The sequence below is a fragment of the Neomonachus schauinslandi genome, chromosome 9 (genome assembly GCF_002201575.2).
Source record: "Neomonachus schauinslandi chromosome 9, ASM220157v2, whole genome shotgun sequence".
NCBI lineage: Eukaryota > Metazoa > Chordata > Mammalia > Carnivora > Phocidae > Neomonachus > Neomonachus schauinslandi.
This window is the reverse complement of record NC_058411.1, coordinates 73,217,926-73,286,934: the sequence shown is the minus strand read 5'-3', so window position 1 is coordinate 73,286,934 and position 69,009 is coordinate 73,217,926. Positions and strand designations below refer to the sequence as shown.

Genomic DNA, 69,009 nt, shown 5'->3' with positions numbered 1-69,009 from the left:
TATATCTTTCACCTTTCAAGGCAGAACTTCAATCACTTACCTAGCCAGCTAAGCCAAAGCAACTAGATGCTGGGGAGGAAAGAAAGAGACTCTCTAAGAGCATGGAAATCTGGAAACCTGCCAGAAGGACACTGCTCAGAGGAGTCCAGGACATTTCTTTTCCCCTGAGCTCATTTTCCAGGCTGTGGGCTAGAGCTTTGCTTTGGGATCCTTCCCTCCCTTCCTCTCTACCTCCCCAAACCGTACTATCTACTTGTTCTGCACTAGATTCTGCACCAAGGTCTGCCAACCCAAGTGAACTTGGTCTCTAATCTCAAGAAAGTACAGAAAAGGCAGAGTTTCTCTCTGGTGAGTGGTTTCTGTCCTTGGCATTGTAATCTGCCATTTAAGAACATCATGCCCATAGGACTGGCTTGTCTGCTGGTGACCTTACCAGGGTCTGTGGGCTTCACGTGGAAAAAGCCTCTGCTCCTTGAACCACCGATTGCCCCCCACCCGCCATCATCATGACCTGGCCAGGGCAACAGAGACAACTTCATGAAGAAAAAGCAAGCCCCTTTACTCTGAAATTTTAGCTTTGTCCTTTTCCCATGTTTTCTTTATGTAGGGAAAATATATCTGATTTGCAGATTGAGGGGCCCTTGTGTTTCCTTGCTTGATCTAGACTTTTTTTTTTTTTTTAATACTGTTGTTGGCTGTCCTTTCAAAATTGTTTTCCTACATGTAAGTTTATAAACATGGAGGTTGGGGGCTAATTTTAACATTTCAGTAATCTTAATGAAAACCACAAGTTTGGGGTGCCTGGGTGGTTCAGTTGTTAAGTGTCTGCCTTCGGCTCGGATCATGATCCCAGGGTCCTGGGATCAAGCCCCGCATCAGGCTCCCTGCTCCGCGGGAAGTCTGTTTCTCCCTCTCCCACTCCCCCTGCTTGTGTTCCCTCTCTAGCTCTGTCTCTCTGTCAAATAAATAAATAAAATCTTAAAAAAAGAAAAAGAAAAAGAAAACCACAAGTTTACTGTAAATAAGACTACAACATGATATGGGACGCCTGGGTGGCTCAGTCAGTTAAGTATCTGCCTTTGGCTCAGGTCATGATCCCAGGGTCCTGAGATCGAGCCCCTCCTCAGGGTCCCTGCTCTGCTGGGTCTGCTTCTCCCTCTCCTTCTGCCGCTCCCCCTGCTTGTGCTCTCTCTCTCAATCTCTGTCTGAAATAAATAAATAAAATTAAAAAAAAAAAGAAAGACTACAACATGAGAACTCATACTAAGTTTATTTGAATTGTATCAACCCATTGAGGCAACCCTGGTTATCTCCTTCTTATTAAAAACTCTTTGGTAGGTTTTTTTTTTTTTAATTAATACAATGGGAAAATTAAATTGTGGTGATTGGTAAGTATAATAGCAAAATCTCCTCAAAACTTAAAATTTTTGGTACCATCTGAGAGTTTAGGTTAGGTCAGATCAGCATTTGGTAAATAGTAACCACCATTAAAAAAAAAAAATAGTAACCACCATTTGTAAAATCAAACTCCTACTCTACCCAAATTCCTAATCTATCAATGGGGAGCACTAAGAACCCACAGACTCCAGCTTTGGGGACTAAAATTCAGGCTTAGGCAAGTATAATGATTTTAGCATCCTCACAACTAACGTTCAACCAATCAAACTGTATTCTGCCTCTTTCCTCTTACCTAAATTTGAGTTGTGTTATCATTCATTGTAGATAGTTTTGTGGGCTGCCTTTAATCCTTTCTTGGAACAGGTAAAGTATAAAAGGATACAAAGTAACAAGCATGCAAATATATTTTTTAATTTAAATTCAGTTAATTAACATATAATGTATTATTAGTTTCCGAGGTAGAGTTTAGTGAATCATCCGTCTTATATAACACCCAGTGCTCATTACATCACGTGCCCTCCTTAATGCCCAGTTACCCCATCCCCCCTCCCACCCCCCTCCCCCACAACCCTCAGTTTGTTCCTTGTAGTTAAGACTCTCATATGGTTTGCCTCCCTCTCTGATTTTGTCTTATTTTATTTTTCCCTCCCTTCCCCTATGATCCTCTGTTTTGTTTCTTAAATTCCACATGAGTGAAATCATATAATTGTCTTTCTCTGACTGATTTTGCTTAGCAAATACCCTCTAGTTCCATCCACGTCGTTGCAAGTGGTAAGATTTCTTTTTTCTTTTTTTGGATGCTTGAGTAATATTGCTTACAAATATACTTTAAGAAGGAGACAGGGGGTGCTTGGAGATCAGAAAGAGAAAGTCTAAATTTTGGGAATTGCTTCCTTATCAGCCACCACGACTCAGGGATAAGATGCCGGCTCGGTGCTTAATTCGGAATCAGAAATGTTTCCTCATCCTCATGCTGGCCTGACTGAACCTCAGAACTACTCACCACCCCTGCCTACCAAGCAAACATCTCTTTGAGGTTTGGTCTCTTATGTCCTTGGTGATTTATTGCCCACTGTATATATTTTTCAGTGCAACTCTTGTTTATAGTTTTATTTTGGGAGTGGTTCGTATGAGTCAACTCTGCGAGTCAGAAAAACAGCAGATGTACAGAAAAAGATCATGTGTGGACCAGTGAGTTGAGTATAGGACGCGAGCGGGCTCTGGGGTAATCCTTCCAACCCCGGAAGCCCTTCCTTGTGGCCATCAGGCCTTTCTGGTTGCCTTTGTTATCTCTTCTCTGTCTAAGCAAGAGAAATAAAGATAATAAATGTAGCTTATAGGGACTCAAGAGGGCTAGAATAATAAAAAGTGTCCCTGGGGATTAAAAGGTTAGAAGCTACCAGTTTAGCTGGTATGTCTTCTTTTGGTTTCAGGGACTTTTTGCCAATTGAGTTAAATGCGGCTCCGCTAAAACTTGTTTGACGACTACCTCAAGTTGAAATATCATATAATGACCATTGTTTGAAAGTTTGGTTCTTTCTTGGCAAAGTTCACTCTTTCAGTATTTTGTGGCCATTCTAAAAGAGGCCAAATACTGCCCCTGTCCTTTACTGGTCTTTTGCTCCTGGGTATTTTACTGAAGTTTCCTAGAGCCTTGTTTCCACATTTATAAAATGGAGATAGGGTATCAGTTACCTCACAGTGCTAGATGAGATCGTGTAAACAGAGCCGCTCAACACAATTCCCTGGCACTTAATGAGCACTTTATAAATGCTAGCTACTATTTCTTTTCACTCCCAGGGACAATGCATTTTGTTATAGGGAATCACACTAGGTTGATATTGACTACAAGCCCAATTAAATGTGTCAAGCTTTTGGGGGGTAATTTCATTAAAAAAAAAAAAAAGGCAGGGAAAGAAGATGAACGTTAAAGAAATGTATTTCACACAGTCGAATCTTCCATAGTATGACCCGCTAGTAGGAGAGAATTTTTGGGGGGTGTAATGGAAACAAACCTTAAGAGTCATGTGTCCTGAGGTGACTTTTATCTTGTGTTGACCCATAGCACTGGCCCCAGGTGCAGCCATGTTGCCCTGAAGATGATCTGAAGGAGAATTTGTAGTGAACGTAAGAGAAAAATGTCCATTTTTTGGTTCAGCTTCCTCTCTCCCAGGGCCAGGCTGACTACGTTGGATCCTGATTTCCTTCAGTGTCACAGTGAGGGCAAGGAATGACAAATAGAGGGCACAGTGCTTCCCACTTTCCTGGTGTCACTCCTCTGGTCTCCAGCACTGATTTCACCCACACACATACACCCCTCTCCTGCCCCCTCCTCAGCCCCGAGAGCATTCCATTCCCATTCTACTCTTGGCAGTGTCCGGCTGACAGGGCTCAGCCAAAGTCCAGTGTGTGGGGTGAGGTTTGCCAGCTTTCAGCACTGAAACAGTGCCACTTGAGCCCCTCCCTCCCTATACTCACTCTTTCCCGAAACCTCTGGTGTTTTGCAAATCTCCCGGAAGTGAACAGCCAGAAGAGGAAAGCAAAAGTGGGTCAGGGAATGGTTTGAACTACTGGACGCAAAAATCCAAAAACCAAACCGAAAAACTGCCCATCCTCACTCATCCCTCATTTCCATTTCTCACAGAACCCTTGGGCTTCCTTTTTGTAATTTTCTTCCCCTTCAAGGCGATTTTATATATTTATTTAAAAAAAAATTTTTTTTTTAAGATTTTATTTATTTGACAGAGAGAGACACAGCGAGAGAGGGAACACAAGCAGGGGGCGTGGGAGAGGGAGAAGCAGGCCTCCCGCGGAGCAGGGAGCCCGATGCGGGGCTCGATCCCAGGACCCTGGGATCATGACCAGAGCCGAAGGCAGTCGCTTAACCGACTGAGCCACCCAGATGCCCCTCAAGGCGATTTTTAAAAACTTTTTATTATGGAAAACTTCAAGTGTGCACCGAAGTGGAGAGAAGAGTATAAGTAACCCCCAAGTGCCCAGCACATGCAACTCAACGATAATCAACATTTTGCCCATCTTGTTTAATCTCTCCTCCCTATTTTATTATCTTTATTTATGTGTTCATTTATTCCTAGAGTATTTTTGAAGCTAATTTATTTTTAACGGATTCTCCCCCTCCCCCGAGTTGAAGCTGGGAGTTGAGCAGAGGAGACCAAGCCTGGTGAGCTCAACCCCTCACCCTGCCTCCCCAGCCCCCCATCACTGCCTTGAGGGTGGAATCAGGCACAAATGCAATTTCATAACCTGATTTTTATTCTTCCAGTAAGTAATGGTGCCCATCTTCTTTATGCCAGACACTGTGCTAGGCACTGAGGATAAGAGAGAGGATAAGAAACTCTCAGTTTGGTGAGAAAAAAAGTAAGGGGCAATACTGTTGGTTTGGCCTGATTATTTATACACTTGCAGCAAGAGTGTTCATTTGACCACATAGGCCTTCTTAAACTGCTTTGTAAATCTAGAGCCATATACTATTGACAAGGCCACAAAATTTACTTCTTTCCAGAAATTTCCTTCAGGAATCTCAGATTGGACTTTTAAAAGCCTCTATTATTCACTACGTTGGGTTTAGAAAAACCAAGCCCAAGAAACTCTTTCCTCTAGGTTTCTCCCATTGTACCTATAAATTTGGGTGAATTGCTTTCTTCTCAAGGTCCCCACAATTTCCTAAAGTTCCTGGCCTGCCAAGAAGTGAGCTTCCTCACCTACTGCAAAACTGGGACCCTGTAAACAGGTCCTGCGCAAGTTTTCCTGAGAGGACTTTGTAGATATTAGTTCATCATATTGGATTAAACAAGCATCATTCTCAAAAATGACTTCTGGGCAAGGCCTTGGTTGCATACCGATTTTTCCGTTATATCCTGGTAAAAAGGAGGACAAATTCTTATTGAACTTATGCAAATAACTACCATGAAAAGTAAGGAGACTTGGTAAGTTTCTGAATTCTTGGTGATGGTGTGTGAGACATCATTTAAGAATGTTTATTTCAGGGGCGCTTGGGTGGCTCAGTCGTTAAGCATCTGCCTTCGGCTCAGATCATGATCCCAGGGTCCTGGGATCAAGCCCTGCATTGGGCTCCCTGGTCAGTGGAGAGTCTGCTTCTCCCTCTCCCACTCCCCCTGCTTGTGTTCCCTCTCTTGCCGTCTCTCTCTCTCTGTCAAATAAATAAATAAAATCCTTTTAAAAAATGTTTATTTCAGTTTAAAAAAGCAGAATCTAGAGCGCCTGGGTGGCTCAGTTGGTTGAGCGACTGCCTTCGGCTCAGGTCATGATCCTGGAGTCCCAGTCCCAGGATCAAGTCCCACATGGACTTCCTGGTCAGCAGGGAGTCTGCTTCTCCCTCTGACCCTACCCCCTCTTGTGCTCTCTCTCAAATAAATAAATAAAATCTTAAAGAAAAAAAAAAGCAGAATCTAGTAATTTGTTATGGGTTACAGAGAGTTTAAGAAGAAAGAAAAAAGCCTTATTTGGGTATTCAGAATAGAACATTAAAACAACATTAGCATTGAAGTAGAGCATTAAAACAATATTCCAAACATATAACTGCAAATTTCCCTTATCTGTTCCTTTAGTCCCATACAACTAATTCTTGTTCTGAAGGATCTTGAGTAAGCAGTCCCATGAAGCTGTCTGCTTATTGACTAAGAAGAGTTCTGGAAATCTTGGCTCAGTCCACTGGTTTGGTATGGAAGTTGTCTAAGTGATGTTAACTCAAAAACCTGTCCTTAAGAATCTATGCTTTAAAGTGTCAATGGCTTGAAGTATCTGGTACAGTCCTTTTTCGAGGCTCTGACACCATCCTTTATTCAAGACACAAATTCTAGTCGGTAGTTTATAGTGGAGCCTTCAGGCCAGCAGTAAACAAAAACTACCCATAGGTGACGGAGCCTTACAGTGTCTGTGGTTAGTTTATATCTGATAATTTTCAGATGTGAAAAAGTATGAAGGTTTTTTTTTTTTTTTTAAAGATTTTATTTATTTATTTGACAGAGAGAGACACAGCGAGAGAGGGAACACAAGCAGGGGGAGTGGGAGAGGGAGAAGCAGGCTCCCGCTGAGCAGGGAGCCCGATGCGGGACTCGATCCCAGGACTGTGGGATCATGACCTGAGCTGAAGGCAGTCGCCCAACCAACTGAGCCACCCAGGCGCCCATGAAGGTTCTTAATGAAATGCAACTCACAAGGAAATTTGGTTGTTTCTTTGGTATGTAAACCAGTAATAAAGCCATTTCAAAAAAATTTTTACACAGTATGTCTTTAAAGATAATTAAGTCTAGGGGCACCTGGGTGGCTCAGTCGGTTAAGCGTCTGCATTTGTCTGCTTCTCCCTCTGCGCCTCCCCCTGCTCATGCTTGGTCTCTCTCTCTCTCTGAAATAAATGAATAAAATCTTTTTTTAAAAAAGGTAACTAAGTTTATTTCAAAGAAGTCAGTGCATGTTACTTGTGCTGATGGATAAAAATGGATGAACATAATTTTTATAGAAAATGCAACCCAGGGTACCTGGGTGGCTTAGTTGGTTGGGCGACTGCCTTCATCTCAGGTCATGCTCCCAGGGTCCTGGGATCAAGCTCCGCTTCGGGCTTCCCTTGCTCCGCGGGGAGCCTGCTTCTCCCTCTCCCTGCCGATCCTCCTGCTTGTGCTCTCTCTCTGTCAAATAAATAGAATCTTTAAAAAAAAAAAAAAAAAGAAAGAAAGAAAAAGAAAATGCAACCCAGAATGTTGGTGAGCTGGCATCTTTCCTAGCAGAGGAGTAGGATTTAGATGTGATTTGGGGGAGTTCATTCTGTAGACTCTGTTGGTTCTGGAAGTTCCTGTTGCACCAGAGTGGGGTGGTTGTGGTCTGTTTTATTGATCATATGTTAATTAGCAAAACTCCTCCAACATTACAGAAGGTGCCAAAATCACTCAATTAGAAAGAACAAGATGTAGTGCTGTAACTCCCCCAGAGGGTCCTCTACCAAATGGAACCAGGGCTAGACAGGGCCTACATAAGACAAGCCCAAACCAGGGGGACTGCCGCAATTAGAGGGTACAAAAAGAGTATAAGAATGAAGGATCTGGGGATGCCTGGGTGGCTCAGTAGGTTAAGCATCTGCCTTCGGCTTGGGTCATGATCCCGGGGTCCTGTGATCGAGTCCCACGTTGGGTTCTGTGCTCAGCAGGAAGTCTGCCTACTGGTCCCCCTGCTTGTGCTCACTCTCTCCCTCTCTCTCCTCTCTCTCTCTCTGACAAATAAAATCTAAAAAAAAAAAAAAAGATCTGGCAGAGGTTAGAAGGGTTGAGTTCTATGGGTTGTGATCAGGTTTATGCGAGTTCATTTTATAAATGTGAATTGTCGGAATTCTTAATAAGAACTGAAAATATCCATCTTATATGAGATAGGTTATTTGTAAGATTGTTTCTGGCATCAGTGGTAACCAGTTGTTCTCTAGATCCAAGAGAAAATGACCTCAACTGGAACAGACCATCGGGGCAAGACAGATGGGATAAAAGAAGGAATGATCAGTGGGCGCCCACAGATCAGCCTTCCGCTCCCATTCTGCTGCCTGAGGCAAGTCACTTAACATCTTAAGGCTTCAAGGTTACTGTAAAACAAGAGAACTAATTTTAGCTCCTTTTACTTGTTGGGGAAGTTGTAAGGGTCATATAAGGTCATTTAGGTGAAAGTGAACTAAAACGCAAAGCCATCTATTTAGGTCCCCAGAAAGCCTAAATACCACCATTGTATGAATTGGGAGGAAAGGCACCTCCTCTGGGTGAAGTCAGCTCTGTGCCAGTTTGCGTACTTGGTTGCGCAGACCACGGTTAGGTTTCAGTCTCTACGCACCCCCGTGGCTGGCCACCCTCGAGCAGAGCATAACTTCAGAACGGTTTCTGTACGGAAAGTGTCACTGCATGATATCACAAGGAAGCGTTCACTAGCAAGATGCTTGCGGCGTCTCCTCCACGGCGCGGTCCCTTTGCGTTTGGTGGGTCCGGCTAAACGGACGCTAGGTTCTGCACACCACTGAGCACTCTGCAGTCCTAACAGAGGTCAGCCTTTCCACATGGGGTCATCTCAAATAACATGTCCATCTCTGAAAAATGCCTCCCGACCCCACTGCCCCCACCCGGAACCTTGGTGCATCTGGTGGGCATATGCGCGATGAAAACCCTGGGGGCAAAAGCCAATGGCTTCTTTGGGATGCACAGCAGAGTTGAATTCCTTATTAGTGAAACGTTGTTCCCTTTCCCTTCTTCTGTTTTCATGTCTCTCATCCTAAGAAACTCCTCATAGCTTGGAGAGCACCCAGCCCGAGGCTGAGCTGGGTTTACACCCCTCCAGTCCTCTGTCACTGGGCAGGGGCGCCTGGGTGGCTCAGTCGTTAAGCGTCTGCCTTCGGCGCAGGTCATGATCTCCAGGTCCTGGGATCGAGCCCCACATCGGGCTTCCTGCTCAGCAGGGAGTCTGCTTCTCCCTCTCCCTCTGCCTCTCCCCACTGCTCCTACTCTCTCTCTCTCTCTCTCTGTATCTCTCTGTCTCAAATAAATAAATTAAAAAAAAAAATTCTCTGTCACTGGGCAGAAGCAGCTACCACCGCAGAGTGAGGGAAGGGCTCCCGCGTGCGCAGCGGACAAACACCACTGACCGTTACTAATTCTTGCAGAACCCGTGCTTCTCAAGCATGTCACCACATCCAGGATTTCATAGCAAATACCTGTATGTCCCTTTCACTACCCTGAAGTGTGATTCACAGATGCAATTACACGTGTTCACACCTACACCCAGGCAGTTCGTCCTCGGAGTCCGAGCACTCAACCATCGTTGCTCCAACAGTTCTCGCCTTTCACTCTTGCATTATTGGTTTTCTTCTCTGCTTCATCTTTATTATCAATAAACAAGCTGATGTTGTCTTTTCTTAAAAACAAACAAAACAAAGTAGAAAACCAATCTTCTCTATGCTCCTTCAGTCTCATACTTGAGATACCTGGTCATATACTGATGTTTCCCAAATTTGTATCACCAGCTCAGACTCGTCCGCTGTACAGGCTCCTATATTCACTATATTTAACTACCAGCTGACATCTCAACTTGTAATTTTAATAGACATGTTGAATTTAACATCCACACAGGGCTGAGTGGGGTGGCAGAAGACCGCAGGGTATATATCAAGTGTCAATCACCGTCTAGATGAGGGACTTGTGTGTGCACGCATGTGTTTCTCCATACTGTTAGGTAAGACGTCTGTAATGAGCCTTAACACTTAAAATAAGTTTTTATTTTGCAAAAATTGTTGGTTCATAGGAAGTTGCCGGAATAAAACACAGAGATCTAATGTACCCTTCACCTGTTTCCTCTAGCGTTTACATCTTATGCATTAGCATGATGTGTAAAATTGACATTAGCATAATGTATGTGTGTGTGTAGTTCTGTGTCTTTTTATTTTATGTGTGGATTCGTGCAATCTCCACTGCAATCAAGGTAGAGAACTATTTCATCACCACAAAGATTACCCTTGTGGGGACACCTGGCTGCCTCAGTCCGTAGAACATGCGACTCTTGATCTCAGGTCATGAGTTTGACCCCCCATGTTAGGCATGGAGATTACTTTAAAAAAACCTACAGGGCGCCTGGGTGGCTCAGATGGTTAAGCGTCTGCTTCGGCTCAGGTCATGATCCCAGGGTCCTGGGATCGAGTCCCGCATCGGGCTCCCGGCTCAGCGGGGAGCCTGCTTCTCCCTCTGACCCTCGCCCCTCTCATGCTGTTTCTCTCTCGCTCGCTCTCTAAAAAATAAATAAAATCTTTAAAAATAAAAAATAATAAATAAATAAATAAATAAATAAATAAATAAACAAACCTACAAAAGGATCTCTCTTGTGGTACCTCCTTAGAGTCACATCTGTGTCCTTATCCCCACCATTCAAACCTCTGACAAACACTATTCTCCGTATTGTATGGGTGTCATCTAAATGGAGTCATATGGTACATGACCATTTGATATTATTATTTCTTTCACTCAGCATAATGCCTTTGAGACCCATCCAGGTTGTTATGAGTAACAGTAGTCCATCCCTCTTTATTGTTGAGTAGGATTCCATGGTGTGCATGTACTGCAGTTCATTTAGCCCCTCAGCCAGTGGAGGATATTTGGGCTGTTTCTAGTTTGGGCTAATAATACTGCTGTTAACATTCGTGTACAAGTTTTTGTGTGGACATATGTTTTCATTTCTCTGGGATGAATACCCAGAAGTGTGATTGCTGAGTTGTATGATAAGCATGTAGTTAGTATTTAAAAAATCTGCCAAACTGTTTCCCAGGGTAATAGTACCATTTATATTCCCATCAGCAATGTATGAGAGATCCGGTTTTTCTGCATCCTTGCCAGTGTTTTGTATTATCACTATTTTTTTTTCATTATAGCTATTCTGATAGATGTGTAGCTGTGTCTTCCCACTGCAGGTCCGCGGACTTCTTTCTCTGCAGTCCTGTCCTCCCTGGTATTCTGCCCTATGAACTCTAGTTGCCTGGTCCTCCTTGGACTCTCAGTTCCATCTCCTCATCTCAGGGAGACTGAAAGACTCTGCCTGCATCCCTGTCTCTGTGCCACCTGGCCTAGAAACTGTCCCCAGGGAGTAAGCTGGGGGAGTAGGCTCATCCCACTTGTTTCCCCTCTCTCAGTGATCGCTGGACTTCATTGCCTTTGTCCAATGTGTTGAAAATCTATTGTTTCATATAATTTGTTCATTTTTCCAGGAGTTTTAGGCAAAATCCAATCACTGTTCCTCCATCCTGACTACAGGTGGAAGTCCATATTTTTTAAGTCCATATTTGATTTTATTTAGTTTTTATTTATTTGAGAGAGAGGGTGAGAGCGCACGCACCAGTGGGGGTGGGAGGGGCAGAGTGAGAGGGAGAAGCAGGGTCCCCGTGAGCAGGGACTCCAGGATCATGACCTGAGCTGAAGGCAGACACGCAACCATCTGAGCCACCCCATTTTTTATAAAGATTTTATTTATTTATTTGAGAGAGAGAGACAGAGAGACAGAGAGTGGGAGAGAGAGAGAGCATGAGGGGTAAGGGTGCTTAGCAGAGTAGTATTCTTTATGCCCTCTTCATGTTGCCAATAGACCTCACCAGAACGAATGGGCAGAATGGACACCAAAGAGGGATAGCACAGGCAGATAGACAGTGAAATGTAATAAATGCCTAGTGTAAAGTAAATGCTCAATATTGGTTAGTTGTTGTTATTATCATTGCTATAAATTGTCAACATCAGCGCTGCGAAAGGTCAGCCAGGTGGACCCTGCCAATCACAGAGGCAGCTCCCAGACCCCATTTGAAAACTCCTGCCTGAATGACAAAGCAAAACATCCTCCTGAAGAGCCTTGTTTATATCCAGAAAGGGTTTTTATAGTGCCTTAATAAACTCCAGAGTGCTTTAAAAAATCTCTCGTGCTGTCACTTTTAGCTAAGGAAGTGAATAGAATCAACATTGTTACCCTCCTGGATTTGCTCACCCAGACTACAGGGACCCATAGTGATGCTGCTGCTTTGGATATGGTCTTATCTAGGGCTAAATTATCAGGTTTGCAAAATCTGGATGTTCTGATGGGAATGTGGTTATTGGTTGGGTTGGAAAGAGGGAGAAGGGAGTGGAGGGCAGGGCTAGGCTTCATAGGTTAAGGTATGTGCAAATTTATGATTGCCTCAAATATTCCAATGTTCAAATTAAGTCATGATCCAAGTCTAAAATGTAAAAAGCAAAATAACCATGTTGGAATATGGTTATTAAATGGTTATAAAATAACCAAATAAAGGCCAAAGATCTTGATGTGCTAGAAACGACAGGGAAGGGTTAAAGGATGTACATGTGGAGAATATTAAACAATGACTCGATTTGAGCTTCCTGGCAAGATCAGGCTGCGATAAAGCTCAGGATAGTGGGTGTAACCCAGGAGTGAGACAACTGGCAAAACGAAACTGTCTGCAGTTTCCCAGGCTGGGGTCATTTCCTGCCTTGGATGTCTGGGTCTGTCTCAATGTCCAAATAGCCTTACTTCAAAGTGTGTGTGGGAGCAGAGAGAATTGAGTGAGCGTTTATTCAGTGCTGGTGGCAGGAATGGAGGGAGGGTGGGCTTAGGAATTAAGTCTGGATTTAAAAGCACATGGACCAGCAGGAGCTAGCCATTTTTCTACAGACCAGCAACCAGGGCACTTTCTAGAAAGAAGGAAACCCTGGGAGGGAAGAGCTTGGGGAACAAGAGAACACAAAAGTCTCTGAAGCTACTTAGGTGTGGAGGTAAGTCCCAGTAGTGTTGAGTGCCCCGGGGAACAATATGGGAAGTTCTTTCTCTCTCTTTTTTTAAAGATTTTATTTATTTATTTGAGAGAGAGAGCACGAGAGGGGGGAGGGTCAGAGGGAGAAGCAGACTCCCCGCCGAGCAGGGAGCCCGATGCGGGACTCGATCCCGGGACTCGATCCCGGGACTCCAGGATCATGACCTGAGCCGAAGGCAGTCGTTTAACCGACTGAGCCACCCAGGCGCCCCCTTTTTTTTTTTTTTAAAGATTTTATTTATTTGACAGAGAGACACAGCGAGAGAGGGAACACAAGCAGGGGGAGTGGGAGAGGGAGAAGCAGGCTTCCCGTGGAGCAGAGAGCCCAATGCGGGGCTCGACCCCAGGACCCTGGGATCATGACCTGAGCTGAAGGCAGACACTTAACGACTGAGCCACCCAGGCATCCCAATATTTTAAAGTTGAAATTGTAAGGTGATAATGAAGATTCTTAAAGGTGGGAATGTAGGGACAAAGGGCCGGTGAATCCATCCTTAAAGGGATGAGTTTGGGGGCACAAAGCTGAGAGGACGCGGAGTAAAGGTCACTTTACTCCTAGTAGTCTTTTTTTTTTTTTTTTAAGATTTTATTTATTTATTTGAGAGAGAGAGAGACAGAGAGCACGAGAGGGAAGAGGGCAGAGGGAGAAGCAGACCCCCTGCCGAGCAGGGAGCCCGATGCGGGACTCGATCCCGGGACTCCAGGATCATGACCTGAGCCGAAGGCAGTCGCTTAACCGACTGAGCCACCCAGGCGCCCGGGAAGTTCTTTCTCTTTAGAAAAATTTTTTAAATATTGAAATATTTTAAACTTTAAAGAAAAGTTACAATAATACAAAGAACTCCTGAATAACCCTCTATCCAGATACATAATTTAAAAAAATTTTCCCCCCACATTAAAAAAAAATCATTTTCTTTCTCTGTAAACACATGTATACACATACATATAATCTATATTTTGAACCATTTGGGGGTAGGTTGCCTACAGCATGCCCCTTTGTTGCTTAGTATTTCAGGGTTCATTTTTTTAAGAATGAAGATATTCTTTTATTATTTTTTTTAAAAGATTTTATTTATTTGACAGAGACATAGCAAGGGAGGGAACACAAGCAGGGGGAGAAGGAGAGAAGCAGGCTTCCCACCAAGCAGGGAGCCCGACACGGGGCGCGATCCCAGGACCCTGGGACTATGACCTGAGCTGAAGGCAGACGCTTAACGACTGAGCCACCCAGGTGCCCCTGAAGATATTCTTTTAAATAATCATAGTATAATTTTCAAATTCAGTATATCAAACATTGATATAATCCTCCTATCTACTCCACAGACTATCCTAATTTTACCAATTGTCTCAATGTTTTGTTTTGTTTTGTTTTAAGATTTTATTTATTTATTTGACAGAGAGACACAGCGAGAGAGGGAACACAAGCAGGGGGAGTGGGAGAGGGAGAAGCAGGCTTCCCCCCGAGCAGGGAGCCCGATGTGGGGCTCGATCCCAGGACCCTGGGATCATGACCTGAGCCAAAGGCAGACGCTTAGCACTGAGCCACCCAGTCATCCCTGTCTCAATGTTCTTTGCAGCAATTTTTTTTCTTTCTGATAGGGAAGTTCTCTTTGATAGGGGGATGAAACTGGCCTCACAGGACAAAGACACGTGTTCTTCCGCTCAGCACTGGTTGGGATCTTTATTAGCAGGGGAACCCCAGCAGGTCACTTTTGGGGGCTTTTTTGGGGGGGGGGTTCATTCTTATGCCATTTCTTCCCTGAGACTACAAGACTAATCAGCAGGAAATACCCAAGTGCTAAGAGATCTTTAGTAGTAGAAGGGTTCTGGCATGACATGATGTAGTTTTAACAGGGGCCTGAGATGTGAAATTGGGCATCGCCTCCCCCCCGCAAAGCGCCACCCGTCCCTACCGCGTAGCCTCAGCTTAGGAGTAAGAATGGAGCATAGTGCTTTTTCTATTCCTTTTTATCTTTTGAGGGGAAGGATGGGTAGCGAGGACAGTAATAGACACTTGAATGAGCAAAAATTAATTGGGATAAAAATAGAGAGACTGTGTCCTATGGCAATTCTAGTCCTTTACCGAGAATAAGGCTTTCTATAAGAATTTCTCTCAAGGACAGTATGCCACCGCACTTGATTGGCTTCTCAACCATTCTCTTGGGTTGTTTGGAACTAATTTCTGTGTAGGAGCCATTTGATGTCAACTTTCCCTACTGATTCCCCATATGCGAACCAATTTCAGAACTGCTTCTCTTGGTCATCTTCCTGTTCATCTTCCTGTTGTGCAAGATTCATACGTTATTATACAGCAACAGGAATGTTGTGGGGAGGGACCAGAGAAATGGGGAAAGAACAAGAAAGAATCTCTGCCTTGAGGGGAGGGGGTAATGCGGAGAAGGGAGAGGAGACCCCAAAGGCTATGGTGTCAGTATTTAGGGAGTCTAGGGTCCCTCCTGGAGCCAAGTTTCATCTCAAAGTCAGTCCTTCTGTTTCCCTTCGGCCCTCCAGGAAAAATGAAGCTGACTCTGGTTCAGATCTTCTTCATGATGTTGCTACTCCTACTAGGCCTGGGGCTGGGCCTGGGGCTGGGGCTTCAGATGGCTGCAGCAGTCCTAGAGGAGAGCGAGCAGTCCCTGAGTGAGCTGTGGTCCAGTGACTCAGAGGACAAGACCAAGGCCACGAAAGGAGAGGGCAGCCGAACTACAGAAACCTTGCTGCTTAGCAACAAAGGAGTGGTGCAACCGGGCTGGGCTGAAGACACCGTCATCGGGGAAGACGAAGTTCAGGGAAGCAAGATGCTCGGAGCTGAGCCTCTCCTTCAGAGCCAGAAAGACTACCTTAGGTCTGACCTGATGGCCAGGGAATGCAACAGCCTGATGGTACACAAGCTGAAGGAGCACAATCGCACGTGCATAAACCAGTACACATTCATCCATGAGGATCTGGATACGGTCAAAGCTGTCTGTAACAGTCCTGTGGTTGCCTGTGAGCTCAAGGGGGGCAAATGCCACAGAAGCTCCCGGCCTTTCGATTTGACACTCTGCAGGCTGTCCAAACCAGGCCAGGTCACTCCTCACTGCAATTACCTCACTTTCATTTTTGAAAAGTATATTATTATATCTTGTAATGACATGAAGGCCCAGATAATGTCTGGACAATGAAACGACTTTTCTTCTTCTTCCTCTTCGTCCTTCTCCTCTTTCCCTTCCTTCCTACTTCTTCTTTCTCATACTGTTTTCCTCGTCCTGGGTGTTCGGCGTAAAAAGGTTCTGGGAAGAGAGGCTGGCCTACTCTGCATCATTCTCCCCTGCGAACACAATTCTTCTTTGCCCTAGGTTTCATCCAACTTGCATTTTGTTCCTGGGGTTTGAGGTGGCAGAATAGGGTAATGATCTGTAGTGTCTCTAGGTCCTCCGTCTCTCCTGCCCTGGAGAGAGATAAGTGAAGAACTGCCCTAGTCTCTGTGGTGACTTTGGTCATCAGCCTGTTCCCTGGTCTCTTTGCCTTTGGGTATGGACTGTAAGAGGTTAATGCATCCTAGACCCATGTCCTTTGCTGCTGTTCATGAGCCTCTAGGGCCATCACAGGAGCCTCTGGGGCTTTCCACATGGCCCCTCTGTGCTGCAGAGGCAAATGAGTGACTCTAGCTCTAACTGCACCTGCTGAACCACGTGGATCAGGTTTCTTTCCTTGAGTCCCTCAAAAGAGTGGACTAGTCTGAGGGGTCTGCTGGGAAGGTGCTGTGGTGGTGCAGACTAAGCTAGAACATGTGATGCAGCAAGGACAGCACTCTTTTGTTTGACCCTTCTCAACCCTTTTCTCTCTCCTCCCAACTTTTGCTACCTGCCTCTTTGTTTTGCTTCTTTTTACATCTCTTTGTTTTTTTCTTTTGCATCCCCCCCCAGCTGACACCTCCCCCCCTTCTCTGTTTTCCTTTTCCTCTTCTTTTTGGGCTCTCCCTCTTCTTTCTCCGAATCCCTCTAGAAATTCATTCAGCCACTTAAGTGTCAGACTCTAGATTTCAGCTTGTGTTGTGATCTCAAGGTAGTAGGATCAAACACCGCCCCCAGCTCTGCCCTCAGGGGGAAGTATTTTCTCTCCCTCCGCCCCCACCCCTGCTTGCAAGCACACTCTCTCTCAAATAAATAAATAAATCTTTAAAAAAAAAAAGAAATTTATTCAGCCAACACTGATGATTTATACTATGCCAGGTAAGAAGACGTTGGTTCTATAGTCTAAAAAGGCTGGCAGAGGGAGTTGGAGGGAGGGCGGAGAAAGGGGGCCTTTTTTCCAAATTATGTCCAGAAAGCAGACTAGTGCTCACGTTAGGTGTTCAATGATGCAGAATGGATGGGATCAAGGGAGTCTTATTTTCAGTCATCACCTCTTCCCCTTTTTGCTCTGCAGAACAACGTTGGTGAAAGAATAATTTCATCAGAGAAGGGATTGGATCTATTTGTGGAGCAGGAATACTATGGGGTGGAATAAATAGAGGATGTAAGTGGCTGCCCTCAGCCTATCTCCTCTGAATTAATCTCTATCAAGAAAAAGTGTAGTTAGACATGCATGGGCGCAGAAGGGAATCTGAGAAAATTGCTGGGTGACTTAATTTTGAGGTTCCCTCACCCTAGGGGGCTCCTCTGCTTCATTCTACTAGACAGTAACACACTCCAGAGTCAGGGACATACATAAATGGGAGACTGGAGAGAAGAAGGGAAAAAAAAAAGATTTGGCTTACTCTGATCTGGCTTTAACCTTCCTTTTCTTTCTTCATTTATTCCCCAATTTCTTTTATCCTTCCTGTTCTCCCACGCAGGCAACCACTAAATGTGTTGTCTCTATTATCATCTCAGACTCCCCTGGTTCCACATTTCCTTTTCGACCTCTCACTCTCCTCTTCTGGCAATAATAACCTTTTAGGAGCAGCGTTGCTGGGCAGGAAGTGTATCTGCACCTGCAGGCTGCCCTGACCTTTAGAGGTGGGAGGCGGTGGGGAGAAGGTCAGGAAGTGTGGGCAAGGCCAAGGCCAAGGCAGGGCAGATTCCTACTCTTCCTGACGCAGAATCCCTTTCAGGGGAAACAGACAAAAGATGATCTCAGGCCAGGGAGAAAATGAGAAATGAGGTGGGAGGAGAGGAAAGAAGAGTGGATGTCAGAGAAAATCAGCCATGTTGGCAATCTGTCCAGAGGGTAAACCAAAGGCATTTAGGATTATGGATGGAATGTGGAAGGGTTGCAAGTCGGACTTCATCTTAACCAAAAGCCAAAGGATCCACATTGTCTGGCTTGAAATATTAAGAGATGGGATTAGCTAGGAATTAAAGCCTGTACTCTCTCATTTTCAGATGGCCCGCTTCTCCCCTTCAGCGTTCCCACACTGTCCTCCTCTCCTCCTCTAGTCTCCACTTGGGACACTCTAGGGGGTCAGGCTTTTTACTGTGGAGACCATCTTAGGAAAGCAGCTCACAAAATTCTCTTCGGGCTCCCAGTGGTTCAAGCAGGAAAGCGCAGCGTCTGTGACCCACAGAACAAGGTGACAAGACACACCCCACCCACCATGGACAGAAAATTAACTCATTAACTCAAATGCTGGCTCATTCACAAAATTGTCACCAACTCCTTCAGCTCCAATGTAGCTCCATCCTTACACTTTGAATCATATGCGTTGGCTCATGTAACAGGTCCTCGGTCCCTTACCTACTGTTCCTAAATCCCCAAAGCTCTGAAAACTGAAAGGGTTTCTTTAAAGTGGCTCCAAAACTCCTTTAGATGCAAAATCTGACTGAATTAATGACGCAAGCCTATTTATTATCTTTATGCTTCATTTCATTACACATTTCACTGAGGAAATATCAGTGTTTGTTTATGAACATTGCCTCAGAGAGACTCCTCTAGGGGTGTTTGAGTAATAGCACACACATATGTACACATACACTTACGCATTATTGCTTTTGAAAATCTGAAAAGTTCTAAGTTTCCAAACTGCATTGGCCCCAAGAGTTTTAGGTAAAGGATTGTGGACTTATATACACAATTTAATCAGCCCTTAATTTGAGTATACAATAATGGCCCAGTGAAGTCATAAGCATCTTTGTAGAAGCAAATACAAGTTTCTTGTATATTCTTCATTGGCACATTTATTTTTTTTAAAGATTTTATTTATTTATTTGTCAGAACGAGAAAGCGAGTGAGCACAAGCAGGGGGGAGTGGCAGGCAGAGGGAGAAGCAGCTTCCCGCTGAGCAAGGAGCCCGATGAGGGACTTGGTCCCAGGACCCTGGGATCATGACCTGAGCCAAAAGCAGATGCTCAACCGACTGAGCCACCCAGGCATCCCCACTGGCACATTTATTGATCAAAGTTTACCTGCTTGTTGATTATCTAGAACCTTCTCAGAAGTTATAAAAATTGTGTAAAACATAGAATTATTCAAGAGGAACAAGTTTTCTGACTCCTGCCAAATACTGTGCAGCCTGAGTCACATTTCAGAGGGCTCACGTGCTCTTCCGGAGAAGCAGGAGGGAAACCATCATTGTATGCAGGCGCTCTGCTAGATGCTGTCACATACTCGGTTTTGCATAATTCCTGTAAAGAGGTGACAGTAGAGTAGACTGGCTCCATTTTACAGAGGAGAAATAACAGGCTCGGAGACACCAAGTTTATCTTGACCAACATCACCCAATTTATAAACGGTTGATCTCTCATTCAAATGGAGTGTTCCTGCCCTTTCACCCATTTGCCGCTTCCTGATTTCTGGCACCATTCAGTTTGCTCTCCTGGACCCCAAAGGGTGACATTCGACTCTATCTATTTTGCTTTGGTGGTAAGCACATATGTACTAGTAATGAAGTTGTTGGAAGAAAGGCAGGCAGGGCCAAGGCTCCCTCCTCCGCCCCCCCCAAAGAGGAAACCACCCGTAAAAGGATTTGACACCGTCCTGGAAGTGTTGCAGGATTTTCTGCCTTTAGTGCCCACAGTTCTTGGTGACACCACTTCGAAGAATAAAGGGGCAGACCAGACAGAGTGGTGGGCAGCAAAGCAAAGTTTATTGAGCCATAGTACAAAGCTCCCAGAGAGGAAGGGGGACCCTAGAGGGTTGCACCCAGAGATTCTAAGTTTAGGGGTTTTTATGAGCTCTTTTGCGGAACTATCTTCAGCAATCAGAGCTTTGGGCACGTCTCTGCCTACCTACTAGGTTAATGTCCTCGTGCTGATGGTCCTTATTTGCTGTTCTGGGGGCTTAGGTCTTAATTGCCCCTTGCCTGTGATATTGATGATGGGGTTTTGGAATATAGGTGAGGTTCAGTGGGGTGGAGTCCAGATTCGACAACTAAGAAAGAATTCTTGAGACATCTTTGGTGCAAAATGGTGGTTTATGAAAGCACGGGAACAGGACCCGTGGGTAGAAAGAGCTATGGCCCCGGGGGTGTGAGGAATGGCTGATTATATACTTGGGAGTTGGGGAAGGTAAGGAAAAGGGAGGTTTCAAAAGGATTTTCACATGTTAAAGAAGACTCAGAGGATACTGGAGGCCTTGCCATTGTCATGTTAAGGTTGTTTACCCCTCTAGTAAGGCATTAACATTAAGATAGTTGGGAACTTCCTGGAGGAACATTACACTCCGCCCACTTCAAGTACCCTCGATGGGCTGCAGGTTGTAAAGACATTTAATTGTATTTACATTCCCTTCCGGAAGCTATTGCTAAGGCTTTTGTAAGTAAACTGAGGGAGACTTAGGTCTTGTAGGATTGTGGTCTCTACAAGTTAACCATTTGTTTTTCCTTTAGGGCAGCCAGGAGTGCCTGAGGAATGTCACATATATCCCATGGTGGGGGGCGGGTTGTGGAGTGTCAGCTTCTGCTTTGTCCTCAGCTTGCCTTCTGTTCCCTCATCATTGACAAATGCTTTTGTGGTTAATTGTCTTATTTTAGGACATTTTGCAGAATTCATTTCTGCAAAGGCTGCAAAGCAGAATGTCAGTGGGATCCTGTCTAGGCTGCACAACAGGATGTCAGTGCTGTTTTATTTTAGCCGTCCTGACTCCATGTTTTCTTGTTGGAGACCCTGGCCCTGACCACCTAACTGTCCAACTAACTCCTTACATCCCCCCCTCTGAAGCAGTGACCCAAACTACCCATTAGGGAAAGGGGGAGACGACCCATATAAGTGCTTCCTGCTGGTCAGGGTCTCTGTTGAAGAACGCAGTCAGGGTTTCATCCCCGGAAGTCTGTCTAAGGGTCCCCGGTAGAAGTCGGCAGGGGCTGTCTCCATCTGTGGCTGCACAGGCAGGACCATCTGTAGCCTGATGGACTCTTAAATGAGAAGAGACAAATCAGATAAGGGCATTTAGAATACAAGGTCTGAAAAGGAGTGGGAGGAAGATGACTAGTAGGGGGGCCATTAATGGGCATGGCCATTGTAACAGCTGTGCTCCAATGGGATGCCCACCAAGAGGAGAGCTCCTCTATTTGGGCCACCAGATTATCTGAGGAATACCTGAGAGATGAGAGGCCACCTGACCTGTGTTGTTGTTTTAGAAGCAGCATACTTCCCAGAAGAAGGTGCAGGATTTAAAGGGGAGCAAGTTTTTATTTGCATGACTGGACCCTCCAGCAATAAGTGCCTGGTACCGTAGGAGGTGGCTGTCTGTGAGCCAGTGACGGCCATCAGTTGATAGGAGGCCTTGAATACTATGGGGGTGTATACAGTAAGATCTTGTCCCGGAGTTAGTTCCATACACTTGGGATCAAGAGAACAGTGGCTGCCTCCGCCCTAAGTCATGCCGGCCAGCCATAGGCCACCAAGTCAAGTTTTTTGGCTTACATATCCCACTGGCTGTTAGGTTGGTCCTGGGGCCTGGGTTAGGATGTCCAAGGTCATTCCCTTTCTTTCTGTCACATACAAGTTGTAAGCCCTCCCGGTAAGAAGACTTAAAGCTGGGACACTGAGCAAGGCCCCGAGGTGTTTAAAAGCTTTTTCTGATTCTGAGTTCCACATTAATAGATGCGTACAGGCTGTCTGGATGCCCTTGATTAATTGATAAAGAGGACATGCTATTTCTCCATCCCCTGGTATCCACAAGCGATAGTACCCCGTTATGGCTCCAAACCCCTTAATTGTTTTAGGGTTTTAGGGAGAGGGTAGGAGGCAACAGGCTAAACCCTATCTTTTCCCAGTCTCTTTGTCACCTCTGAGAGGACCAAGCCCAGATACTTGACAGATGTCTCGCATAACTGTGCCTTGGGATGAGAAACTTTATATCCTCTTGTACCGAGGAAGTTGAGAAGTTTTTAGGTTCCGGTTTGAATGCTTTGCTCAGAGAGGGCACATAATAGGAGATCATCCACATATTGTAATAGGACACAGTTCCCCATGGAGAAGTCTGTGAGATCCGGAGATAGGGCTTGTCCAAATGACGACTATCTCGGAACCCCTGGGGCAAAACTGTCCATGTCAATTGAGCAGCTGGGTTAGTAGGGTCTTCAGACGCAAACAGGAACTGAGAGTCTGGGTGCAGTAGAATACAAAAGAAGGCATCCTTTAAGTCTAAGACCGTGAGCCAGCTGGCATCAGTGGGGATTTGAGCAAGGAGGGTGTAAGGGTTAGGAACCATGGGATGAAGCAGGACCACAGCCTCATTAGTAGTGGGGAGGTCCTGAACCAATCTTCATTCTCCATTAGTTTTTTGTACCCCCCCCAAACTGGGGTGTTACATGGGCTGTTGCATTCTTTTAAGAGCCCTTGCTGCTTTAGATTACTTATGATTTTTATTAGGCCCTTCCTTGCTTTTGGTTTTCCAGGGTACTCTTTCCAACAAGGGGAAGTTGTGGGGTCTTGAAGGCATATGTGGACAGACACTGCGGTTAAGGCCCAACCCACTTCTCCCTGCATTGTCCAGACTTGGGGATTAACATCAGCCCCTCTTAAGAGGAGGTAATTACTAGTCTGTCCCGGGGCTATCAATATGAGTTCCCAGACTGGGCACAATATCTCTACCTAAAGGAGGTGTGGAGCTGCCAGGCATTATTAAGAAGGAGTGAGGGGAGCCTGGGTGGCTCAGTCGTTAAGCGTCTGCCTTCGGCTCAGGTCATGATCCCGGGGTCCTGGGATCGAGCCCCGCTTCGGGCTCCCTGCTTGGCGGGGGGCCTGCTCCTTCCTCTCCCACTCCCCCTGCTTGTGTTCCCTCTTTCGCTGTGTCTCTCTCTGTCAAATAAAAAAAAAAAAAAATCTTAAAAAAAAAAAAGAAGGAGTGAGAGAAAATTAGATCTCTCCAAGTGCATCCCAGCGGATGAGAAAAATTTGGTTATCGTCCATTGACACCTTTGACAACAACACTGCGGTTGGACAGTTGGCCCAGGGTGGAGAGTAGAACAGAAAAGGTGGCTTCAGTATCAAGAAAGACATTGATTGGCTTTCCTTCTATCTCCAGAATTACCCGAGGCTCTGGGTTCCCACTGGCAAGCTGTTCTGGGGTAGTCACTGTGAAGAGCCCAGGGCCCCATCCGTCCCTGTCGGGGGGTGCTGGTCCCTGTGTGGTGGTGGCAGGGGGCTGATTGTCTGAGCCCTCGCAGGTTGAGGTCCCCGAGGGCGTTCAGTTTTCCAGCGCCTTCCTCCACATGTAGGACAGGGGTTGCGGAGCTTTGATTTTGTCCATTGAGGGCATTCTCGCTCCCGGTGCCCTGGGCAGCCACGGAAGTGGCATTTGGTGCCAGAGCCTTGGGGAGCCAAATTGGCAACGGCATGCAAGGCCGCCACCAAGGCCTCAGACTTCCTATTTAGCCTCTCTTTCCCTTTCCTACTCTCCTCTTGGTCCCAGTTGTAAAAGGCCCAGTTGGTGGCTTGTAAGAACACTTTTAGGGTCCCCTCAGGGCCAACATCCAACCTTTGCAGCTTTTTTTGAATATCTGGGGCCAACTGGGTCACAAGTGTGTCTTTGAGAATGATCTCGGCCTCGGGAGAACCAGGGGAGACAGCTATATATTTAATGAAAGACTATCTCAACCTCTCTAAGAAAACTGTTGGGTTTTCTTCCTGAGTTTGGGTGGCAGTTAATAACTTAGCATTATGTTTACCAACAGACCCAAATACCCTTAGTTTCTTTGTAATAAGAAGTCAAAAGCACAAACCTACGTCCAATAATCAGTGCTTTAGCTCCTTATCCTATTTGGAAAAGACCTAGATGTCCAATGAATTCAATCCCATTTATCATCCAAGCAAAACTTGGAAGTTTTAGGGTTACCAGAGACTTTGAAAACTATCTTAACAGTTACCCATGAACACTTTGAGACAGACAAGATCATCTTTTTGCTAACAAATTGCAACAGCGATAACGCGAGCTTATTTGACCTTCAGCAAACCTAGATAGAATACAAGTTTTATATTTAATGCTGATAACTTTAAAGACATACCAATCGAACTTAAATTAGTTTAAATACCAAATTATATTCCACCTGGATTCTCCTTTAGAAGTCAGTCAGTTTGTTCCCCATTGTCCCCATTTTTACCTGAGACACTGGGGGGGCGTATCTGGAGTGAGCAGTGTATGCAGGCCGCACCCAAGGTGGTGCAGAAGCAGGAGAAGGACGGGGAGACAGAAGAGGCAGAGTGTTGCCAGAAGGCAGAGAAAGAGGGTTTGATTTAACAGGAGCATTACATCCTTCCAGGTTAATTCAAACACGTAAATGAGATTTTGGAAGGCTTTTATACATTTATCTAGGTCATCAGAAAATTTTCCAAGGTCCCCCTTTATTTGTCTCGGGTCTTGCAATGAAAAGGGTACCGGAGCCATAGGGCCCCTCCCCTTGGCCCCCCTCCAGGGACTGCATGTTTTTGCAAGGGCTAGAGCCCCCCCCCAAGCACCAGTAGGGGGTTCAGGGTAGGGCAGACAGGTAGGGGGAACCAGTCTAAGACCTGGACAAGCAGGTTGAGGCCCCGGGGAAGGAGAAACTAGGGGTGAAGGATTCTCTGCGAACTCCATCTGCCTATCTACTTTGGGTGTGGGTGTGGGTGTGGTAGTCCTTTGTTCCTCTCCACGGCGGGCCGTGGGGCAGAGCAGCCCCGAGGCTGGGGTCAATCTCAGGCCCAGAAACATTGTGCATAAGGTACTTCTCCCTATTTTCCCTCACGTCTGCTAGACAAGTCTAATTGTAAAATAGTAGTATAATTGACAGTTCCCTCAGGTGGCCATGTCTCATCCTCCAACTTGTACTGTGGCCATGTCTCAGAGCAAAAGAAAATGAGCCACCTTTTTCCCAGTTAAAACCAGGAGGGCATATCTGGAGTCCGTTAACAGAGTACGGGTTTTGGTCAGGGAGTTGTGCATCTATAAGAAGAGAGGAAAAGGCGTCCCTTACCTCAATTTCTTATAGTTTGATCAGGAAGGCTTTTGGGAAGAGAGGAAAAGGCATCCCCCTCCTCGGTTCCTCTTTATCCTTTCCTGATGTGTAGCCCTAGCTACTCAGGCAACTGACGGCCAGAGCCCCTGTGGTCTCTGCAAGGTGCTGGGAGTAGTCGCGCTTACCAGGCTTGGCCCTACCTCCAGAGAGCGACCCTGGTTTCCCCGACGCTTTCCTTAAGACTCCCCTAGTGTTGGATGGATGTGCTAGACTTCTCGGAGTTTGTTGAAAGTTGGCATGACAGGCAGAGTAGAATTGTTCCATCTGGCATAACCACAATAAGAGGTTGGTAAAGGTCAGCTTTTGGTGGGAGGAGATGGGGTGCCTGGGGAGAGGGAAGCCACCTGAGTAGACATTTGTTCACTTGCCTTGTTCTGCCAATCCCACGTATAGATGTCGTAACCAATGGGGTGTCCATTTTTTTTTTTTTAAGATTTAAAAAAAATTTTTTTTTATTTGACAGAGAGAGAGAGACAGCGAGAGAGGGAACACAAGCAGGGGGAGTGGGAGAGGGAGAAGCAGGCCTCCCATGGAGCAGGGAGCCCGATGTGGGACTCGATCCCAGGACCCTGGGATCATGACCTGAGCCGAAGGCAGACGCCTAACGACTGAGCCACCCAGGCGCCCCTGGGGTGTCCATTTTAAAACGTACGCAGGGAAAGTGCAGTCTACTAGATGGAGTAGAATGGCTCCCGCCATGTATGGGAGCTCCCCTTCTTTTATGTCATAGAGGCATAAGCCTGAGGGGGGTAGGAACATATCCATCATTTACACAGAAATAGCACTGATGTTTGGCATCTGCATTTGCACAGAGAACGTAATGCTGGCATCTCCCGAGTAGGAGAATTCAAGGGGGGGCCCATCAAGCGCAGCATGAACCAGGTCTCTTAGGTCTCCTCGGAGGCCTCAATGGCCAGCCCTTTTGCTTAATATGAAGATTCCTTCCATCTGATTGGGTAACCGGGGTAAGGGAGTATGAGTCAAAGATGCCACCATGGGCAGGATGGCAGGGAGAGAAGGCTGTTCCTCATCGTGACAGGGAACTGTGAGGGAGATCTCTTGGAGGCCGCCCAAACCTTCTGTATGAGGATGTCCAGGGGGACCGTCCTGGGTTTTTCCCATTTGTTCTTCCTGGGGAAGAATCAGCCAAGAAAAGAGCAGTAGAGGGATTTCTCTCCAGATGCCCAGACGGGCCTGTAAGGAGCCAGATTCCTCCGAGAGCCTTTGGGTGTCCACCAAAGGGTAATCTTGGTCAGGACCCCTCAATTGCTGCTCAGTCTTCCCTAGGTCCCTCACATCTGGTGATCTGCCCCGAAAGGAATTCTGAGTCCTCACCAAACCGACATTCCCAACTTATGTTGGGCGATCAGTCTGAAAGGAGCCCAGAGAGCCTGTCACCCCAGACTTAAGAATGACAGCCACGCTAATCACTTTTACAAGCCTGACGGGTGCCCATTGTGTTGACAAACAAAATAGAGAGAGAGACTTGCTGCCCACTACTCACGGTTAGATGTCCTTGATGATGGTGGAGATCCGGATGAGCCCCCAGGCAAATGTTGCAGGATTTTCTGTCTTTAGTGCCCGAGGTTCTTGGTCACGCCTCTTTCAAAGAATGAGGAGGCAGACAAGACGAAGAGTGGTAGGCAGCAAAGCCAAGTTTATTGAGCAGGAGTATAAAGCTCCAGAGAGGGAGCGGGCCTGAGAGGTGTGCTCCCAGAGTTTCTAAGCTTGGGGGTTTTTATGAGTTCTTATGCGGAACTATCTTGAGCAATCAGGGTGATTTACAAGGAAAAAGCATTCTTATCAATAGCCTAACTCCCAGAGACCCATAGACTCAATTTCCTGGAGCCCTAACATCACCCTCCCTTCCTTGAGTGATGTGGGAAACTGAGGCAGAAGGGAAAGTAAACAAAATTAAATGTCTTCAGGCTGACCTGCAGCCCATCGACAAGAACCTGAGAAGGGCAGAGTATGACATTCCTCCAGGAAGCTCCCAACTGTCTTTTTTTTTTTTTTAAAGATTTTTTATTTTATTTTATTTTATTGAGAGAGAGAGAGAGAGAGGATGAGAGAGAGGAGGGTCAGAGAGAGAAGCAGACCCCTTGCTGAGCAGGGAGCCCGATGCGGGACTCAATCCTGGGACTCCAGGATCATGACCTGAGCCGAAGGCAGTTGCTTAACCAACTGAGCCACCCAGGCGCCCCGAGGAAGCTCCCAACTGTCTTAAGGTTGATGCCCTACTAGAAGGAAAAACAACCCTAGCTTGACAGTAGCCAGGCCTGTAGCATCCTGAGAGTCTTCTTTAGCAGATCAAAGTCCTTTTGGACACCTCCCTTTTTCCTTACCTCCCCCAACTGCCAAGTATATAATCAGCCACTCCTCACAACCCCGGGATAGTAGCTCTGTCTGCCCATGGATCCTGTGTCCGTGCTTTCATAAAATCACCTTTTTTGCACCAAAGCCGTCTCAAGAATTCTTTCTTGGCCGTCAGCTCCGGACCCCACCAACATGCCCAAAGGACATCAACGTGCTGCTGTAGGAGAAAAGAATCGGTTCTTGGGACTCATACAATCCTGGCATGAAATCGAAGCTCTGCCACGGAGAAGCAGTTGTGACCATGGATAATAGCTGTTGGTTCTCAGAACCTCAGTTCCTTATTTGTAAAATGAGATGATAGTACCTACTTTATAGGGCTGTTACGAGGATTAGATGAGACTAAATGGCCCATAGTAGAGTTCAACAAATGGCGGCTGCCCCCGGGGGTGGTGTTGCTCGGTTCGCTTCCCGTAGACAGCACCTAAGCATTTTGACAGGCTCCATCCGGAAGCGGTGCTGGAGTACAAAATGCAATATCAGCACAGCTTACAATTTGGGGCACATTGGCTAGTGTGTGCATATGTGGGGTCCTGTAAAACTGCTCAGATTTCATCCCTTGGATGGCCACAGAATTTATATACTTGGGGCTAGTGCAATCCTTAGAACTGAGCAAACAGGGCCCCTGCCCTGGGCCTAACCCCTCAGGGGTACCTTACACTTTGGAGTGCCTTTCACAGAGGAAGTCCTCCTCTTGCATCTGGTACTGACTGGGGCCAACAGTGCCATCCAGGCCAGGTTCCCGAGCTTGAACCGGACCTGTGTGGGCTTACGTCCCATTTCTCCCCTTCAGGGCATTGCTCCCCTACTCCATGTGTTGAGCCAACCAGCAGCCCCCAAAAAGTTCTGAGACTTGCACATACGCAGCCATCCTCAAGTCCTAAAGCCAAACCTTGGTTCCAGGACAGTGGCCTGGTAAGTGGGTCACTCTCTCTGGCGGGCATGGTATTTCTTTTGTGGGATCACATGAATGGGGGTCACTAGAACGGTGTTCACGTATGATTTTGGGTTGAAACACATCCTAGACACAGTATGAATTTAGGGCTCCGGGTCACCAGTGGTCACTACTGACTCTTGGAGTTGAGAGCATATGTGGGAGGCTTTCACCCATTCATGTTCTTACTGCTTGCTACTTCCGGCCTACAGCACTCGAGGGTGGCAAGCAACAGTAAGCAGGAGAGCGAGGTTCTGTCTTCTGGAGCCGAAGAATGAATCTCGCGGACAAAGGAGAGTGAGCAAAGGGATGGAGTTTTATTAAGCAAGGATGCAGAAAGAGCTCTCAGGAGTGAGCAACCCCGGACCGGGTTGCCAGTGAGGGCTTTTCATCTCTCATCTTTTATTAGGACTTTACTAGGAGACCAAAGGCGTCTCAAGAATTCTTTCTCGGCCGTTGGCTTTGAACCCTAACATCTTTCCTACATCGGTGGGGGGTTAGGTCATGGAGCTCTCATGAATGGAATTAGTGCTGTTATAAAAGAGATACCCCAGAGCTTCCTAGCCCCTTCTGCCATGTGAGTGAAACAGGAGGTTAAGGTTCTTGTCTCCTGGAGTTGAAAAATGAGTCTCGCAGACAAAGGAGAGTGAGCTAAGGGATGGAATTTTATTAAGCAAGGATGCAGAAAAAGTTCTCAGGAGTGAGAGGGGTCCTGACTGGGTTGCCAGTGAGGGCATTTCATCTCTGGTCTTTTTTTTTTTTTAACAATTTTTTTTTAACATTTTATTTATTTATTTGTCAGAAAGAGAGAGAGAGCACAAGCAGGGGGAGTGGCAGGCAGAGGGAGAAGCAGGGTCCCTGCTGAGCAGGGAGCCCGATGCAGGGCTCCATCCCAGGAGCCTGAGATCATGCCCTGAGCCGAAGGCAGACGCCCAGATGCTTAACTGACTGAGCCACCCAGGTGTCCCTGCTCTTTGTTGTTGTTGTTGTTGTTGTTGCTCTTAAGCATACTTTGAAACATGTATTATTATTATTTTTTTAAGATTTATTTATTTGACAGAGAGAGACACAGCGAGAGAGGGAACACAAGCAGGGGGAGTGGGAGAGGGAGAAGCAGACCTCCCGCGAAGCAGGGAGCCCGATGCGGGGCTCGATCCCAGGACTCTGAGATCATGACCTGAGCCAAAGGCAGATGCTTAACCGACTGAGCCACCCAGGTGTCTCCATCTCTGACCTTATATTAGGACTTTACCAGGAAACTTGCCGCTGGTTAGGTCAGTGGCCTAGAACTAGACATGACACTTGTACATTGTGTGAATTTTTGTTTCTGTGACATCCGTGATCTATAGGTATGTATTGCTAGGTCTGGTTAATCTTTATAGTGAACTTTTCTTTTGAGGCCTAATTAGTTTTTGTGGTTATTTTTATTTTCTGTGGTTACAGTGCTATTATTAGAAAAACATTTAGTAATTGGGATAGGGTGGTCTAAATTTTCCTGGTCTCTTTGTTCTGTCTCAGCATCCGCATACCTGAAATACCCTCAGAACCTAGTCAGGGGCCTCCTATTCTTTCCCTCCCTAAAGTCCCATCCTTTCCCTTTTCATGAGGATGCTGCGAGAAATCTGCAACCCAGAAGAAGGCCCTACCTGAGCATGCTGGCGCCCTGAGCTTGGACTTCTAGCCTCCAGACCTATGAGAAATACATTTCTGTTGCTTATACTAAATAAACAAGGCTAGGAAACTGCAGAGGCAGGGAGATCTATATTGTTTCAATTCAGACAGTTTTTTTTTAAGATTTTATTAATTTGACAGAGAGAGAAATAGCAAGAGCAAGAACACAAGCAGGGAGAGTGGGGGAGGGAGAAGCAGGTTTCCCACTGAGCAGGGAGCCTGACGCAGGGCTCGATCCCAGGACCCCGGGATCATGACCTGAGCCGAAGGCAGACGCCTAACACCTGAGCCACCCAGGCGCCCCTAAATTCAGACAGATTTTGAAGAGTTATGACATTGTACTTCCTTTTTCTTGTGGTGAGAGAGGTAAAGTTATCTAAGAATGGTACGTTTAGCAATAAAGAACACAAAGAAATGGTTCCTAGATCTAGCAAGACGAGATTGATGTGGGAAACAAAGGCAGAAGGAACTATAGGTAAAATTAGATGTCCTTATAACCTGCAGCCCACTGACAAATACTTGAGGCGGGCAGAGTATAATGTTCCTCCAGGAAGCTCCCAACTGTCTTAATGTTAATGCCTTGCTTGAGGGAAAAACAATCTTAGTTTGACAATAGCAAGGCCTCCAGGATCCTGTGCGTCTTCTTTAGCATATGAAGATCCTTTTGAAACCTCCTTTACCTTTACTTCCCCCGACCCCAAAGTATAGAATCAGCCACCCCTCACAACCTTGGAGCCGCAGCTCTTTCTGCCCACGGGTCCTGTCCCCGTGCTTTAATAAAACTACCATTTTGCACCAAAGACATCTCAAGAATTCTTTCTTGGCCGTCGGCTCTGGACCGCACCAACATCCCAAAAAACACATCAAGATGGTGTACAGATACCACAAAGAATCTGCCTGTGCACCGATTGTGATGTGGTTTGGGGATGTTGGTGAGGTCCAGAGCTGATGGCCAAGAAAGAATTGAGATTTCTTTGGTGTAAAAAAGGTGATTTTAAAAAAGATTTTATTTATTTATTTGAGAGACAGGGACAGAGCATGAGCAGGGGGAGGAGGCAGAGGGAGAGGGAGAAGCAGACTCCATGCTCAGTGGGAAGCCCCGCCCACCCAGGGCTGGATCCCAGGACCCTGAGATCATGACCTGAGCCGAAGGCAGACGCTGAACTCACTGAGCCACCCAGGCGCTCCTAAAAAAGGGATTTTATTAAAGCACAGAGGACAGGACCAGTGGGCAGAAAAGAGTTGCTGCCCCAGGGTTGTGAGGAGTGGCTGGTTCTATACATGGGAGTTGGGGGAGGTAAGGAAAAAGGGAGGTGTCCAAAAGGACTTTCATATGCTAAAGAAGATCCTCAGGATACTGGAAGCCTTGCTATTATCAAGCCAAGGTTGTTTTTCCCTTAGCAAAGCATTAATATTAAGATAGTTGGAAGTTTCCTGGAGGAATGTCACTCATATCCCATGGGACGTTGCAGGTTGTCAGCTCATGCTTTGTCCTCAGCTTGCCTTCTGCTCCCTCATCAATTGGATAATAAACAGATACATATCTTCACTCATAATTCTAAATCTTCAGCAATAAATCACTATACTTCAGTTGGGCCCATGAATTTTATGATATGTTTGAAAATAAAATTGCTTATCTACATAGGGTCTCCACTTCTCCCCACAGATTTTTTTTTTTTTTTTAAGATTTTATTTATTTGACAGAGAGAGACACAGCGAGAGAGGGAACACAAGCAGGGGGAGTGGGAGAGGGAGAAGCAGGCTTCCCGCCGAGCAGGGAGCCCGATGCGGGGCTCGATCCCAGGACCCTGGGATCATGACCTGAGCCGAAGGCAGACGCGTAACGACTGAGCCACCCAGGCGCCCCTCTCCCCACAGATTTTGACCAGGGCCGCACACACCCTAAGGGATTTGCTTGTAGCCCAATTCAGGGTAATGTCTTTTGTATCATGTCCTTGTTGGGCTTCCGACATGGACTCTCTTCCTCAGCTCCCTCAGGGGCTCACTCGTGCTAGGCAGAGTAGACTGGGCTGGCCCTCTTCGTCCCTTCTCCTTTCCAAGGTGGCAAAGTGACATCGTCTGACAGAGACTCATTCCTGGTGGGATGAAAAGGGAGTCCAAGGTGATGTAGTTTTGGAATATAGGTGAGGTTTGGTGAGGTGAGGTCTGGAGCCAATGACCAAGAAAGAATTCTTGAGACATCTTTGGTGCGAAATGGTGGTTTATGAAAGCATGGGGACAGGACCCGTGGGTAGAAAGAGCTACGGCCCCCGGGGTGTGAGGAATGGCTGATTATATACTTGGGAGTTGGGGAAGGTAAGGAAAAGGGAGGTTTCAAAAGGATTTTCACATGTTAAAGAAGACTCAGAGGATACTGGAGGCCTTGCCATTGTCAAGTTAAGGTTGTTTTTCCCTCTAGCAAGGCAGTAACATGAAGACAGTTAGGGGCTTCCTGGAGGAATGTCACACATATCCCACCCCGGAGGTGGGGGGGCGGGTTGCAGGGTGTCAGCTTGTGCTTTGTCCTCAGCTTGCCTTCTGCTCCCTCATCACAAGGGACAGAGTTGTTGCTATGGTCAGCAATCCTTTGCTTTAGCATGTTCTTTGTTGATATTCTTGCCTCTGTACCCTGTACCCCACCTAGGGGCCTGCCATTTCCTCTTCACATGTGCAGACTGAGCTTTAGTTAGTTGCCAGAAAGTGACTCAAATCACAGAGATGCCACTTCTGGGAGCAACTGGGCTGGCTCTTTATTAACAGGATTTTTGTCCCCTTAAGTGCCCACAGTTCTTGGTCATGCTGCTCTGAAGAATGAAGAGGCAGACCAGACAAAGAGTGGTGGGCAGCAAAGCAAAATTTATTGAGCAAGAGTATAAAGCTCCCAGAGAGGGAGGGGGGCCCTAGAGGGTTGCACCTGGAGTTTCTAAGTTTAGGGGATTTTATGAGCTCTTTTGCAGAACTTTCTTAAGCAATCAGGGTGTGCTGAGTGGCGCCAATCAGGGCTTTGGGCACGTATCTGTCTACCTATTAGGTTAATGTCCGTGTGCTAATGGTCCTTTTTTGCTGATCTGGGGGCTTATGTCTTAACTGCCCCTTGCCTGTGATATTGACAGATGCTTTTGTGATTAATTGTCTTATTTTAGGACATTCTGCAGAAGCCATTTCTGCAAAGGCTGCAAAGCAGAATGTCAGTGGGGTCCTGTCTAAGCTGCAAAACAGGATGTCAGTGCTGTTTTGTTTTAGCTGTCCTGAATCCGTATTTTCTTTTTGGGGACCCTGGCCCTGACCACCTAACTGTCCAACTAACTCCTAACAGAATTATGATTCAGAGACCAAGTAAACAATGGATTTAGGGGGAGAATAGGGAGAAGAGGAAAATGAGGTATTAAGGCTAAGCAGAAGGCATGATGAGGGAAACTCAAGTGCTTATCCTGGGGCAAAGTAGGACGTCAGGAGGCACTGGGATGCCCCACTGTCTGAAAAGTGTCAGCTCTCCATCATTGACATGAGACTAGTGTTTGGAATTATATCTTTATAAACTTATTGTGCATTCCTAAATGCAAGGATATAAAATTTTTAGCCTCAAAGAATCAGTGGGATTTTCAGTACCTTATAAGATGACAACAAGAAAAGCAAAAAGAAAACAGTATTTCTGTGAATGCTTTTGCAAGGGTTTGGCAGTGTGCTAGTTCCTGGGTATACATTCTTTTTTTAAAAAGCAAGAAGTTAACCGGTTATTGTATCTGCCATTTTAGCACACCCACAAACAAGACCCAGAGGGAATAATTGTGATAGGAAGAGGAAAGATGATGTGATTAGGTCCTGCACCTGGCACTGCTCTGGAAAGCTGGTCTGGCTGAGGACCAACATACAGCAAACAACTGCATTAGGAGACTGGGGTTAGAAGAGTGTATTTCCAGAGTGAACGAAAGGGTATCAAAGGGTCAACGGCAAAGCTAGATATCCTTTACCAGGCAGGTGCAGCCATCCCCCAGCTGCTGTGAGTGCTACCTACCAAGAATTCATACGTGCATGCTTCTCTGGAGTGTCACTTCCAGTGGGGGGCCCTGGGGGGGGGGCTTCCTCACTGGCGTTGCCTAAGAGGTTAGGTCCTGCCCCCAGGGTGGCCTACAGCCAGTGACTGATCGATCCAGATGAACAAGAACCTGGACCTCTTGCCTTAATTGTTTGTTTTCTTCTTGCCCTCATTTCATGTCAGTTATGTTCCAGAGCTCTCCATGGGTCAGGTTTGAGGCTGGACTTGGTAAAATCACATCCTTTTTTTTTTTTTTTTTTTAAGATTGTATTTATTTATTTGACAGAGAGAGGGAACACAGCAGGGGGAGTGGCAGGCAGAGGGAGAAGCTGGCAGAGGGAGAAGCAGACTCCCCGCAGAGCAGGGAGCCTGATGCGGGGCTCGATCCCAGGACTCCGGGATCATGACCTGAGCTGAAGGCAGACGCTTAACGACTGAGCCACCCAGGCACCCCCTAAAATCACATCCTTGTTTAGCTTTTTCTTCTGCCCTATGGTGCTTCTGTTATTTCCTTATAGGTATCCCCTGAGAGCACGCCCTCAATGAATTACTAACTCAGAAATCTCCATCTTAGGCTCTGCTTTTTGGCCCCCCAGCCTAACACCTTTGCAAAGGGCAAGCCCTGACAGAAGCTGGTTCTTTAGGACATACACATTCTAAGGAAGGAACAAATAACCCGTTTTGCTGGAGATCACGTCAGGCAGACAGGCAGGTGGAGTAGACTCTAGAATGTCAGGATGACATCAAGGTTAGCTGGGTACAGAGAATCTGGAATTTCACAGTCTATGTTCAAATCCTAGTTCTAACATTCACTAGCTGACCTTGGGCAAGCAACCTCTCTAGTTCTTGTTTATCAACAAGTGGGGAATGTCCTCCGCAGAACTAACAATGCCTTGTGCATTTCAGGCGCTCAGGGTAGATGTATTGAATTGAACTCACCTTTTTTTTTTTTTGGCATGGCCCATTCTCCAACATTGGCTGATATGCCCTGATCCTCCTTTTATAACTAGTCAATACCACCTAAGAGAAAGATGGACTAGATCTCCTGGCCCTTACATCAATAATGTTACCACTGTACCATGTCTCCAACTTTCTTGATCTGGAGCGAGTCAGCCACTTGTCATCAGTATCTGAGACTTCCACAGGGGCTTTGAGAAGAGCTTTATGGTTTTTAGTTACTGTGGTGGCTCAATGTCCACATGTTTACTGATACTCTTTCCTTCAAAAGGTAAGCTTAATTCCCCTGTCCTTAAGTATGGGCTGAACTTAGGGACTCATTTCTAGTTGATCAAATGTGACAGTGTGTGACCAAAGTGATGGCATGCTGCTTCCAAAATAGGTCAAGAAGAGCAAGACTTCCTCCTTGCTCTTGCTCTTGAATCACTCGGTCTGCGGCAGGCTAGCTGCCATGTCATGAGGACACTCAAGCAGCTCTTGTGGGGAAGAGCTGAGGTCTCCCGGTCACATCAGTCAGGGAGAAGGCCCCTTTCCAAAAGCCATGTGAGTGAGCTTTCTTGGAAAGGGATTCTCCAGCCCCAGTCAAGCCTTTCCATGACTGCAACCTTGGCTAAAATCTTGATGGCAACTTCATAAGAATCCTTGAACCAGAACCACCCAGTTAACCTGCTTTCAAACTCCTGACCCTTAGAAACTGTGACATAATAAATTTTTGCTGCTTTAAGCTGCTAAGTTTTATGGTAATTTGTTAACACAGCAATAAGCAATGAATATAGTATGAAATGAAAGATTTTGGTCCTGGGTGCCTGGGTGGCTCAGTCGTTAAGCGTCTGCCTTTGGCTCAGGTTATGATCCCAGGGTCCTGGGATCGAGCCCTCCATCAGGCTCCCTACTCGGCGGGAAGCCTGCTTCTCCCTCTCCCACTCCCCCTGTTTGTGTCCCTGCTCTCGCTGTCTCTCTCTGTCAAATAAATAAATAAAATCTTTAAAAAAAAAAAAAGAAAGATTTTGGTCCTGGAATAGCTCATTATGGTGTTTTTCATTTCTCCATTCATAATCATTCTTTTCTTTACCTGGACCCTAAAGAATGATGATACCACCCCAGCCCCCGGCTAATAATTGACCTGCCAACTTAGTTAAAAACCATAGATTATCTATCACTTCCAGGACATTTATAAACTTTTGACATGCATCTGTTTATCAAGATGTCTCCAGAAAGGTTAAAGATTATTATTTATTTGGATTATGTAAGTTCCTTACGAAGAAAAATAATTATAATCTCCGATGATATCCTGGGTTAGGGTACCAGGCGGTAAGAATGTAAACTGATCCATACTTCCAGAGGGCAATTTGGTAATGTGCAGTAAAAGCTCCTAAAAACTGTTTTTCATACTCTTTGACTCACAAATTCCACTTTTCACAATTTTTCCTAAGGACATAATTTGGCAGGTGCATAAAGTTGTATGAACAAGTTGGCAGCATGGTTTACAATAGTAAAAAGTGGAAAATCCTAAATGTCCAACAATAGGGATCATTTAAATAAGCAAGGTAATCTCACCCCTTAAAGTGATAATAAACACCTACATTTGTTAACATGGAAGAATGTAGATAAGTTCAGTGAAAAAAATTTATAGTGTGTTTATTAAGATTCCACCTTACATAAACATAAAAAACTATATGTATATATTTGCATGTAAAAAATCCTGGAAGGAGGGACACCTGGGTGGCTCAGTCATTAAGCGTCTGCCTTCAGCTCAGGTCATGATCCCAGGGTCCTGGGATCGAGCCCTCCATCGGGCTCCCTGCTCGGCGGGAAGCCTGCTTCTCCCTCTCCCACTCCCCCTGCTTGTGTTCCCTCTCTCGCTGTGTCTCTCTCTGTCAAATAAATAAATAAAATCTTAAAAAAAAAAATCCTGGAAAGATATATGTCAAAATATTATCAATGGTTAACTTTCAGCGATGAGAGTTAGGGCAGTTTTAATTTATTGATTATTTTTGTTGTTGTTTATCTGTATTTTCTACTTTTTCTTTATGGTGATATAATGAATCAAGAAAAAAAGCAATATAATTCATTATAGAAAATTAGAAAAATACAGAACAAAAGAAGAGTCATGGTCAAATGTACTTACTCAAAGTTAATCACTCAATATTTTGGTGCATATACTTCTAGATTTTTTATGCGCAAATATACATACAAGGGGCGCCTGGGTGGCTCAGTCAGTTAAGCCACTGCGTTTAGCTCAGGTCATGATCGCAGGGGTCGTGGGGCCCCCTGCTCAGTGGGGAGTTTGCTTCTCCCTCTCCTTCCGCCCTTCCCCCTACTCCTGTTCTCTCTCTCTCAAATAAATAAATAAAATCTTCAAAAAATATAAATACAAACATGTATATCTTTAAAAGCATGATTGGAATAAAACAGTAGTTGTGATTTATTATACTTTACAAATATATTTTGAAGTGTTTGAAGTAATACCAAACTCAGAAGTTACAAGTACAGTACAAAGAATGTTTTTTCCTAAACCGTTTGCTCCTTCACCCCTGAATATGTTAGTGTATCTTTCTTACAAATAAGGATATTTGCATATGTAACCACAGGGCCACCAATCCACACAAGGACATTAACACTAACATTATGCTACCACCTAGCTCAGGCTCTATGGTAACAAATGTTACCATTTGTCCCAATAATGTCCTTTTTAGCAAAATAATCCAATTCATAGTCATGTATTTCTTTTAGTTGTCATGTCTCTTTATTCTCCTTGGGTCCGATATAGTACTTCAGGCTTTCTTTCATACATGACTTTGACTCTTTGGTAGGTTATAAGCCAGTTATTTTGTAGAATGTCCCTCAGTGTGGGTTTGTCCTGATTTGATTCAGATTCTACATGGAAATGATGTATGTTATTCCCCCACCTTCAGTTCCCCTTCAATGTCAGCTTGATCCAGTGATGTTCTCTTAAGATAGAATTTGCCAGGTTTCTCTACTAAAGTTACCATTGCTTTTCTCTTGTAACTAATAAATATTTTGTGGTGGATGTACTTTGAAACTTTGCAAGTATTTCATTCCTTATCACATTTTCAATGTACTTATCTACTTACATCAGTAAGGACTCATGGTTTCTTGTTTTATTCAAGGAGTTATATAATCTGTCCCCAAATTATTCAGTGGAAGCCCTTTAAATCTGACTTCTGGGCGCTCTTGCCATGTCCCCATTATTTTTTTTTTTTTTTTTTTAAAGATTTTATTTATTTTATCTGAGACAGAGAGAATGAGAGAGAGAGAGAGCACATGAGAGGGGGAAGGGTCAGAGGCAGAAGCAGGCTCCCTGCCGAGCAGGGAGCCCGATGCGGGACTCGATCCAGGGACTCCAGGATCATGACCTGAGCCGAAGGCAGTCGCTTAACCAACTGAGCCACCCGGGCGCCCGCATTTTCTAGATTTTAAAAATTTTACTAGCTATATATAATTTTATTAATGAAATATAATTTATTTAACTATTTCCCTGCTCTTGGACATTGAAGTGACTTGTACTGATAAATCATTTGCACAGATACTTTTCCTTAAAACAAATTCTTCTGAGTGGAATTATTAGGTCAAAGAGTATAAATAATCTTAAAGTTGTAGGTACTTTTAGGTTTTCACACCTTCCCTTTCAGCGAAGTTGTACTTATATCCCCTGCTACCAGTATACAGAATGGACCCGTGCCAACTACATCCTTTGCACAATTTGTATTATCTTTTATTTTAATCTGACAGATTGATAGGCAAAATATTGCTTCTCATTGTTACTTAACTTTGCATACCTTTTACTGAACAGGCCATTTCTAAACGAATTCTCAATGACACGTTGTCTCCTCTTCCCTGAGATTCTCTCCACTTCCTGACACAAACCCTCGTGAGTCCGATTTCTGCACACACCTTCTTGATACTCTGTAAACACAAATTAAAAACTCTTTAAATCTGAATGGAATGTTCATGATGGCTGCGTGGTATCTTCAGTCATGCACTCAGCATGTGGAATCTGGGATTCTTTAGGAAGATATCCAGGGAAGATATGGTTCAGGAATTTCTCCTAGAGGCAATTTTCCTAGAGGGAAATTCCATCATAGTGCTCAGTATGTGCAGGTGCCGCGGACATCTCATCATTCACCCATGTTTAGTCTGGCCACACGCCCTTCCGTGGGTCATGCCAGAGTCAGTGTTTACCGCCCTTGAGATTATCTCTAGCAGCCTGGACATGCTGCTCCCACACCCAGGCTTCTTCTCACTAACTCCTCTCTTATAATCTATTTGTTTTGCCCAGATTAGTCACCTCAACCACTTTTGAAGTGACTCTTTTAATGTTAATCCTAGAATGGAAGGAGATTTAGTTAAAATTCCAAGACTAGATAAAAAAAAAGAGTAAGCCATTTGTAAAATGGGAACTTTTCCCCTGAAGGCCCTGTTCCACAGTGACTCAAGTTTTTTATTCTGAACAGGCGACATCACGTCCAGAAATAACCAAATAGGACAAGTGCAATTCCCTGGCTCCACAGTTATTTTATTCTTCACAGTTGTGGTCGCTTAAATCCATCCTGTGGAATTCATGGACTCGGCAAAATATGAATCTTACCGTGGGTCATGCTTCTTTTTTCTTATTGTGGTAAAATATATGTAAACATAAAAATTTCCTTTTTAATCATTTTAAAGTATACAATTCAGTGGCATTAACTGCATTCATAATGCTGGGAAACCATCACTACCGTCTATTTCTAAAACTTTTTCATCGTCCCAGACGAAAACTCTGTCACTCAGGTCACATTTTGTGTTTATCAGAGTAATACTTGCACAGAGCTACAAGCTACAGTCTCTTTCTCGCCACTTTTTGAATCCGGTCCAGGTCCTAAGAGGCACCACCTCCCGCGCTGGCTAATTTCTTTGTCCTTATCTTTTGATCCTAATACTGATTCTTTTGTTCCCCATCACATTTATATACATATTTTACAAGTGTTTATTCTTTTTCCATTGTTCCTTTTTCATAGCATCCTGTTTTTCTCTTATGAAAGCAATAGTTCCTCCGATAACTCAGAATACACCAACTCAAGGTCTAATTATTGATTATTACGATTTTATCCTCTGGTCCCTGCTTTGTGAGGTTTGTTTTTACTTCATGGGTTTTTTTTGTTTGTTTGTTGGTTTTTTGGGGGTTTTTTTGGTGGGCAGCAAAGCAAAGTTTATTTATTTATTTTATTTTAAAGATTTTATTTATTTATTTGAGAGAGAGAGGGAGAGGGACACGCAGACTCCCGCCTGAGCAGGGAGCCCGACAGGGGGTTCGATCCCAGGACCCTGAGACTACGACCCCAGCCAAAGGCAGACACTCAACCGTCTGAGCCACCCAGGCGCCCCCAAAGCAAAATTTATTGAGCAATAGTACAAAGCTCCCGAAAAGGGAGGGGACCCGAGAGGGTTGCCCAACTTCATGTTTTTTAACTGCAATCTTCAAAGAGATACGGAAACCATTCAATATGTGAAGAAAATGGACTTTGCAAACAAAGAGAACTAATTTTGTAGACTTGGGCAAGTAAATTTCTCTTGAAAATAAAGAGAATTCAATCTTATTTTTTTATGTTATGTTAATCACCACACATTACATCATTAGTTTTTGATGTAGTGTTCCATGATTCATTGTTTTCGTATAACACCCAGTGCTCCATGCAGTAGTGCCCTCTTTAATACCCATCATCAGGCTAACCCATCCTCCCACCCCCCTCCCCTCTAGAACCCTCAGTTTGTTTCTCAGAGTCCATAGTCTCTCATGGTTTGTCTCCCCCTCCGATTTCCCCCCTTCATTCTTCCCCTCCTGCTATCTTCTTCTTCTTTTTTATTTTTTTTTAACATATAATGTATTATTTGTTTCAGAGGTACAGGTCTGTGATTCATCAGTCTTACACAGTTCACAGCGCTCACCATAGCACATACCCTCCCCAATGTCTATCACCCAGCCACCCCATCCCTCCCAACCCCCACCACTCCAGCAACCCTCAGTTTGTTTCCTGAGATTAAGAATTCCTCATATTGGGGCGCCTGGGTGGCTCAGTCATTGAACGTCTGCCTTCCTCTCAGGTCATGATCCCAGGGTCCTGGGATAGAGCCCCGCATCGGGCTCCCTGCTCCGTGGGGAGCCTGCTTCTCCCTCTCCCACTCCCCCTGCTTGTGTTCCCTCTCTGGCTGTGTCTCTCTCTGTCAAATGAATGAATAAAATCTTAAAAAAACATTTTTTTCCTCATATCAGTGAGATCATATGATACATGTCTTTCTCTGATTGACTTAAGAGAATTCAATCTTATTAAAAGATATAAACACACACGTGTGTGTGTGTGTGTGTGTAATACCAGGGAAGTGGTAGGTGTTGAATTTATGGTGGGTCTAATTTTTCCTCTTTTATGTATTCACTTCTCAAAAATAACAAACCCCACAGCCCGTACAAGGTGTATGAGGTGCGCCACCAGATGGCGCCAGTGCAAGAGTTTCAGGATTGGAACTATAAAACCTGGGCTTGACTCTTACTTGGGTCCCAAGTTTTCTTTAAAAACCTGAGTAGTCAGAATGAGTTTGGAAGTTTTCCTTACATTTCTATTTTTTGAAACAGTTTCAGAAGAATAGGTATTAATTCTTCTTTAAATGTTTGGTAGAATTTCCCTGAGAGGCAGCCACTCTGGAAAACATTATGGAGGTTCCTCAAAAAGTTAAAAATAAAACTACCCCATCACCCAGCAATTGCAATACTAGGTATTTATCCAAAGGATACAAACATAGTGATTTGAAGGGGCACATGTACCCCAGTGTTTATAGCAGCAAGGTCCACAATAACCAAAATATGGAAAGAGTCCAGATGCCCATAGATAGATGAATGGATAAAGAGGATGTGTATATGTACACACACACACACACACAGAAATATTACTCAGCCATCAAAAAGAATGAAATCTTTCCATTTGCAACGATGTGGATGGAACTAGACGATATTATGCTAAGTGAAATAAGTTAGAGAACAACAAATACCATATGATTTCCCCCGTATGTGGAATTTAAGAAACAAAACAGATGAACATAAGGGAAGGGAAGGAAGAATAAAATAAGATGAAAATTGAGAGGGAGGCAAACTGTAAGAGATGCTGAACTCTAGGAAACAAACTGAGGGTTGCTGGAGGGGAGGTGGGTGGGGGGTTGGGGTAACTGGATGATGGGCATTAAGGAGGTCACGTGATGTAACAAGCACTGGGTGTTGTATGAAACTGATGAATCACTAAATTCTACCTCTGAAAATTATAAAAGATAAATTAAATAAATAAAAATTTGAGTACTCAGGTACTTATTTTACTGAATAAAATCTGTGAAGATTAACTAATAAATTAATCATAATTTTCTCTGGCTGATAGAATATGGTTGTTTCAAGAGTATTTTTTTCTTAGTCTTCAACAATTAATATGCATTATTTGAGGGATATAAATTAAAATGATATATCTCTGTAAAACGGTTCAGTTTCAACATTAGATGTTATAATACACAGCTCTTAACATTTGGGAGGGAAAGAAACTAACATAAAGGTACAAACTGGTGACTCACTAATTATTTTCCTGTCATTATTTCAAATTATTACTCCAAAGCTAATCTCATGAACAGACTCCTCAGAATGTTCTTTTTCATCTAGTTCCATTAAAAAAAATTGAAGACATTTCCCTGTCCACCATCTCCTATCTCCACATTTAATAATTCTATAATTAGGTCTCTCTGATCACTTTTATTGTTTTTTAAGATTTTATTTATTTGACAGAGAGAGACACAGCAAGAGAGGGAACACAAGCAGGGGGAACGGGAGAGAGAGAAACAGGCTTCCTGCCAAGCAGGGAGCCCGATATGGGGACTCGATCCCAGGACCCTGGGATCATGACCTGAGCTGAAGGCAGACACTTAAGGACTAAGCCACCCAGGCGCCCCTCTCTTTGGTTTCTTTTAAGAATAATATAAATCAAGGGAGAGATGAACCATGAGAGACTATGGACTCTGAGAAACAAACTGAGGGTTCTAGAGGGGAGGGGGGTGGGAGGATGGGTTAGCCTGGTGATGGGTATTAAGGAGGGCACGTACTGCATGGAGCACTGGGTGTTATACGAAAACAATGGATTGTGGATCACCACATCAAAAACTAATGATGTATTGTATGGTGACTAACATAACATAATAAAATTAAAAAAAAAAGAATAATATAAATCAGCCATATAGAAAAGAATAAAAATAATACTAGGACATACACACTTCCATCAATATTTTTTAAAATGTTAATGATTGGCCATATTTGGTTCAGATCTTTTTATTTATTTATTTTTTAAGATTTTTATTTATTTTTTGACAGAGAGAGACAGTGAGAGAGGGAACGCAAGCAGGGGGAGTGGGAGAGGGAGAAGCAGGCTTCCCTGCCAAGCAAGGAACCCGATGTGAGGCTTGATCCCAGGACCCTGGGATCATGACCTGAGCTGAAGGCAGATGCTAAATTGCTGAGCCACCTAGGCGCCCCTATTGTTTTCAAAAAGAATTAAAGGACACAAATGCAGCTAATGTTACTCCCCCATTCTTTTCTCCTCATTTTCCAGAAATAACTACTTAAGAGATGTTAGCAACTATTTCTCCTGTGGATAGTTTTACGCTTTTATTAGCTTTGCATATACCACAAACAATATATATAAATACATATAGTATACTATTTTGTGTTTTTATTTTATTTTATTTTTTTATTTTTTAAAGATTTTATTTACTCATTCATGAGAGACAGAGAGAGAGAGAGAGAGAGAGAGGCAGAGGGAGAAGCAGGCTCCCAAGGAGCAGAGAGCCCAATGCGGGACTCGATCCCAGGACCCTGGGATCATGACCTGAGCCGAAGGCAGACACTTAACCAGCTGAGCCACCCAGGCGCCCCTATTTTGTGTTTTTAAAATGTACATAACTTAATTCATGTTGTGCATATCCTTTTGCCACTTGCAATTAACAATCAACATTGTTGGGACGCCTGGGTGGCTCAGTTGGTTGAGCGACTGCCTTCGGCTCAGGTCGTGGTCCCAGAGTCCTGGGATCGAGCCCTGCATCGAGCCCCGCATCGGGCTCCCTGCTGGCGGGAAGCCAGCTTCTCCCTCTCCCACTCGCCCTGCTTGTGTTCCCTCTCTCGCTGTCTCTCTGTCAAATAAATAAATAAATAAAATCTTTAAAAAAAAACAAAACCAGTCAACATTGTTATTGACATTATCAACACTACTGTATCTAGATCCTGTTTGTTGATTTTCTATTATTGTATTCTATATTATAAGTATATTGGATTATTTATTTTTTCCTTTATAAATAGGCACTTAAATTTCCTGATAGTAATAGTACAAATAACGCTTTAATGAACTTTCTTGGGCATCTTCCTTTGCCTATATGTGTGTTTTTCTAGGGTATATACTTGGAAGAATTCCAAATTGCAATATGTGTGCAATTATCTCATTATCATAATAGTTTACATTTCCCACATTACCAGTGGGATTGAATATCTCAAGTGCTTAATGACTATTCACATTATTGTTTCTGCTACTCTGAGAATTGCTAGTTCATATCAGACTTAGAGAACATTTGTAAAAATAGTAAAAAAACAAAACCCAAACTTCCTATATATTTTTAACCCAGTTTCCCCAAGTGTAAACATTCCACTACGTTTGTTTTTATAACTCTATCATTTTGGCGGGAACCATTTGAAAGTGAGTTTCAACATGATGCCTCTCTATAACATTGTTTTTTATTGCTGCCAAAACTCTCAATCTTGCTGTATTCATTATTTTATTGCTGTGTAATAAATTACTACAAATTTAGTGGCTTAAAACAATATCTATTTATTATTTCACAGTTCAGTAGGTTCTGAATTTTGCCTCAACTGAGTTCTATGCCAAGCGTCTCACATACCAGGAGTCAGCCAGAAGCTGAAACTAGTGAAGACACATTAGACTTTTTCTTGAAAGTGAGTAGAGTTGGATTTCTATCTTGGATCACACACTAAAAAAGATTTCATATGAATTAAATATTTAAAATTTAAGACATTTGAAAATCACATTATAAAAACAAAGCAGAAGATAAAGGAAAATGTATTTAAAGGATATGCAAGTCATCAGTTGTAATTCGGTGCATAAATTTTAAGACCTCTGGATGACAGAAGATATCACAAACAAGTTTATAAAAGAAACATCCAAATAGAAAAACTATTTGCAACATACACGAGAAGGACTCATACCCAAATAAAATAAACCTTGTATGTAAAGTGCTCCAAAGATCAATAAACATAAACAAGCCCGTAGAAAAATATGCAAAGTATATGAATAGGAAATTCAGAAAAGAAAAGAATAAATTGTCAGTAAACATTTGAGATATTTAACCTCATTAATAACCATACAAACAGAATTTTTTATGTATCAGAATGGAATATGACATATTTGATAGTAATGTAAGAAGGATTTAAATAAACTGAGAGTACGCATTATGAGAGTATGCATTGATATAGCTTTTTTGGGAGAAAACTTGGCAATATACATTGGGTTTTAAAATGTAATTTTTCTTTGATCCAGAAAAAATTAAAGCCTATTAAAATTGAAGTATAACTTAGTTATAGAAAAGCACACAAAACATGTGTACCTCTCAATGACAATCACAAATCAAATCCTCACATACACCATAAAGTTTACTTCTAGGACTCTATCCTTTGGAAAAATCTCCAAAGACGAAGAGGTTTATATAACCATGTTGACTTCCATGTATTTTATTGCTGTTTGAATTTTAAAAGTTCCAGTTATCTTAAAATTTAATTTTAAAGCTGTTTCTATCTAATCACAGCTCTGCTCTGGATAAGTAAGGGAAAGAAATAGTGTGTCTTGGGGCCTAAGGTTAAAGGGCTTGCGGGGCTCTCTCTCCCGAAGCCAGCATCAGTGAGGAGGCAGGCTTATGACAGCCTCCGGCAGGACAGTCCGTGGACGTGACCCCTGGACGAAGAAAGCAGTGGGAGGGACCCAAAGGACCATTGCAGGGAGTCAGCACCCCCAGGAGATTCAGAAGTTCCCCCGAGGATACTACAGGGAGATTACATGCCCGTCTGGGGAAATGGGTATTTAAAAGTTTTTAAAATGAGTTTTTTAATGGAAGAGTAGCCTTATTTTATACTTAGAGGCTATAGGAGCCTGGACATGAAGGTTTCATGATTTTTATGATTACTGTTTGGAATAAGAAGGAAACAGTACCTGTTCCCACTTAGGGAGAACACCTGACCACTGATACCTCCTGAATAATGAGGTGAATGAGGTCAGTGTGTGCATGGACGACACATACCAGAATGTTCCTAATTTCCTACATTATCTTTTTTAACCCATCAACTCTGTCCTTTGATCAGGCCCAAGCTCTGCCCCCGGGGGGTTTCCCAAGGTCTCCAGTGAGGTCCAGAGGCATCAGTCCACTTGTCTTGGCCCTCAGCCAGAAACAGAGGGTCCAGGGCAGGCACCAGGCCTAACATCAGAATTCTTCTGTACACTTAGCACTGAGCAGCAACCGAGGGCATGCCAACTGTATTGGCCTATTGAGGAATGGGGTGTGCGGGCTGATGTGAGCTTTTTGGTGCACCCAAGCCGTTTTTCCAAAATACTTATTAAGAATTTCATTTTGCGGGAGGGGAAGAATGAAGCGGGGGAAATCGGAGGGGTAGACGAACCATGAGAGACGATGGACTCTGAAAAACAAACTGAGGGTTCTAGAGGGGAGGGGGGTGGGAGGATGGGTTAGCCTGGTGGTGGGTATTGAGGAGGGCACATTCTGCATGGAGCACTGGGTGTTATGCACAAACAATGAATCATGGAACACTACATCTAAAACTAACGATGTAATGTATGGGGATTAACATAAGAAAAAAAAAAGAAAAAAAAAGATGCAGATGTAGTAAAAAGAAGGGCCATATGCACCCCAATGTTCATAGCAGCAATGTCCACAATAGCCAAACTGTGGAAAGAGCCAAGATGCCCTTCAACAGACGAATGGATAAAGAAGATGTGGCCCATATATACAATGGAATATTACTTAGCCATCAGAAAGGATGAATACCCAACTTTTGCATCAACATGGATGGGACTGGAGGAGATTATGCTAAGTGAAATAAGTCAAGCAGAGAAAGTCAATTATCATATGGTTTCACTTACTTGTGGAACATAAGGAATAGCATGGAGGACATTAGGAGAAGGAAAGGAAAAATGAAGGGGGGGAAATTGGAGGGGGAGACAAACCATGAGAGACTATGGACTCTGAGAAACAAACTGAGGGTTCCAGAGGGGAGGAGGGTGGGGGGATGGGTTAGCCTGGTGATGGGTATTAAAGAGGGCACGTTCTGCATGGAGCACTGGGTGTTATGCACAAACAATGAATCATGGAACACTACATCTAGAACTAATGATGTAATGTATGGGGATTAACATAAGAATAAAAAACAACAACAAACAAACAAACAAACAAAAAAAGAATTTCATTTTGGTTTTAACAATGGGAATTAAATTGGTTAAAATACAAAAATAAGACCCACAGTTTTTCCTTAGTCTTTTAATTTTAAATTGCAAATTTTATTATTTAATTCATAAATTCAGTAGATACCTGACTGCATTTTGAGTCTCTCACAAAGCTTTCTTGTGAGCCACGGTCATAAATCATGAGATGGATACGGAGGATGCCAAGCATGGGGAATCTCAGTTTGGGTCTTGGCTTGGGGTGTAGAGAGCCTCATTTCTGCCTGTCACAGTCTCCGGATTAAGAAGAATCATCTGAGGCTAATGAAATACAAGAATTGTTGTGGTCCTCCAGGCTCATAAATAAGTCAGTGATGCAACTCAGACTGTAATTCCCCAACCTAAGAGTTGTTCCTACTAATCCTGATATTTGAATGTTCTTTGCTGTTCTCCCGTGCCAGAACACTTGAGTTAAAGAGTGGGGATCAAGCAGTAGTTAAAAGAGGTCATATTTCTCTAACACAGATGGTGTCGCTGTCGTGCTTTTGTTTTTCTAATTATATCATTACATGTCATTCTTAAAATTCACACCAGGCCTCTACATGGACAACCTAGATTTCCTCAGGCCTCAGCAGTCTGGGGTTATTGATGGAATTGCTTTAATAGCAACCTGCTAGGGCACCTGGGTGGTGCAATTAGTGAAGCGTCCAACTTTTGGTTTTGACTCAGGCTGTGATCTGAGAGTTGTCAGATCGAGCCCTGTGTTGGGCTCTACACTCAGTGTGGAGTCTGCTTAAGACTCTCTCTCCCTCTGCCCCTCCCCTGCGTGCGTGTAAGCGTATGCTCTCTCTCAAATAAATAAATATAAATCTTAAAAAAAAAATGGTAACCACCTACATCTACACATGATTATGCTCCCTTCTCCCCAATTCCTGTATGTATCAATTAGAATTGTCTTGACAGGGAAAGAAACTTCAAATAACAATGGTTGAAACAAGGTAGGTGTTTATTTCTCTCTCACATTTCTTTTTCTAAAGTCCAGTGACAGTCAGTTTAGGTCTGAAATAGTGCTCCATGGTGTAAGATACCCAGGCTCTTCCTATTTTGTTGTTCGGTTTTGTTTTGCTCAAACCGAGCATGCGGCTTCCATGTCAGGGTCCAAGATGGCTCCTCTAGCCTCAGCCATCATGTCTCTATTCCAGCCATTAGGAAAGAGAAAAGGAAAATAGGGGCGTTTCCCTCCCCTTCAAGGATATGTCTCAGAAGTTTCACTCATTTCGGTCACTTTCTGTGGACATCCCACTGTCTAGAAATTAGTCATGTGGACAGTTTTACTTGCAAAGAAACCTGGAAAAAAAACTCTTTTATTTTGGGTGACTATGTGCTCAGGTAAAATTTGAGGTTCCCATTCAACCCCCAGAGGAAGAAAGGAATTATCGCTATTGAGGCACAACAGGTCTGTGTAGTCTACTATACACTCTCCAGATGCTCTTAAAAATTTCACTTGTGTCATGTCTGTCCTATCTTGGATTCTCCAGGGGAGAGGATGTCTAGAGTGGGTTGGAGTTGGGTATTTTCCTTCCCCCAGGTCAGTTAGACTCTGATAATTCCCTAGCAGGTTAGCCTCGGGTTAACTAGTTTCTCCTGAGGGCAAGGTTTATTAAGAAGAACAGCATGCATCTGTTAAGAAAGCAGAGTGTTAAGAACAGAGGAAAAATGGTTGCTTTCTCCCCTCCCTGCCAGAAACACCAGGGGATTTTTCTGTGATTTGGGAAGCCTGTTCAAGCTTGGGGAAGTAAATCTCACAAAATTGTGGGGCCTCCCCATGACTGGGTCTCCTGGAATTTTGAACTCTCAGAGTTGTCCATACTGAGCCTCCAGCAATTTATCAATGACAGTTCTGATTTTCCTACCCCTGCATTGGTTCCCACAGTGGTTTCCCCTGTTGAAGATAAAATGAGGTGTATTGAATTTTTCAGTTTATTTGAGCAAAAACCAATTCGAATTGTGTGCTAAACCAGAAGTGGTTAGGAGCGCTTCACCAAAAGGAGTGAGGGGAGACTTCTATAGAAAGAGGTAGGAAGCAAAGCAAGGAAATTATTTAATTGGCTATAGTTGACATGGTCCCCTTGTTTGGGAAAACCTAGTTGTCTGCTTGTGATCGGTTGTCCTTAGGTTTTAATTTTTTAACCTCAAGGCTTTTCAGGCTTAGGTTTTGTTTTGTTTACCCAGAGGACTAAGGCATTAAAGCCACTTCTGGCTATTGGCCCCCTTGGTCTAGTTCCTTTAGCACCCTTCAGGAACCTCCCTTCCGTTAAGGTGTTAGTCTCTGTATTTGCCTGTAAGTCTCTCCAATCTTGGGGGCAGCGCTTTGCCCTCTCCTCAACTCTTTTACAGATCCTAGAAGAGTTGTTGATTTTTTCGTCTGTTGAGCTTTGTACTTGTTGTTAGGGAGGGGTGGCACCTTCCCACATCTTCACACGCATGCGGAAGGAACTCCTCGCATCCTGAAACTACCCCACCATTCTACATTGTCTCTAGGAATCTGATTATTTTAGGCACCTCGTATAAGTGGAATCATACAATATTTGTTCTTTTGAGTCTGGCCCATTCACTTAACGTTTCAAGACCCATCCATGTTGTTGCCTGACACAGACATTGGATAGCATTCACCGATGATTTCCCATGTGCTAACAGTGCTCCTTAAGTTGCCCTTTACTGACATAAATTTTATTTCTGGTATAGAGACCTCTTCATGTCCAGGCCTTGTTTTCATTTTCTCTCTCTATTCCCAATAGGGAAAAAATAACTCTTTCTCTTACTCTTCTGTTCTCCCGCTCATATTCTTGATGTCTATCCCTTTCTTAGAAGTGATCCCTCTCTCCATGCTGGGCATAGAGCCTGCTTGAGATTCTCTCTCTCTCCCTCTCTTTCTGTACCACCCTAAAAAAAAAAAAAAAAAAAAAGGGAACCCCCCTTTTTTATATTTTTTTCACAAGCTTCTAGTCCAATAGCCCTAACATATTTTGCTTCCTGAAATCCTCAAAACTGGGGCGCCTGGGTGGCTCAGTCATTAAGCATCTGCCTTCTGCTCAGGTCATGATCCCAAGGTCCTGGGATCGAGCCCCGCATCGGGCTCTCCGCTCTGCAGGAAGCCTGCTTCTCCCTCTCCCACTCCCCCTGCTTGTGTTCCCTCTCTCGCTGTGTCTCTGTCAAATAAATAAATAAAATCTTAAAAAAAAAAAAAGAAATCCTCAAAACCTATTGTTCTTCCTTCTGCTCCGGTACTACTATTAGAGCATATATTGAAGTGGTAAATTGCTTTTACTTAACTTATAATGAATATATTTTAATAAGAGCAGGAAGGTAATCTTCAACAATTGAATAATGTCAAATACTGACATTTTGAAATAAGGGTTAAGTAGGCACATTTTTATATATATACTCATTATCACCGTGAATGCCCTTGTTCTCTTGAAGTTTATATCCTAGTGGTTGGAAAACATAGTCTCAGAGTCCAGTCTTGTGGAAAAGGGGTTCCTGAATTCAAAATCTCATTTGGATAAAGTATCTTTTATTTCTTATTTTGATAGACTAGAGTCACTGTCCAGAGGCTCTATGTCACTGGAGGTATCGCCTTTGATCTCTTAAGGGGAACGTGATAATATTTACTAGCTTTTGTAATCTTCTAACCATGAAAAGCAGGTAGAATATTTATCTCATACTTGATGCAATTCATAGAATGCACCAAATGCAATGAGAAATATGAATTCAATTTTGCACGAAAATACGCGGGGGCAAACGAATAGTGTTCAGCCTGGCATCCTCAGTTTTCTTCAATAAGGAGCAACACAGGGATAGGTGCAAGCTTCGGTTCTGTACTTCCCCTTGTGTCGTTTGAGAATGTTGTGCTAGGAGAGAAGGGATGGAGCGACCATGCTCTCTGCTTACTGGACTATCCTCTTCTGCTCTTATTTAGTGACGTAATATACATCATACATTTTCTTTTTTTAAGATTTTATTTTTATTTATTTGACACAGAGAGAGAGAGCACAAGCAGGGGGGGGCGGCAGAGGGAGAGGGAGAAGCAGGCTCCCCACTGAGCAGGGAGCCCGATGCGGGGCTCGATCCCAGGACCCTGGGATCATGATCTGAGCCGAAGGCAGATGCCCAACCGACTGAGCCACCCAGGCACCCCACATCATACATTTTCAAAGGAGAATACCAGTTGGGTTTATTTTGATTAGGAGACAAACACCGTGTCTACTTTTTTCTCCTTACTCTTACAAATCCTGCTGCCTACATTCCTTCACTGAATAATTAAAATTTAAAATGAATGTTGTATCACCACTTCACACCCATTAGGATTGCTATTATTAAAAAAAAAAGAAAAAGAAACTGACAGGTTTTGGTGAGAATTAGACAAACTGAAGCCCCAGTGCATGGCTGGTGGAATATAAAATGGTGCAGCTGTTATGGAAAAGAGTGCGGTGGTTTCTCAAAAAAAAAAAAAAATTACTATATGACCCAGCAACTTCACTTCTGGCCATAGACCCAAAAGAATAGAAAGTGAGACCTTGAACAGATCTTTGTACATCCTTATTCATAATAGCATTGTTGGCAATAGCCCAAAAGTAGAAGCAACTCAAGTAAGTGTCCATCAATGGATGAATGGATAAACACCATGTAGTATATACATTCAATGGAATATTATTCAGCCTTAAAAAGGAAGGAAACTCTGACACATGCTACAACATGGATGAACCTTGAAAACATGATGTTAAGTGGAATAAGCCAGTCACAAAAAGGAGAGATACTGTATGTTCTATTTCTCTGAGGCATTTAGAGTAGTCAAAGTCATAAGAGAAGGTAGAATGGTGGTTGCCAGGGGCGGAGGGGAAGGGTAAATAGGGGAGTTATTGTTTAATGCACACAGTGCTTCATCTTGAAAGGTGAACAATTTCTGGAGACGGCCACTGGGATGGTTGCACAACAGTGTGAATGTACTTACCGCCACTGAAGTGTACACGAAAGTGGGAAATTGTATGCTATGTGTATCTTACCACACTTTTAAAAAATTACTGTTGTGGGGCACCTGGGTGGCTCAGTCGTTAAGCGTCTGCCTTCGGCTCAGGTCCTGATCCCAGGGTCCTGGGATTGAGCCCCACATCGGGCTCCCTGCTCAGCGGGAAGCCTGCTTCTCCCTCTCCCACTCCCCCTGCTTGTGTTCCCTCTCTCGCTGTCTCTCTCTCTGTCAAAAAATAAATAAAATCTTTAAAAAAAAAAAAATTACTGTTGCATCAGCGTTACTGGGATTCTAACATAAAGAATAAATTGTGATGTGAGTCGAAGTTATGGACTATTCATCCTATTAGTTTGGTATTATTGAAGAGAGAATGATAATGGAGACTAGATGAAAATCTTTTGAAATCTTACGATGGGTAAAGCTGAAAATTACAGTTTTGATCTATCTTAAGTAATCCGGTGGATAGATGCCAGGATCTGGATTTTTTTATGCAAAACTAGATAAAAAGAATAATCCGTGTAAATAATCCTTGTTCTAGGACCATGATTCTAGTTTTCGAATGTGTGGATCTGACCATTTATCTGGAGAGAAGGTGATAATATTATGATTATTTTATGCCTTATTTACTGTAATATATCATACTCTCACAAATATATTGTGTGCTATATAATCCCGAGATAGGTGAGATGAGTGTGGCCCAGACGAGATGGTCCATAGCACATACCCAGGCTAGCCTTTGTGCAGAACTTCTTTGGCTGATGTATAAAAGGTGGCCTTTTAGAGCATGTCATGAGATTTCTAAAGTTTGATGGGATCCTCATTCACTCAGACATTACAATTAAAAGTCCCAAGCTTCCTTGTGAACAGCAGTTTGGGGATTTTCTGGTGTTCTTTCCACAGTCACTGAAATGGGGTCTGGCAGTCCTTGGCCCTAGGCCCTTATTTACATCAACTGATGGATAAAGTAGGCTCTTAGCTCTGAGTCTGACCACAGGAATAAGGATTGGGGAAGAAATGAGCAGATTGGATTTCAGTGCAATGTGCAAAAGTAATAGACACTCTCCCTACCATCTCCCTTCACTACTTCTTATCCCATTTTCCGTAAGTTATTGAGACTCATAATTAAAGGACATTAAGGAATTTCACAGACAAAGGGAGAGAAATTATTACATGTACTGGACAGACAGATTTCCTTTTTTTTTTTTTTTTAAAGATTTTATTTATTTGACAGTGATACAGTGAGAGAGGGAACACAAGCAGGGGGAGTGGGAGAGGGAGAAGCAGGCTTCCCGCGGAGCATGAGCCTGATGTGGGGCTCGATCCCAGGACCCTGGAATCATGACCTGAGCCGAAGGCAGATGCTTAACGACTGAGCCACCCGGGCACCCCCAGACACATTTCCTTTATCATACACATTCTCCAGCCTTTTTTGGAAGTGGCGTATTCTCAGATGAAGCCACATCTACTGGCAAGTGAGGAAAGGAATTGTAAATAAAGGTGACTGTGCCAGAAAGTGAGGAATCGTTTGGAGTTTTGTGAACAGTGATGTCTAATCTAAAGCAAAGATGTGGGAATCTACAAGCACAGCATTGGACAATTGAAAAGTACTTCGGGGAACTTGCTATCCTGAATATTTAGGTATTTATCCTGAGATGTCTCCTATTAGAATCTACACCTTCATGTTCTCATTGAGTATTTCATTGTATGGAAAGAACAGAACAAGTGAAATGTCTAGAAACATAGTACTGGAAAGTTGAATTGCACAATTTCTTGAGGAGCTTTGATTTCTTTTCCCTTCAAATTATGTTACAGAAAAAGGTATTTCCAAACCCAGAAACCCCGCATAGCCATACCGGATACACTTCACTAGGTCAATGCATTTCATTAGTTCTACTGAACCAGAGATTCACATGAATACAACTCAGGAGCACACTCTAGACTATCATTTCCCGTTCCTCTTGGGAGCTGGCTCTTCCTTCACTGCAGGCATTCATCCTCATAACACACTCAAAATATGCTAAATTTCTTGACCTGTTTGAAACCACATCTCAGAGGGCCATCGATGAACTTAGCCCACGTCGCCTTTGCATGGTGTGAGGAGAAGGGAAGGAGGTGGATGATTAAAATGAATGGGATCAAGATGGCCATTCTCGACTTTAACTTGCAAGGATCAGCATGGGCAGGTGACATCCTCCGACTCCTGATTTTTTAGGGAATGCTCTTTTAGAACGGCCACTGCGCTTCATTGCGGAAGAGGCTATTATCCTTGACATCAGTATCTAAAACCATAATATCATTTACGTAAGCAGGAATAATTTCTTGAATATCCTCTTGCCATTGACAAGTGATAAGGACATGGCCCTTCCTATAAGAAGATTCATATTCACAGTCTGACATTCTAGCTCCTCTCGTTAAATTACAATACACCCCTTCTACTAGTTGCCTGCTCCTGTGACATTTCTTAACTCCATTCTTACAAGGCACAAATACGTTTTTACAGATCTTTTGCAAGTCCTCATATGCTGTTTGGAGGAAGAAATGTTCTCTGACACAACGGAATTTGTCGTGAACATTTTTCATCTTCATTTCATCAGTACAGTAGTCTGGATCAATTAGTGGTCTTTCAGGATCGATAATCGTACGTCTTTGGAAAGCCTCCTTGGTCAGAGGTTTGGCAGGTCCTGAGCTGTGCAACTCCTCCAAGTAATCTTCAAACTGTTCTATCTCTTCCTCTGACTTATTGAGACCGACACGCAAAATCTTAAATTGTAGTGGCTGCAGGAGCAGAAGCAGCAGAGCCAGGGGCCGCGCGGCGATCAGAGTCGGCATGTTCTCCGTGGGGCGGGGGGGACTAGGAGAGAGAAGGAGATGGGGGCCCTGCGCCACTGTGCCTGCTTCTGCCCCCCAGCAGCACGTGTTCATTTCTGCCACTTATTGCTGTTCTGCGCTCTAAGGCTTTGGGCAATTTTCCAATTGACAACTCGGCATATATTTCAATATTCTGAAACATGGACTGAAAAGTAGCCTTCCCATGCCCCTAGTCAGTCTAGAAGACTGTGGACGTGGGAGGAGAAGGGGAAGGAAGGAGGGAGAGAAAGGGAGAGAGCAGGAAACAAGGAAGGATGAGGAAGAGAGCAAAGGAGAGATGGAGGGCAGGACAGCAGTGGGGGGAGAGAGGCGGGGAGGAGGCTCCCGGGCTGCCGCCCTCTGGAACAGTTGTGTCTGTCCCCTTCTTAGGAGTTGTGAACTTGCACTGCAAAGAGCCGTAAGTCATCCTCCCTCCCCTCCCCCTGCTGTCCGGAGGAAGATTCTTCATCTTAGGACTCGTCCTCTGGCTCATCTCTGATGGTAGCTGCCCTGGGAGAAGGGATCAAGCCAGGAACCTTGGGTCAGAGCATCACCGTCTGCTGCTTCTTTGTGTGTCGGCTTTCACCACGACCTCATTGCCGGGAGCTGCTCGGTCCACTGTGCAGCCTCCTCTGACCACTCAGGTGCATCACTTACCTTGTTGTGTGTGTGTGTGTGGTGGGGGGGGGGTTCATCCTATCTTGTTCTCTCCGGTAGACTTCCTGGTTTTGCTGTGACCAGGTTTCACATCCCTAATCTCCCTCCACCCTGTGTGCCTGTTCGGCAGTTATGGTAACCTCACCATCAGAGATTTCAGTCCTTACTTTCCGGCCTCTCTGTGAGTCCCCCTATCTGTTCACCCCACAGCAGCCTGCACCAATATCCCCCAGGACTTTAAATACACGTGAGCAAGTGTCTTTCCTACGCAAATGTGTAAAACTGAGATGACTTACATTTTTAAAAAATTGTACTACTTTAGGGGCACCTGGGTGGCTCCGTTGGTTAAGCATTTGACTCTTGATTTCGGCTCGGGTCATGATCTCAGGGTCGTGGGATCGAGCCCCGAGTCGGGGTTCCGCGCTGAGTGTGGAGCCTGCTTAAGATTCTCTTTCTCCCTCTCCCCACCCCTTTCTCTCTCAAAAAAAATGGTCCTACTTTAAAAAGAAATGAAAACATCGAATTTGGTACATACTGATGAAGCATGTTATTACTAAGCTTCATGGTCATGATGTTAAATAATTTATAACTTCCCTTGCAGGAGCCTGAGCAGCAGTAACACGTGTCGTGGGAATTGTGCCCCATTGCTAGACATCAGGGCATATAGTCGGCCCTTTAGTGCAAAGTGTCAGCTTTCACAGGGAACTCCTGGGCCTAGCTATCATTTTCCACTTCTTTTTCTTTCTTTTTTTTTTTAAGATTTTACTTATTTATTTGACAGAGAGAGACACAGTGAGAGAGGGAACACAAGCAGGAGGAGTGGGAGAGGGAGAAGCAGGCTTCCAGTGGAGCAGGGAGCCCGATGTGGGGCTCGATCCCAGGACCCTGGGATCAGGACCTGAGCCGAAGGCAGACACTTAACGACTGAGCCACCCAGCACCCCTCATTTTCCATTTTTATTCCAAATCTGGCTGTTAATCATGAACTCTCCAAGGAGGCTTTCCTCCCAGAGAAAGGTAAGTACCTTAGGAACACTGGAGAGCAGGTTTCCAGGCCTACCTCTGCCTGTGGCCTCTTTACCTCGTTCAGTCTTTGTCTTGTCTGTGCTTCAGAGAATGGATGTTTCCAGGTCTGGGCTGGAGAGATCCTAATATGGCGGGTACTGGCTTCCCCTAAGAGCACAGGAGCTTGGAGTGGAAAGGGAGAAAAACAGGTCTGAGCAGCTGAAATACATACATTCTTGGGGTCACCCCAAAATAAAATAAAAATAATAAATAATAATGGCTGATGTAATGAGCAGTGATGTGCCAAGCCCTATGCTAAGCACTATATATATATATATATATATATATATATATATATATATATATATAACCATTTTCATCATCCAAACAACCTTTGATAAACATGTTGTCTTTTAGTATTGTTTTTGTTTGCATTGTAATTAGCATCTCTTTGTGAAAGGAGGTTGCTTAAAATTTTACCCTGGCTCCGGCAGAACCCTGGCTCAAGCCCAGGTCACAAGTCTTTCTGAATGTCCACATCTCTGCTCTCCACTGCAATTCTATGGCCCTCATCAGTCTAGTTTCCCTTCCTGAGGCTAATGTGTACTTCCTTCTCCATGCTGTCTTTGTAACTATTAGTAGAGACTAACAGAAACAGAGAGATCACAAAAGTGGCCAGAACTAGAACTGTCTTTGAACCACTAGGATGCTGTGAGAAATTGGCCGCCGTGCCACGGAGCCTATCTGTGCTGTTGCAGGAGCAGGGTCCTGGGTTGTCTTACTCCTCTGTGCCCCTGGCAGCCTGAGGGATTCTCTAATACTCATAACCCGCACACCCGGACTGACGTGCAGATGCAGACGGAGAGCCTCTGATTCCAGGTTGGATGCAACCCGTGTGTACGTGAGTAGAAAAAAAATCAGAGAATGGAGGGGTTAAAGAAAGGCAGATGTTGGGGGACACGTGAGCAAGTGGAGAGAACAGGAAGAGTGAAGGCAGGAGAGCAGAGAATCGGACTGGGAGGAAAAACTAGCGGTGTTGTAAGAGTGGGCAGTCTTGGTGTGACCAGATTCAGAAGCCCTTCCTCCCGTCCCTGCTTGCACACTCTCATCAGACTCCCCCAGGGAGTATCTTCAGGAGAGTGAGCCCATTGTGACAGTCCAGGGAGCTCAGCACACAGTGCCATAAAGGAGAGCCTGGAGCCTCTGCGGCGTCTTGGGCTGGAGCGAACAGGACAGCAGGTGCATGGACAGCAGAGCTCAGGCTCCTGCTGAGGACACGCATCACGCCCTGCCTGGGACACCTCCTTGGTTCTTATATCTTAAACTTCTTAATCCTTTATTTATGAATTCAACTTGTAGTTTCATCCTTGTCAAAATCCTTTCTCAGCCGAAAATATATGCATTTTCGCTTCTGTTCCATTTTGCGACTTTTATGGATTTTTTAAAAAAACTTAAGGGGCGCCTGGGTGGCTCAGTTGGTTAAGCGACTGCCTTCGGCTCAGGTCATGATCCTGGAGTCCCTGGATCGAGTCCCGCATCCGGCTCCCTGCTCGGCGGGGAGCCTGCTTCTCCCTCTGACCCTCCCCCCTCTCATGTGCTCTCTCTCTCTCATTCTCTCTGTCTCAAATAAATAAATAAAATCTTTAAAAAAAATAAAATAAATAAAAAATAAAAAAACTTAAGTCTTTGACCCATCTGGAATTTATTTTTAAGTATAGTGAGAGGTGGGTTTTGTTTTCACATGATTTGTTCATAATCCCAGTACCAGTTATTTGGGGAATGAAATCCATTCTCTCACCTCTTATGTATGTATGTGTCTTTAAACAATTTTTTTAGAGTCGACGCTTAGCCGACTGCACCACCCAGGCGCCCCTCTCACCTCTAATTTAAAAGTTACCTTATATATTAAATAATTCTGTTTCTGAACTACCTATTGTGTTTTGATGATAGTTTTATCTATTCCTGGGCCAGTAATATGCTTTTACTTATTTTCTTTTTATAAAATATTTTAATATCTAATAAAACAACCCCCATGCATTCATCTGCTTGTTCAAAAGTTAGCACAGAGAGGACAGAAAGTAGATGAGTGGTTGCTTGGGGCAGAGGGTACGAATGGAGATGAGCAGTAAATGGGCAAGACAGACAGACAGAGACAGAAACAGAAAACACAGAACAGGGACGCCTGGGTGGCTCAGTCATTAAGCGTCTGCCTTCAGCTCAGGTCATGATCCCACGGTCCTGGGATCAAGCCCCACATCGGGCTCCCTGTTCGGCGGGAAGCCTGCTTCTCCCTCTCTCACTCCCCCTGCTTGTGTTCCCTCTCTCGCTGTGTCTCTCTCTGTCAAATAAATAAATAAAATCTTAAAAAAAAAAAAGAAGAAGAAGAAGAAAACACAGAACAGATGGCATTGAAACATGCTCATAGGATGTTTCTTTTTTTGCCTGGAAGCCTCACAGCAGAACCACTTGACCTCCCTATGGGTTACAGATTCCTTGGTTTTTCCTCAGACCTCATTAATCAAAATCTCTGTGAACGGGCCCATACATTCGCACTGTTAACAAACGCACAAGGTGAGTCTTAGCCCAGGAAAGTTTGAGAAGCACTTCTTTAGTATACATAAAAATGTAATTTATGATATAAAAAACATCCCCAAATAGTGGGGAAAGTGTTAGGCCTTTTCAGTAAATGTTTTTGGGAAAAAAATGAGATGCATTGCTTTCACCTTTTGGCTATTGTGAATAATGCTGCTTTGAACATGAGTGTACTCTGATTGAGTCCTACTTTTCCTCAGTGCTTTGAAACTTGCTTGGGAGGGTTAGGGAAGCTTAGATTTATAGGCAGGGAAGAGCCTGCGAGAACTTGTGGGTCCTGAGCTTCTTCTATGATGCAGGTCCTGGGTCCCTGATCAGGACTCTGTATTTAACCACTATTTTTACCAAAGTAAAAGATTGACATGAGTCATAGGCCCCTTAGGTAGACAAATACATATTTCAGAGAGATTATTAAGTTGTCTTTTAAAAGTAGATCATTTTTAAAATGCAAGATTTTTAACAGATCTTACAATGAGGCATCAGTGGATTCTGATCATATAATAGTTATATAGCCTCAGTCACAAAAGGAAAAACTAAAAGTGTATCTTTCAAATTGCCAAAAATTATGGGCAATCATGCATTTGTGATTAGAATGAAAAAGTTGGCAAATATAATGCAAAGCTTTAAAAAGCTGATAATTTCCCCCTAGTTTTAATAGGTAGAATTCTATTAATTTATATGGAAACATGGACAGCAAGCTTTATTTAATAGAGACAAAAATTTGAAATTTGAAAACATAAATATCCAAAAATTATAGGAAAAGTTAAATTGGGGGCGCCTGGGTGGCTCAGTCGTTAAACGTCTGCCTTCGGCTCAGGTCATGATCCCAGGGTCCTGGGATCGAGCCCCGCATCGGGCTCCCTGCTCTGCAGGAAGCCTGCTTCTCCCTCTCCCACTCCCCCTGCTTGTGTTCCCTCTCTCACTGTGTCTCTCTCTGTCAAATAAATAAATAAAATCTTAAAAAAAAAAAAAGTTAAATTGAGTCTGACATGTTCATAAATATGATAAAAACAATAATAACCATTGCGATAAGAGCTAATATTTGAGATAGTATTCTATAGTCATGCAATTATATATTCTTTGGATTGTTTTCCAGAATTTACATATATATTAATCAATGAAATTTTAAAAATATGAGATATTTTTAATATTATACTAGTAGGACTGTCTGGTTACAACTTACAGAAGTGCCAAACAAATTAACTTAAACATAAGAGGAACTGTATTAACTCACAGAAAACAAGTCCAAGAGGCACAGTGGGATGAAGAAATGAAGTCCTTCGCTACAGTCTTGTTTTCTCTCTTGCTCCACTGTTTTCTATGCTAACTCCATTCTCATGCAGGGTCTCTCCATGTAATGGCAGAGAAAATCATTGTCACCTTTATAGCCTACATTAAGGGTCACAGGAGGAAGTGTCCTGCTCTCCCACTTCCATTCAATCTCGAAAATACTTTACTGATTGGCTTTGTTCCTGTCATATGCATAAATCCAGGAATGTGGGGTCCTCCGATTGGCCAACCTGAAACTCATGTCCTCCTTTGAGAAGGAAAAACAAAATCACAGAATTAAAACTCCAGCAGAGGAGTGCCTGGGTGGCTCAGTCAGTTAACTGTCTGTCTTTGGCTGGGGTCATGATCTGGGGGTCCTGGGATGGAGTCCCACATCAGGCTCCCTGCTCAGTGGGGGAGTCCACTTCTCCCTCTCCCTCCCGCTCCCCCTGCTTGTGCTCTCTCTCTCTCTCTGACAAACAAATAAAATCTTAAAAAAAGAAACTCCACCAGAGGGGCCCCTGGGTGGCTCAGTCAGCTAAGCATCTGGGATCGAGCCCCACGTCGGGCTCCCTGCTCAGCGGGGGAGTCTGCTTCTCCCTCTCCCTCCCGCCCTCATGCTCTCTCTCACTCTCTCTCAAGTAAATAAATAAAATCTTAAAAAAAAAAAAGGAAAGAAAAACTCCAGCAGAATTCCAGTTGCTGACAGAAGGGTTATTCCCTGCAACACAAGAAAGGAATGGAAACCAAATACAAGAGTAGCAAATGTCCATTACCAATGGCCAGGAGAAAAATAAAACATTAAATTATATCTACAACATGATCCAAATTAATGGAAATATAGATTACATGGTGGGGGGGGGAGGGAACCAAAACAAAACCTCAATAAACTATTATTTCTGAATGGTTGATTTCTTATTGTTATCTTTAAAGCTGTCTATTTTTCGAATTTAAAATAAGTAATCCTAAAGAAATGTCACTTAAATGGATTTTTTAAAGAGCTGGCTTGGGCATGTTCTTAAATGTTAAGTGCCAATTTCTCAGATTGCTGCATTTTTTTTTTTAAAGATTTTATTTATTTATTTGAGACAGAGAGAATGAGAGAGAGAGAGCGCATGAGAGGGGGGAGGGTCAGAGGGAGAAGCAGGCTCCCCGCCGAGCAGGGAGCCCGATGCGGGACTCGATCCAGGGACTCCAGGATCATGACCTGAGCCGAAGGCAGTCGCTTAACCAACTGAGCCACCCAGGCGCCCAGATTGCTGCATTTTGATATCAGTGAACTTCCACTTTTTTCAGCATCAGGAAAAGTCAGTTCCTTAGTTTGAGTGGTTAAGCAAAGATAAAACCTCAGTCCTTAGAATTAGACTTACCTTTATGAGTAAATCCCAGAGCATCTCTTAGTTGAATTCAGTAAGAAAAATCTAGCCACCTTCACATTTATACTTTCCATAAACATTTTGAGGCAATATTTATGCTTCTGACCTTTACTTCGACAACCAAACTGAGAATGATGTCAGGTTGAGAAAATCTAGAGAAAAATGTGATTTTTGTGGGTCATAAAAAGATCAATGACTTTCTTTTCTAAATCCAACATATCTGCACCAAAACCCCAGCTCTTAAGGGTGGCAGTAAAACTTACCTCTGTTAGTATTTTAAGTGTCTTCTGCCTTTCTTACTTAATTAGGAAAGTCAAAGTATCGGAAGTTGTCCTGGTAAAACAGAAAGTTCAGTTGTGGTATGTGGGTGTTGAGTGGAAACATCACAATTTTTCTTGCTGTTACAAATTGTCTTGATATGGAACATAGTGTTGTTGTTGCCTCACCTTCTAGATCATATTTTTAAAACTTAACACAAAAGCCACTAACATCCCTTGGAGCCATCAAGACCCCAAAGTATGACAATTTCTTGTGCTATGAAGAATTTCTCTTTCATCAGTGTACTGTTTATCATATGTGTGGGAGAAAACCACACACATGATAAACAGGATCAGAAGATGGGCGCCTGGTGGCTCAGTTGGTTAAGTAACTGCCTTTGGCTCAGGTCATGATCCTGGAGTCCCGGGATTGAGCCCTGCATCAGGCTCCCAGCTCAGCGGGGAGTCTGCTTCTGCCTCTGACCCTCCCCCCTCTCATGCTCTCTCTCTCTCTCTCAAATAAATAAATAAATAAAAATCTTAAAAGGATCAGAAGAAATAGTGCCTAACCCCACTAGCCAGGCTGGATAAAGTAAAAATTCATGGGGCATTAGATAGAATATTCAGGAAGGTCTTGCCTCAGTAGTGGGGAATAATTAGCCCTAGACTGTGACTGCTCTGCACCCACCTAACAAATCAAATGGATCAGTGTGGTTCCAAATAGCTTGCGTGTATCCCAGAAAAAAGTTCAAGAAGATTTACAGGAATACAAAAATATTCTTACAAGGTAAAATTCAAACATCTGGCATCCAATCAAAAATTACTAAGCATGAGGGGCACCTGGGTGGCTCAGTCGGTTAAGTGTCTGACTTCAGCTCTGGTCATGATCTCAGGGTCCTCCTGGGTTTGAGCCCTATATTGGGGCTCCCCACTCAGTGGGGAGTCTGCTTGTCTCTCTCCCTCTGCCTCTCCCCCTGCTTGTGCTCTCTCTCTCTCAAATAAATAAATCAAATCTTTAAAAAAATTACTAAGCATGAAAGGAAGCAGGCAAACACAAACCATAATGAGGACAAAAATCATTCAATTGAATTTGACCCCAAACAGGCACAGAATAAAGACATTAAGACTATCATTATAACTGTACTTCTCCTTTTTTTTATATAATTATTTTATTTAATTTTATTATGTTATGTTAGTCACCATACAATACATCATTAGTTTTTGATGTGGTGATCCACGATCCATTGTTTTCGTATAACACCCAGTGCTTCATGCAGTACGTGCCCTCCTTAATACCCATCACTGCCCTCCCCTCTAAAACCCTGTTTCTCAAAGTCCATAGTCTCTCATGGTTCATCTCTCCCTCCAATTCCCCCTGCCCATTTTTCCCTTCCTTCTCCTAATGTCCTCCATGCTATTCCTTATGTTCCACAAATAAGTGAAACCATATGATAATTGACTTTCTCTGCTTGACTTATTTCACTATAACTGTACTTCTTATGTGCAAAAAATTAAGTAGATTCACGGATGATAGGAAAAAACAAACAAACAAATCAAGATTTATTTTTTATTTTTTTATTTTTAAAGATTTTATGTATTTATTTGACAGAGAGAAACACACCGAGAGAGGGAACACAAGCAGGGGGAGTGGGAGAGGGAGAAGCAGGCCTCCTGCTGAGCAAGGAGCCCGATGTGGGGCTCGATCCCAGGACCCTTGGGACCATGACCCGAGCCGAAGGCAGTCGCTTAATGACTAAGCCACCTAGGCGCCCCACAAATCAAGCTATAAAGATACAAACTAAAATGTGTGAGGTGAAAAATACTCCAGATGGGATTAATGGCAGATTAGATATTGCAGAAGAAAGTTTAGTGAATTTGAAGATTCCAGAAATGATCCAAGTGAAACACAGAACAAGAAAACAAAACAAAGAGTGAAAAGAGCATCAGCAAGCTGTAGGGTGAATTCAAGTGACCTCAGATGGATAATTTGAGTCCCTGAAAAAAAGAAGCAGGTGGAAAGAAAAAAAAAATTAGAAGAAGTAGTGGCCAAACACTTTCAAAAGTTGATGGAAAGTATAAGTTCACAAATCCAAAGAAGCTCAACAAACTCCAAGCACAAAAACAAAGGAAACCATACCGAGGCACATCATAACCAAATTGGAAAGAAAAAAAAAAACAAAACTCACCTAATAATGAAAAGAAAACCTTAGAAGCAGCCTCAGAAACAAAGACATGCTATGCCAGGAGAAGCAAAGATGAGGGTGATGTTAGATTTCTTATCTGAAACAATATAAGTAAGAATTGAGTAGGAAAACATTATTAAAGTACTCACAGTAAGAAAATTAGACACAGAAATTCTATACCTGGCAAAAATATCTTTAAAACACTAAGGCAAAATAAACACATTTTCAGATTGCAGAGCTTGAAGAATGCATCACCAGCAAACTCTCACTACAAGACGTTGTAAAGGAAAGGCAAAGAGGCAGAGAGAAAATTATACCAGTTGGAGATATGAATCTACACAAAAGAATGACGAACACTATAAATGGTAACTCCATGGGCAAATGAATATGATTTTTGTTTATTTTTAAAATTTATTTAAAATAAAACAGACTAGGGGTGCCTGGGTGGCTCAGTCGATTGAATGTCTGACTCTTCATTTTGGCTCAGGTCATGATCTCAGCGTCATAAGATGGAGCCCCGAGTCAGGCTCTGTGCTCAGCCCAGAGTCTGCTTGTCCGTCCCCCCTCCTCCTCTGCCCTCCTCTGCCCCTACCCCACTGGCGCGTGCTCTCTCTCAAATAAATAAAATCTTTAAAAAATTAAATAAAATAAAACAGACTAAACAAAACTTGTAGCAATGTATAATGGGATTTATATGGTATTTCAAAGTAAAATGCATGGTGAACAATAGCAATAGGACTGTAAGTATATTATCGTAAGGTTTTTTACTGTAAGTGAAGTAGTACAATATCAATTGAAAGTAAGCTATGATAAGTCATAGATATATACTATAAATCCTAATGCAACCACTGAATTAAAACAAAGAGCTATAGCTAAAAAGTCAACAAAGAGAAAAAACTGGAATCATAAAAAATTTGATAAATCAAGCGAAGGCCCCAAAATCAGAAAAAGGGAGCAAAGGAGAGAAGGGACAAATAAAACAAATAGCGAGAGTTAGACTCCAACTAACCTATATCATTAATCTCATTAAATATAAATGGTCTTAGCATACCAATTCAAAGCTAGTGATAGACTGGGTTAAAAAAAAAAAACAAGCTTCAATATACACCGTCTACAAAAAATACACTTTATATGAAGACTCAAATAGATTAACAGTAAAGGATGTCAAAACATTTACCATACTACCGCTTGTTGAAAGAAAGCTGGAGTGGTAGAGCAATACCAGACAAAGTAGATTTCAAAGCAAAGAATATTACCAAGGCTAAAGGGGGCCACTTCTGAATGATAAGAGGGTCAATTAAACAACAAGACATAATGGTTCTAAATTTTTATGGCCCTAAAATTAGGGCTTCAAATTACACAAAGCAAACATAGAAAGAACTATAAGGAGGGGTGTCTGGGTGGCTCATTCGTTAAGCATCTGCCTTCGGCTCAGGTCATGATCCCAGGGTCCTGGGATCGAGCCCCGCATCGGGCTCCCTGCTCAGCGGGAAGCCTGCTTCTCCCTCTCGCATCCCCCTGCTTCTGTTCACTCTCTCGCTGTGTCTCTCTCTGTCAAATAAATAAATAAAATCTTAAAAAAAAAAAAACTATAAGGAGAAGTGAACAAATCCATAATTATAATTTGAGCTTTCGATATCCACTTCTCAATAACTGATAGATCAAGTAGGCAGGAAATCAGCAAGACTACTGAAGACTTGAATGACATTAACAACCAATTTACCCCAACTGACATTTATAGAATACTCTGGACAACAAAAGCAGAATACACACTTGTTCAAGTGCCTGCAGAACATTTACCAGGATACACCAAATTTTCTGTCACAAAACAAGTCTTAATAAACTCAAAAGGATTCAAGTTAAACAAGCTATATTCTCTGACATTGGAATGAAATTAGAAAGGAATAAGAGAAAGACCTCTCAAAAATCTCAAAACATTTGGGAACTAAATAAACCAATTCTAAATAACCCATAGAGCAAACATGAAATCAAATGGAAATTAGAAAATATTTTGATCTGAATACTGTTGAAAACGAAAACACAGCATAGCAAAATTTATGGGATCCTGTTAAAGCAGTATTGAAGAGAAAACTGATAAACACTATACATCCGTATTAAATGCAATGCATCTATCTATCTATCTATGATACACACAACACCGATGAACCCCAAAATAACTAAATTGAGTTAAAGAAGCCAAACAAAGCATCATACATAGTGTATGATTCCATTTCTATAAAACTCTAGAAAACAGAAATTAATCTATAATGAAAAGAAAACAGATCAATGGTTGCTGGGGGATGGAGGGTGGGGACAGGTGAGAGGAAGGAATAACTAAAGGACATGAAATTTGGTAAATGTTGGATATGATTTAATGGGCGTAGACCCATGTCAAAATTTAGGAAATTAGATTATTTAAATACATTCCATTATCATATGTCAATTACATCTCAATAAAGCTGTTTTAAAAAATTAAAATATGGGGCGCCTGGGTGGCTCAGTTGGTTGGGCGACTGCCTTCGGCTCAGGTCATGATCCTGGAGTCCCGGGATCGAGTCCCGCATCGGGCTCCCTGCTCGGCAGGGAGTCTGCTTCTCCCTCTGACCTTCCTCCCTCTCGTGCTCTCTGTCTCTCATTCTCTCTGTCTCAAATAAATAAATAAAATCTTTAAAAAAAAAATTAAAATATGAAGTCATATAACAAGTCTTAGTGGTGATTGGCTGATCGTTTGCCACACCTTTAGAATTTTGTTAACAGGGAGAAAAAAACAAAGACTTGGGCAGACTTTGGGATCACCATATAAAGACAAGAATTGTAGTGAGTTTGAGGAATTTGGGGGCTGATCAAAGAAAAAGATTTGGCTTTGTGTTAGATGATTTTGCCCAACCGTAAGCTAAGGTAAATGCTCTGCAATTATCCTGTTGCAGTCACATTGTCTTCTTCTGTTGTAGTCAAATGACCACACTCCTCTTATGGGAGCACTTATAATTGCCCTCAGGACCAACCCAGATAATCATCTCAAGCTCCTTAACTTAATCATATCTGCAAAGTCTCTTTTGCCACATAAAGTAACATCTGCCAGTTCTAGGGATTAGGACCTGGACATCTTTGGGAACTGCTATTCAGGCAACCACAATCCTGTAGGGAAAACAGCATACAAATTATTTATTCTAATACTCAAAGGATCCAGTACTCGTCTGCTACAGCGATCTCCCACCTACTCCTTATGTGTTTGTTCCCATTCCTAGGACCTTTTTCTTCTTCTGTTCAGATCTTAGCTATTTGAATGGATCGTCCATCAAGTTCCAGATTTTATTCTTTTACAGGTACCTACACTAATCACTCCAGACAAAAGAGATATGTATGTCTCTCTCTCTTAAGATATTCTTCTATTGGGGCGCCTGGGTGGCTCAGATGATTAAGCGTCTGCCTTCGGCTCACTGCTTGATCCCAGGGTCCTGGAATCGAGCCCCGCATCGGGCTCCTTGCTCAGCGGGAAGCCTGCTTCTCCCTCTCCTTCTATTGCTCCCCTGCTTGTGCTCTCTGGCTCTCTCTATTTAAATAAATAAATAAAATCTTTAAAAAAAAAAAGATATTCTTCTATTGTCCTGTATCCAATACCTTACATAGTGAAGGTACATTTATTTATGCTTTTTCCTCACAGTAGCTGGTAAGTGCCTTACATATGGAAGTCTCTCAATTGCTTGCCTATAAACATCTTCTGCTCATTAACCGCTCTAATTACTCTGCCCCCTCAACAGGCCACGTCACTGTAATCTCATTACATTTCTCTCCACTAGGTCCAAATGCTTATTCAACCATTCTGAACCTACACAAAGATGCCTTTCAACTTTTCTTTTCTAGATTTTATTTATTTATTTATTTATTTAGAGAATGTGCACAAACAGGGGGTGGGGGGCAGAGGGAGTGGGAGAGACCACACTGAGCATGAAGCACGACTCGGGGCTTGATCTCATGACCCTGAGATCATGACCTGAGCCAAAATCAAGAGTTGGTCGCTTAACCGACTGAGCGACCCAGGTGCCCCACCTTTCAGCTTTTATAATTTGTGGACAGGTGACTCCCTGACATGAGAAATAAAATGACAAAATAATAACAAAAAGATGAACATGATTTTTGAACTGTGATAAAAACAAATTTATG

At 43.5% G+C, this 69,009-nt stretch overlaps 2 protein-coding genes across 2 annotated transcripts; one reads left to right on the top strand and one right to left on the bottom strand.

Moving 5' to 3' along the window:
• The first annotated feature begins 15,252 nt into the window (after window positions 1–15,252).
• On the top strand, window positions 15,253–15,919 carry RNASE10 (ribonuclease A family member 10 (inactive)). The gene has a single exon (XM_021695654.1). It carries the CDS (start codon window positions 15,253–15,255, stop codon window positions 15,898–15,900), a length of 648 nt encoding a protein of 215 aa, XP_021551329.1. The 3' UTR covers window positions 15,901–15,919.
• Window positions 15,920–54,883: 38,964 nt separating this feature from the next.
• Window positions 54,884–55,489, bottom strand: RNASE9 (ribonuclease A family member 9 (inactive)). Its single transcript, XM_021695703.1, has one exon. It carries the CDS (start codon window positions 55,487–55,489, stop codon window positions 54,884–54,886), a length of 606 nt encoding a protein of 201 aa, XP_021551378.1.
• Between the last annotated feature and the right edge of the window lie 13,520 nt (window positions 55,490–69,009).

What these genes read in the sequence shown, in the direction of transcription:
- RNASE10 (XM_021695654.1), top strand. Translation starts at nt 15,253, where the DNA reads ATGAAGCTGACTCTGGTTCAGATCTTCTTCATGATGTTGCTACTCCTA.
- RNASE9 (XM_021695703.1), bottom strand. Translation starts at nt 55,489, where the DNA reads ATGCCGACTCTGATCGCCGCGCGGCCCCTGGCTCTGCTGCTTCTGCTC.